The sequence below is a fragment of the Panicum virgatum genome, chromosome 1N (genome assembly GCF_016808335.1).
Source record: "Panicum virgatum strain AP13 chromosome 1N, P.virgatum_v5, whole genome shotgun sequence".
Taxonomy (NCBI): domain Eukaryota; kingdom Viridiplantae; phylum Streptophyta; class Magnoliopsida; order Poales; family Poaceae; genus Panicum; species Panicum virgatum.
The window spans coordinates 49679211-49745873 of record NC_053145.1 but is presented as its reverse complement, the minus strand read 5'-3'; the positions used below and the strand labels follow the sequence as shown (position 1 = coordinate 49745873).

Genomic DNA, 66663 nt, shown 5'->3' with positions numbered 1-66663 from the left:
GTTTAACAAGCGATGGTTGTCGGGAACCATTAGTAATGTGGATGTTCATCGTACAAATATACTAAATAACACAATCGAATGAATGAATTAGGGAGAAAGGCGGACCTGAAAGGTTTCCCAGTATCTCTTTTCTGTACAATTCAATAAGTTCATGTAAGTTTCAAAGGTACAAGTAGAAAGACGCACAATAAGCCATTCATTACAACTTGGCCGAGGCACTCTGTTAAGCCGCACCATATGCAAATATATGGAAAGGCGCTTGTCAATAATAGATTTTTGTAAGAAAAGAAAAGGGAAAATGAAGAACACTACTCCAGCAATAGTTGGCCAGGCAAGAACATGGAACCCACCCAGACAGATTAATCTGCCAACACTTGGGAGCAATGTGTGGCAAGTGCAGCTTCCCTTTCAGTTGGCGTGCCGCGTGCGTGAGGAGGAGAGACGGGGCGACACTGGTGGGGTGCGGGAGTGAGGATCTAGGAGGACGACGATGCGCCGCCACGTGGAAGATGGCGAGTCATGCAGGCATGCAGATAAGACAAACTAGTTGAATACCCCGCGCGTCGCTGCAGGATTTTAGGGCAAAAATGTTGAAGTTGAGTGTGCTGAAAATATGGAATTATGAAGTTGCAGCCAATTTTAGCATTGGATATATATGACATGATTGTATATAAGAAATACTTAAATACTAACGTCGATGTATATATAAGAAGTTCTAGTTGCCAAAACTGATAAAAAGATGAACTATAATAGTTATGATAAGGACATTTTAATTTTATTCTAGGATAGTAACACACGTTGCATTCAACTGAAAAACAGCGTACGAAAGCTAGATGGTGCGAGAATGACCTGTGAATACGATGTGAAGGAGGAAGGTCGGCACTTTTGGCAGGTCCAAGAGCGGGCAGGTCTTGCCATGGCGGAGGACCAGTCGAAAGACAACCCAGATGTTTACTTGGTGGATTCCCCGCGCATTGCCGCAGGTATGGAGCTTGTGTTCTTTGTATATGAGACGACTTATGCATGCCTCAAAGTGTGTTCACATCTAATTTAATTTTGTTGCGCTGCAAAAGAGAATGGTTCATTGTTTGCAAAATAAGTCATGATACACAGGAATGTTTATTGAACCTTCGAGGGAACCCAACGAATTTTATTCCATGATAAAAACAATAGTAGTTGGTGCTACTGATGGTGTTCTGCATATGTACTAAGCAAGACCTTAATTCGACCGGGCTCTTAAACATTGTCATTGAGATATCGACGTGAATTTTGCATAGCTGTTGCATTCTTCAGACCAAGATAAAAAAGCTGGAATAGTTCATATACACAATGCACATCATGACGATGAAGTGGCCAAAAAACTGATCTCATCTAAGACTTCACACATACTATGATCTGATGCAGGATTCATGGTTGAGAGATTGACGAAGAAATTGGAATAGTGAGATTGCAGGATACAATATAAAATAACAAAATAATTTCTAGATAAGCGTCAGCATATGGTAAAGCAAACCATCACTGTGAACTTGCCGCACTGCGTTGAGGGAGGGAACACAGCCCAATGCCCAGCAACCGGGGATCGCATCTACTTATAGGCGTCGTCCACGATCATCTTGTTGAGGATGGAAGATCCGATCGATGGTTCGGAACGCCAGCCTCGCCGGCCGCCGATACGGTCGATGACGCTGACCCAACGACAGCCACGGGATGCAGTCGCTAATGCGGAAGCGGAAGGATCCCAGCATGAACTCGCCGATGATCTTGCTGATGTGCATTGTGCACACGATAGCACCAGCGCTGCCATGGCGGTACGTTCCTCCGGAACAGCCACTCCACCTCCTGCTCCGGATCCTCGACGGAGAACCTATCATGACGCGGTTCTGCGGCCGCCGGCCACACGCACGAAGATCAGAAATTTGTAGAGATATGAATGGGTGACCGAGCCATCGCTGGATCGCTGGATGTGGCAATAAATAAATAGTGTTGATGGGTGTCATGACTACCCATTGAAAAGTCAAGAATTGATGGTGGCATGGAGAAACGAAGAGACACGACGCATTGATAATGATGGCAAAATTTCTTGATGACAGGAGGGGGAAGCAAAGAGACATGTGACGTGAAATCTGCTAATGGGGATTTGGTGGGGCTGCTGAGGTGGCATAGCTGCATGTCGAGAGAATTCCTTAGTGGGGGGCCTTCTGTGAGTGAGTGAGATGGTGGATGTTGAATCATCGGATGTATAGGAAAACAGAGAGAATGAAATCTAAGAGCATCTTCAAGAGTTTGCCAAATTTTATTTGGCAAATCTTGTGATTTGCCAACTCCCAAAGATATATGCCAAATAAAAAAACAGTCCTTCTCCAATAATTTTCTATTTTAGACTTGGCAAAAAGAAAAAAAAAACTCATTCGCATATGGAACCCTACACTTTTCACAAAACAAGTAAGCCTAGATCTAAAAGCTTCCCTGACCTTCATGCATCAGGAACCTGGGAGAGAAACGGAATTGCATTTTTATTTCCTAGTGCTGCTCGATGGTGAGGTCCGTACCGCGGCAGGCACCGCGGCCGGCCGGCTTGGGACATGCGGGCACACACAGCTTGGAACACGCATGCACGCGCCGCAGCGTGCGGCAGGCACGGCGGCCGGCCGGCTTGGGACACGCGGGCACCCACCGCAGCTTGGAACACGCATGCACGCGCCGCAGCCTGGGACGCGGACTTCGCGATCGAGTGGATGCGCGGCGGACGCCAGCGCGCATATTTGCGCGCTGAAGACCGGTATTTAGCAACTTGCCAAAAGATGCCAAATCAAATGCAAATTTGTTGGAGGCAAGTTTTTTTTTTCATTTTTGCAAAAAACCAAAGATGCCAAACCAGTTTAGCAAACTCTTGGAGATGCTCTAACGGTTTAGATTTAAGTGATGACATGGCTTCATGTGGTTGCAGGAAAATCATAATTAATGATGTTTAGTGGGTTGTGTCTATATAGGATATATAGATTAGTAGAACTGCTGAATTAAACCACGACACTGGAGATAGAAGAGAAATGTTACATACTCTGGTAAAGGAAGCACCCCCTTCACAATCTGATTCAAGTGCTTCCAGAGCCAGTGGCGGTATTGGGAGACAGATGGAGTGGCCTGATGTGCGGGTCGTAGTAGCGACGGGCATCGCCCTCGTCCTAGGGTAGAGCAAGATGATCTAGCACATGCGGCCACATGCGGCTTGTGAGACGAGGAAAAGCTCTGCATGTACTCTCTCCATATTCGAAAAGAATATCGTTTTGAACAGCGACAAAATCTTCAAAATTTAACTTTGACTTCTTATTTTTATAAAAATATTTATCGCAAAGTGATATATTTATATTTTATGAAAGTATTTTTCAAAGAAAATTTATTTATATGATTTTTGTATTTTGAAACTCAATTACATAAAAGTTATTCATGATTTATATTCTCAATATTTGACCCAAATTTTGTCCAAAATGACTTTCTTTTCAAATGTGGAGAGAGTACGAGCACGAGCCCATCGGTTGTTGTGCCATGAGTAGGTGAAACCACATAATCAACTGCATGGCGCGTCACACACTTCTCACGTAGTCCACCAGGTCGGTCCTGTTTTGTATCAGGGTATCCACCGCCACAGGGACGAACTACCCCGATCCTGTGGCGTCCTTCACCCTTCCAATGAAATGACCAGCAGGCTAGCAAATTAGTAGTTAGTCGGAGACTCGCAGTCGATCAGATCACCAGGAGCAAGGAAACATCCTATCAGTGCAAAGCTATAGTAGTAGTATTAGAAAAGAAACACTCACTATTGAAATATGCAATGTATTGGAATATTCTAGAAGATTGTGAAAATCACAAGAAACTAACTTTGCAATACATGAGAGTAAGATCATGGTAAGGTAAGAATATTCTAAAAGAGTGGAGAGCAAGTATGAGTATTAGTTGTCATGTTTCATGGTGAAGTATTGAATGCTATATAGAAAAGATATTTGTATAATAGGATAAAGATGGAAAAAACTCTAAAATTGTAGAAGAGTATAGAAGGTGAACACATGACAAAAACATATGAGCCATGGAGTCCTATAAATAGGGTGCCCTCCCCTGTCATACTATGGGCATGAGAGGTTTCAAGTAGAAGATGACAAGATGCCATATAGAGTAGTAGTGTCATAGTAGGGTAGCCACATAAAAAGTGTAAATGTCTTGTATTATACTAAGTATGACGAATAAAGATTTGACTCCCAAAATAGAGTTGGTCTCTTATACCGGTATCTAATTGAAGGTCTTTTTGGTGTAGTGTGGGTATAGGGTCCCCAGAACAAGTGATATCACACTACTTAGATATCCTTTATTGAAGTCGGTGTCAAGTTAGAGTCACCAATTTCTCAACACTTACCATTTGAAATGGATCTCAGTAGCCTAAACTGCATCACCTGCCGGTGGCGGCACCCTGATAATATATAACTCTACTTAATTATATTATCATTACAAACAGATTACTACTAATATGCATAGTTGTGAGCACCTGTATGTAAAAGGAGAATACTCGATCTGAACTTTTAGCCTAACTGCTAACGCATCAACCTCATCAGTTGTGACTGTGATCTCCCTAAAACGCGTGATGTAAGACAACCATCAATGCAAATGGATTGATTGTTATATACTATAGTGTGCTAAAAAAATGGACTCAACTAATCAATAGAACAATATTAACTTACGGGTCAATTTCGTTATTATTCAATAACACCTCCAGATGTTCATAGACTGTAGTGGTTATTTCCGGTGGTGGTGGTCTACTTATACATAATGACATGGAGGTTTGAAATTGATTACTACATGGTATTGGTGGATGATCAAATCAATGAAATAAAATCATGTCCCCAGACAAGAAAGTTTATGAACTGAAGTGAAGTTAAATCCTTTAACCAAACACGCAGAATGATGAATTAATCAAGGGGAAGACACAAGTTATTAGTTGGAACTTTAAGGGAAAGTATATTCAGAAGTAGGCGTACGACATGTCCAGATGATGTCGCGACTATGATTTCCCACCAGAAAGTAGTAGACCTTGATTCGAACGACGACCAGCATCAGGAAGCAAGGGAAAATTAGATACATAAAGTAGAAGAGTGAACTCTGCTTGGGCAGCGTCGCCGATCGCTGCCTCGTCGCGACGGGAGGCGCCCGCGCTGCCTCCGCCCATGTTGCCGTCTGACATTAGCACCTCCCCCAACTGCCGCCACCGCCACCGCCGCCGCCACTGCTGAAAGGGGAGGAGAGGAATGGAGAGAGGAATCGCGTGCGTCGTCGATCAACTTGGTTTTTTTCTTGGGATGGAGAAGGAAGCTAGAGGGAGGGAGCAGAAGAGGGGTTTAGGAGGAGGCAGCGCGCCCCGTTGGCCTTGCTGTCATTTAATTGCCAGCCGTTGCTGCTTGACAAGCTGCCGCTGGCTATTGGCTCGAATTTGGCCCGGCCCGGCCCACTATACTTGGGTGTTCAACTCTATTTGTGCCCAATAACCACTATGGCCTTGATAACCACAGCAGAGCCCATAGATAAATCACCCTGATGCATTTAGTCCATGTTATTTTTGTTATTTAGACTTTTCATTCGTACTATGTTTATTAGGCAAACCTCAGTTGTTCCTGTCTTCCTGACGTATGTTGACAATTAGTTCTTAGAAAAAAGGGTACAACTAACGAATGGCTAGCCGTAAGTTAGACTGTCTGTACGGCCATCCTATTTTTGGAAAAGAACAAGCAAGTTCACTTTTTCTCTTTCTGGAAAAAGCAAAGGTATTTCCACTTTTCCAGCCAAATGACCCTAAAATTGCCTTTGCTAACTCCTCGTTTGAATAATGGCTTTGGCATTGTTTTTGAAGAATCCGATTTGGACCACTAGGCGTGATGGTAACAAATGACAATTGGTACTACTGAAAGCATCTAGGCCCCTAATTCGAGTTTTGGTAATTAATGACAACCGTTTGTGGATTAATGATTTCATTTCAGATAATGAGCATAGGTTGATCCACAGTTGAAATGGGTTTGATTGTGATCCTATGGAGTTTTGGATATGATGTGCAAAGCTCGGGCTCAAGGCAAATGTATATAATAGGGTTTTTGTATTTTACCGGTCACAAGGCAATTAGTGGATGAAAAGTGACTGGATTTGTTGGATAGATAGCCGTACTATAAAGAGGGGTCGTGTACTTGTGCTTGACGGGTCTTTAGTGCCATTTTGCTCAAAATGTCTAGTTGCATGCATGAGGGCTAACATCATTTTGAAAAAGGTTGAAAAAGATCAAGTTTGAGAGCTGACTGACTAAGTGCGGACAGTCCGCCCCTGGGGTGCGGACGGTCCGCCCCTGTACTAGAGAGCATGTTTGGCTCTGGTGGGAGTTAGAATTGGCTGGTGGACAGTCCGGCCTGGGACGGCGGACGGTCCGCCACACTAATAAAAAATGTACCAGAGACATGTTTTGTCTCTGGTGGAAAAGAGAGTTGAACGGCGGACGGTCCGCCCCTGGGGCATGGACGGTCCGCCGCTCATTTAAAGTTTGGTACCATAGACGTTGTATCTCTGGTTGGGTTGAAGGTTTGAACGGCGAACGGTCCGCCCCTGGGGTGCGGACGGTCCGCCGGTCATTTTCAAATTGTACCAGAGGCAATGTTTGTCTCTGGTGGTGTGGAACTTTGAACTGCGGACGGTCTTCCCCTAGGGCGCGGATGGTCCGCCAGGGCTGTAACGGCTAGTTCTGACACACAATGATTGCACTCTGACTCACTGGTTTATAATGGCGAACACATTAGAGCTGAGCCATCTCTCTCTCTCTCTCTCACACACACTTGTTTAGAGATTGCATTCTTGAGAGTGTGAGAGCATCCTAGTGCATTGCATCAAGTGTTTAAACTTTGTGGCACTTAGGAATCTTCAAGCAAGCGTCATCGACTTGTTACTCTTGGGAGTTGCTGCTCCCTAGATGGCTTGGAGAAGTGGATTTCGTGGAACGCCTCCAAGGAGATTGTTGAGGAGCCCCGATTTCGGTTGTGAGAGGTCTTGTGCTCACCTCACCGGAGTGGTGAAGAGCAACTCTAGTGGAATCGAGGTGTGGAGCGGTTCCTTGATTCAAGCCGGCTCAAGATCAAGAGGTTCTTGATAGAGGAGCGGTTGATTCTTGGAATCCACCTCAACGTGGATTAGGGGTGACCGGCAAGTCATCGATACAACGGGATAAACTCTTGTGTCAAGCTCGGTTATTTCTCTTGCTCATTTCAATTCTTGTATTTACTTTGAGAAATTTACATCACTAGAGCTTGAAATGTATCTTGTCACCCTAGGTTGCAAACCCAAACTAGAGTTAGTAGTTGCATGACATAGGGCTTTCTTTTGTTACTAATTAAATTTCTCTAGTGTTGGTGTTTTAGATTTTAAACCGCCTATTCACTCTCCCTCTAGTCGGCGTTCTTGATCCTACAAGTGGTACCAGAGGTAAGTACTCCTTTAATTGCGGATTTAACCATCTTGGAGTAGAACAATGACTAGTGATAATGAGATTCATATTGGGAAGCCACCGTTCTTTGATGGAAATAATTATGGTTATTGGAAAACTAGAATGTTGGCTCATCTCAAGGCCATGAGTAGAAAGTTATGGAGAGTTGTAAGTGATAGATATGTCATTTTAGACACAAAGAATTTGACACCCCTAAATGAGGTACTAAATGATCAAGGGGTAAATGTGCTATTTAGTGCTCTTGATGTAAGTGAGTTCAATAGAGTCAAGAGCCTCACAAATACAAATGACATATGGAAGAAGCTCATGGAAATTCATGAGGGCACATCAAGTATGAATATTCCAAATAATCAAGGTCAGGTAAGCAGTTGAATGGCCAAAACTTGAAACTGCAAGTGTTGATGCCCTGAACCCGTCAGCAGAGTGGCAGGTCTGGTGCACCACCTGCACGGCGAGTGCGCGGCACGTGCTGCCACAGTGCGCGGCTGACGTTCTGCACGGTGAGTGCGCGGCACGTGCCGACGATGCCGTGTAGTCGAACTGCACCGGCGGGTTGCCGGGGAAGTCTCAGTGTACGGTTGTGAAGATTCCCAGCGCGCTGTCGTAGTGCGCCTGCAGGATGGGGAATATTGATGCTCGCCGCGAACCACGTGTTGTTGGGCCCGTCGCAGTTCCTGCCCCATCGAGCAGTTTGAGAAGCCGGAGCCAACGGTGAAGAAGAGGGTTCTCGTCGACGCGCGACTGCCGACGGGATAGGAGCTCGCAGGCTGTTGACAGCCAAATCTGGCAGATCAGAGGCCGACCTGTCTGACCGGTCGGGCCGACCGATCAGACCGGTCTGCCTAGTTCTAGTCCGAGTAGGAGTTGTTTTATTTGTGGAATCTTTGTGTAATCCGACTTGGAGAAGGGGTACGACTTCCCCGGCCTATAAATATAAAGTCTAAGGCTGATTGAGGTATTCCCAATCGAATCAATACAAAATACATCTACTTTTTGTTCCTCTCAAACCCTAACTTTTCCAAACCCTAATTTGCTGTTCTTCTCGCGTCCCGACGATGTTCGAAGGCATTCTGAGTGGCCTTGCCGACCTCAGGGCAACTCTAACTACGCGAGCTCTGACAGGCCCCTCCCGAGCTTGTGTTTCTAGGTCTACGTGGCGTTCTGCACCCGACCGATCAGACCGGTCGACGGAACCGGTCAGACCAGTTCGCCCAGGGCACTGCTGGTTCAGATCGTTTTGACGATCTCCTGCGCGTTCTAGCGCATTCGAGTGTGTTTGCGCGATTTTGTGTCAACATACTTTTTGGCGACTCCGCTGGGGAAAGATTAATCTAGTTTTAAAACCGATCTAATCTAGTCCTCGAAGAAGATGGGCTCTTCAGAGATCAACAAGGAAAACATCATCACGGCTATGCTGGAGGAGCTCACTGAAGAGGAGCGCAAGGCCTACCTTCTTGTGGAGGAGCACGTCAAGACCCAATTCTTGAAGGGCTTCAAGAAGGATCGTGGTGGCCTCGTCAAGAGGGTGGAGGAGTTCGTACTGCCGTCTCTCAAGCTTAACAAGGATAAGATTGAAGAGTTACCCAATGTAAGCCTCTCTCCCTCTGATATGTTTGATAAGATGTCATCCATGATGGATCAAAAGATTGTTGCTGCACAAGCCGCTGTGGGTGACGTTTTAATTAAGTTGAGTAGTGATATTTATGCGCTTAAGGGTAAAAAACCTATGTTAGATCCTAACTCATCAGATCCGAGTTCGGCTACCCCTGAGTTCACATCTGAACCATTCTATGGTATGCCGCCAAACTCGTTCTCAGGGCAAACCCCACCACCGTCGACCGTATACACAGCACCTGCCGGACCGGTCCCCCAGACCGGTCAGACTGGTCCGACCAGTCAGACCGGTTACCCAGCCGGTCAGACTAGTTACTCAGTACCGTCGCCGATGCCCCTCGAGACAATTCTAGGTTCGGCTGCCCCTGGCCTAACCAATGAGTTGTCACTGTATACACCACCTCGCACCACTACTATAGCAGGTGGGTCACGAGGATCTGGACCTAACCAAGGACCGATTCCAACTTCTTCACAGACGATGACACATGGAAATCCTAATGCACATTGTCAGTTTTTTGAATTTTATACTAGCCAGCACTATCAAGCTGATCTCCTTAAGTTCAAATAAGATCTGGCTAATGCGATTAAGAGTAAGCTTGGGGTAGATATGGGTACTACGCGTTTGTATCAAAAACCTTATCCCGCCGAGTTTGATTTTGTTTCTTTTCATGCTGGTTGGCGTATTCCCGAGTTCACTAAATTTAATGGTGATGATTCTCGTACAACTTGGGAACATGTTAGTCAATATGTCTTGCAGTTGGGGGAAGTCGGTTTCAATGATGCTTTGTGTGTGTGTTTATTTTCGTTATCTTTAACTGGAACGGCTATCTCTTGGTTTTCCTCACTTGCTGCTAATTCTATTCGCAATTGGGCTCAGTTGGAGCATAAGTTTCATCATCACTTCTTTAGTGGGGAAATCGAAGCGAAATTGTTGGATTTGACATCAATTAAGCAAGGCCGTGATGAGCCTGCTTCAGATTATTTCAAAAGATTTAAAGAAATTAAAAATCGGTGTTTTAGTTTGACAATTTCCGAAAAAGATTTGGCGGATTTGGCGTTTAATGGTTTACGTTCTTATTTGAAAGAGAAACTCGAGGGCTTTGAATATCATACTGTGAATTTCTTGCAAGGGGTTTAGAATTTAAGCTTAAAAATGCCAAAGATACTTTCAAGCCTCATCGGTCCAACACGCATATTCTTGATCATGAATCAGATAGTTCAGACGATGATAGCAAGGAAGTATATGCTGCTGAGTTTGTTTGGCCATCAAATGCCAAACCCGGTTCAATTCCGTCTCTTAAGTCGATTCAAAAGAATCGGCAAGAGGAGCTGAAGTTTACATTTGATGTTTCTAAGTGCGATCGGATTTTTGATGAATTACTTAAAAATGGTAACATCCAATTGTCACATGCTGTTCCATCTCCCGACGAGCTTAAACGATATGCATATTGTAAGTGGCATAACTCTACATCTCATAGTACTAATGATTGTAATGTTTTCCATCGACAGGTACAATCGGCCATTAATGAAGGACGATTGGTACTTTCTGAGATGCAAATTGATAAGGCTCATTTCCCTATTCATATGCTAGAGTTGAAGAATCAGAAGGTGCTCATTCGGCCGGAACAAGCCGAAGGAGCTAAGGGGAAGAATGTTGTCATCGGTGATCCAAGACCGATGAATACAAGTGACAAGATTCTTGCCAGGGAGGTTATCAAGGAGAAGACTGATGATGGTAAGGATACTCTGAAGATCATCTTCAGAAACCCAAGGCTCGGGGGGCAAGGAAGCTCTCCACCAGAAAATCGGTCTGCTGCGCAGGCACGACCGGTCAGACCGGTGTCTCCGACTGGTCAGACCGGTCCGACCAGTGCCTCCAACCGGTCAGAGCGTCCGGAAGTGGGTACTTGGAAGACCAATGAGGTGAAGGTGCAGGGAAGAGCTGATAATCAGAAGTCTACCTTCAACCAGTTGTTGAACAAGTACACAAAGACCGTTCAAAAGGATCGGCCGCTAAAAAAGAGACCGTGATCACTACCGCGCCAAGATCGTCTAGTGTCCCCAAGGAGGGAATCTAGTAGGCGCAGAGGTGATATTGTCATATTGTATCCTCCCCAGAAGATGTATGCCACCATGCCATGGGTACCGCCAGCGTCAAATGCTACAAATCCGGCATGGGAGCATGAGGGGATTTGGATGCAGTATTTCCCAATGCCATATCCTCCGCATTATCAAAGGGAAAGATCCAGAGTACCTGTGCATGACCGATTGGGACCACGCCAATCTGGTCCAGTGCAGCGACTGCACCGGTCAGACCGGTCTCATCAGAGGCCGGGCCAAGCTCCTGTTCCAAGGTTCGAGTATCACGTCAAGGAGAAGAAGGAGGAACAAAAGCTTGTTGTTGATCCAGAGAAGCCTAAAGCCGATGTTGTTGTTCAAATCGGTGAAATCAAGGTGCCCATAAAGGATACGGGCAAAGAGCCGATGGACATAGAGAAATCGGTTGATGTTCCTTCACAGAAGCCGGTCATGGCCAATGATCATGAGGCCGGTAGAAGCAAGTGCTCAGCGGACAAGTACCATCAGCCTAGGTGGTGTCCTTCGGGCTTGACTCATACACAGAAGAGGAAGCTGCAGCGCCTTCGCAACAAGGAAAAGAAGGAGCAGGAGGCAGAGAAGATGAGGGATGAGCACTTCAACAAGTACAAGCCTATGATCCCTCAGCGCAAGGCTTGGCAGATCAAGACGGTTGATCAGCCAGCAAGACCGGTCAAGCCGCTGCAGCCGACCGGTCAGCCAGACCGGTCCGACCGCTCTGACCAACTGGTCAGACCGGTTGAGCCCAGTGCAGAGCCAACAGCTGAATCAGCACCGCCCGTTTCGGTTCCTTCTGTTGATGAAGCCCCAGTAGTTCCTCCAACAGCAGAAGATGAGGAATTGGTGGATTACGAGGCATCTCCGGAGCACACCAACTTAGAGGTCAATGTGGTGCACTTGTCTTCGGATTACTTCGTGGTTCCGGAAGAAGATATGGCTCATCTTCAGTTTGGGCCCTGTGAAGCTGTGTTTCAGAAGCCAAGTGAGAAGGATAATCATCTAAAGCTCTTTACATGAGGGGACACATCAACGGGAAGCCGGTGACTCTCATGCTAGTAGACGGTGGGGCCATTGTAAATCTTATGCCCTATTCGTTGTACAAGAAGCATGGTGGCCAATACGAGGACTTGATCGAGACAAACATGATGGTCAGTGGCATTGGCGGAAGCGACTCCCTTAGCGCCAAGGGAGTTGCCTCCATGGAGCTCACTATTGGAAGCAAGACGCTTGCTACGGCCTTCTTCGTCTCGGAGGTGCAAGGTAACTATAATTTGATTTTTGGGAGGGATTGGATTCATGCAAATTAGTGCGTTCCTTCTACCTTCCATCAGTTTCTTGTTCAGTGGATCAGCGATGAGGTTGAGGTGGTCCATGGAGACACTTCATCTTTTGTTGCTTTGGCCGATTCCGATTCTATTAGTGCACACGACAACGTCAAGTGTTTATTGGGCGTGGATCTGTCCGATTATGATTTGATCAATTGCACTAAGGATGGTTTTGTTTCTGCTGTATTAAAGCCGATGGACAATCGGCTAAATCATTTAATGTAAATCAGATGAGTGCAACAGAAGCTCTAGAAGCGACCGGTCAGACCGCTTGTGCCGACCGGTCAGACCGGTCCAGTTCCGTTCGGCGTACAGGGCCGACCGGTCAGACCGGACCCCTCGATTGGTCAGACCGGTCCAACGCAGAGTGGCTGCAACAGAGGTAGATCAATATCAGGCGCGTACAAACGATATGTGTGAAGCCATTGAAGATTCTGATGATCTAGATAAGCTGGGCCAAGGGTTTATATCGGCTGATCCTTTAGAAAAAGTAGACAATGGTGATGGAACTATTCCTAGGCCGACCTTTGTAAGCAAAAATTTATGAATATAAAGTCGATTTGGTTAATTTATTGAAAGAATATGTTGATTGCTTTGCTTGGGAGTATCATGAAATGCCTGGTTTAAGTCGTGATCTTGTTGAGCATCGTTTACCGATTAAAGCCGATTTTAGACCTTATAAGCAACCGGTTAGGCATTTCAATCCCATTATTTATGACCAAATTAAAGCTGAAATTAATCATTTACTTGATGCTGGATTTATTCAGTCTTGTTGTTATGCTGATTGGATTTCTAATATTGTGCCCGTTGAGAAAAAGTATTCGGGAAAAAATAGAGTGTGCATTGATTTTAGAGATCTTAATAAAGCTACTTCCAAGGATGAATATCCTATGCCCATAGCCGATATGTTGATCAATGAGGCTTCCGAACATCGTGTCATTAGTTTTTTTGATGGTAACGCCGGTTACAATCAAATATTTATGGCTGAAGAAGATATATCTAAAACGGCCTTTAGATGTCCGGGATTTGTCGATTTGTTTGAGTGGGTTGTTATGACTTTTGGTTTGAAAAATACGGGTGCTACTTATTAAAGAGCTATGAATTTAATCTTCCATGATTTACTTGGTGTCATCTTGGAAGTGTACATTGATGATATTGTCGTTAAATTAGCTGGTTTAGATCATCATTTAGACGATTTGAGACTTGCTCTTGAGAGGATGTGTCCGTATGGTTTGAAGATGAATCCACTCAAATGTACTTTTGGTGTGTCGGCTGGGAAGTTTCTTGGTTTCATTATTCATGAGAAGGGGATAGAAATTGATCCAAAGAGAATTGAAGCCATGAAGCAAGTTGAGACTCCTGCATGCAAGAAAGATTTACAGAAATTCTTGGGCAAGGTGAATTTCTTGAGAAGATTTATATCTAACTTGTCTGGGAAGATCGATACTTTTACTCCTATTCTTCGGTTAAAAGATGAAACCGAATTTACTTGGGGGGCAAAACAGTGAGAAGCGTTCGAGAAGATCAAGGTTTATTTGTCTTCACCATCTGTGCTCAAGGCGCCTAGGAGAGGAGTACCTTTCAGACTTTATGTGGCTGTTGAAGACAAAGTTATTGGGGCTGTTTTGACTCAAGAAACCGAAGGAAAGGAGTACATCATTACATATTTAAGCCGACGACCTATTGATGCGGAGACAAGGTATACGTTCATTGAAAAATTATGTTTGTCTCTCTATTATGCTTGTACCAAATTAAGGCATTATCTACTATCTAGTGCTTGCATAGTAGTGTGTCAAACCGATGTGATCAAGCATATATTGCAAAAGCCGATTTTGAGTGGTAGAATCGGCAAGTGGGCTTATGCTTTGGTTGAATATGATTTGTCTTGTTAACCTTTAAAATTTATGAGAGGCCATATTGTAGCGGATTTTATTGTTGAGCATCGGATTAATGACAAGCATGATCTAGAAGTCGGCTATATTGCTTGCACACCATGGAAGTTGTACTTTGATGGATCGGTTTGTGATGATGGTCAAGGGATTGGAGCTGTTCTTATTTCTCCGAATGGTGCTGTTTTTGAATTTTCAAACCGATTGGAAGAAGAATGCACAAAGAACCAAGTTGAGTATGAAGCGCTTCTATTTGGTTTGGAATTCTTGCAATCCATGGGCGTGAAGCATATTGAAGCCTTTGGAGAGTCTCTTCTAGTGGTGCAGCAAGTATCCAAGGTATGTCAATGCTATAATGGTTCTCTAAATGCGTATCTTGATAAATGCCTTGATATTATTTCTTCCTTTGATGAACTTATTATTAAACATGTTCCGAGGGAAGAGAATGGAAAGGCAAACACTCTGGCTCAGCAAGCATCTGGCTATAATGTTACGAAAAAATATTTCAACATTCGCAAGCCGATGCAAACGAAAGCTGAGTTTCTGGTTCTGGACGCACCGGTCCGACCGGTCAGCGAGACCGGTCAGACCGCCCAGACTGGTCTGACCAGTCCAGAGACCGGTCTGATCGGTGATGCTGCTGTTGGTTCTGAATCGGCCAAAAAGGATGATTCAATCGTCTCGGTCGAAGCCCAGGATTGGAGGGTCCCTCTTATATCATATTTGAGAGATCCTAGTCGTGGTGCGGAGAGAAATATTCAGTGTTTGGCTTTCAAGTATGTGTTAATTAACGATGAATTGTGTCGTCAAAATGCCAAAGATTTGCTTCTAAAGTGTTTGGATTTGGATCAGGCCAAAGTTGATATGGGTGAAGTTCATGAAGGCATTTGTGGTACTCATCAATCGGCTCCAAAGATGAAGTGGTTACTTAGAAGAGCCAGTTTTTATTGGCTTACCATGATGTCTGATTGCTTCAAATATTATAAATGGTGTGAAGAATGTCAGCGGTTCGGTGATTTGCAATTGGTGCCTGCTGCATGAATGCATCCTATCATTAAACCATGGCCGTTCCGAGGTTGGGGGTTGGATTTCATTGGACAAATTAATCCTCCATCTTCAAAGGGGCATCACTTCGTGTTGGTTGCTACAGATTATTTCACTAAATGGACCGAAGCAGTTCCTTTGAAGAATATGACGCATAAGGAGGTAATTGAGTTTATTACTGAGCATATAATTCATAGATCCGGCATTCCACAAACTTTGACAACGGATAAAGGTTCTTCATTTATATCAAAAGAGGTGCGTGCCTTTGCCGAATCTTACAAGATTAAATTGCTCAATTCATCTCCATACTATGCTCAGGCCATGTGACAGGCCGAGTCTAGTAATAAGATTTTGATCAAACTTGTCAAGAAGAAGATAGAAGAAATCCTAGGAGGTGGCATGAAGTGTTATCCGAAGCATTGTGGGCTCATAGCATATCTAGACATGGTGCTACTAAGGTTACTCCTTTCGAGCTTGTGTATGGTCAAGAGGCCGTTTTACCCGTTGAGGTAAATCTGGACGCTTATAGACTAGCAAAACAAAATGACCTCTCTGCTGTTGATTACCATAATTTGATGATGGATAATATTGATAAGATGACCGACAAGAGTTTGAAGGCTTTGAAGAAAATTGAGAAAGACAAGCTTCGGGTGGCCAGAGCTTACAACAAAAAGGTAAAACTTAAATCTTTTCAGGTTGGAGATCTGGTTTGGAAGACAATTTTGCCTTTTGGGATGAAAAGCAACAAGTTTGGCAAATGGTCGCCAAGTTGGGAGGGTCCGTACAAGATTATCAAGGTTATCTCCGGTAATTCATATATGATGGAGACGGTGCAAGGTGAGAGTCTACCTAGAGCTATCAATGGGAGATACTTGAAGAAATTCTACCCCGGCGTGTGGCAAAGTGCGTGAAGACGAAGATGGCCGGTATTGGATATCGCCCTTAGTTTTATTTTTAGACTTGTATGCTCTGTGTAAAACATGTACATCAGATTAGTTCTTGCTTTTTGGCTTGTGAAACTCACCAAAAAGCACGGGGGCATATGTTAACAGCCAAATCTGGCAGATCAGAGGCCGACCGGTCGGGCCGACCGGTCTACCCAGTTTTAGTCCGAGTAGGAGTTGTTTTATTTGTGGAATCTTTGTATAATCCGACTTGGAGAAGGGGTACGACTTCCCCGGCCTATAAATATAAAGGCTAAGGCCGATTGAGGTATTCCCAATCGAATCAATACAAAATACATCTACTTTTTGTTCCTCTCAAACTCTAGTTTTTCCAAACCCTAATTTGCTGTTCTTCTGGCGTCCCGGCTACATTCGAAGGCATTCCGAGTGGCCTTGCCGACCTCAGGGCAACCTAGCTGCGCGAGCTCCGACGGGGTCCCTCCCGAGCTTGCGTTTCTAGGTCTACGCGGCGTTTTGCACCCGACCGGTCAGACCGGTCGGCGGAATTGGTCAGACCGGTCCGCCTAGGGCACTGCTGGTTCAGATCGTTTTGACGATCTCCTGCGCGTTCTAGCGCATTCGAGTGTGTTGGTGCGATTCTGTGTCAACACAGGCTCATCATGAACCTGGTGGCCGTGGGCCGTGGCCGTGTCGTTACTCGTTAGAGCAACCACATGTAGTCTATATAGATTGTTTTTATGTCAGTAGTTTATAGCTATTGTTGTCAGTGGCGGATCCAGTTTCCTCGAAGACTAGGGCCAAGTTCTTTGTGGTTATGACACAACAATCATATCGACAAATATGGTATATACAGTCATACATATCCAACTCAGTAGGTTGCCTGATTGTGTATGGTACTTTAGTGTGCAATACTTGATATCTAATTAAATAATCAAATTACATGAATTAGATATAATAATCAAAACTATTAAGCTACTAACTTTATGGTAGACCTGGTTGTTATTATTTCTAGTCCTCTCCATTTTACAGAACAAATTGTAAGTCTCCAGACCTACAGTTTCATTAAAAAAACCGCAAATGATTCAGCACAATCCAATATCCTAATTATATTAATGTATCAAATAGTAATGAGAAATGACGGGAGCCAGGAGAGGAGAAGATATGTAAACACCTAAAAAAGCTAGATTGCCGGCGGTGTGCAGCCTACGGAGTAGTGCTTACGTGACGGATGAGCTGAGGAACAAATTACCAAGGTGAGCTTTCAAGAGATGAATTCACAGATTGAGCGCGCAACGCACCAGGCATCACTCAGCAGGCACCAAACAGCGGCGGCGATCGTGACTATAAATAGGAGAGGCGATGACTGGGCCAAATGTTTTGGGCTAAAACTAAGTGGGGGTGCTGAAAGCTGTTGGGCCACGACTAGGGCCATGGCCCGGATGGCCCTAGGCGCAGGTCCGCCCCTGATTGTTGTTGCCACAATGTATTTGGATCTGTCATGATGTAATTTGAAGTGAGAGAAGGATATGGAAGAGAGAGTAATATTTGTTTATTCCTTATTAGTAGTCCATAGCACTATGGGTACCTTTTGCTATGGATTGCCATATGAACCGCTTTTACAATATTTCAGCTAGTCTGTAATAAATATTTTAAAGCGCATGACAAATCAACCCACCATCGCCTGAAGAGGTCTATTTAGATTCAACCTACATGAAAAGAGATAAATGTATAAATTTAAATTGAATTCAGCCTATTAGTTGATTTTCATCTTTTTATGTATGGTGAGGACTGTTTGGTTGCGGCCTATTTGTAAGCTTTTTTGGGTTTTTGTTTTTGTTTTTTCTTTTTTATTTTACCTTGTGTGTTACATTTTCATTCTTTTTAAATTTATTTTCTATTTTTATCTCTTAATTTTTATTTAGTTTTATCTCTTAGTTTTCCTTTCCTTTTGTTTATTTTATTTTTTTGCTTTCCTTTTTATTTTATTTTTCCTTTTTATTCATTTGATATTTCTGCTTTTATTAAAATTATTTTTTGTATTTTTTAATATTTCTTCTTTTTTGTATTTTTTGATAGAAATACTTTAAGGAAAACCCTTAAAGTTTAATTAGGTGCGGCACACAAGGTTTGAACCCTGGGCGGGAGCACCCCGACCAGTAGCCTTTGCCACTGCACCATGAGCCCCTTCGCAATATTTCTTCTTTGTATTCATTCGATTATTTTTATATTTATTTATTTCTCCTTTTCTTTCTTGTACAATTTTGTATCCTTTTCTTTTTTTATTTTCCTTAATACAAAATTCCTTCTAATTTTATTTAATTTCCTTTGTGATATTATTTTACTAATTTTTATTATTTTAAAATATTTAAATTTTAGATTTTTATTTATTCAACCATTTTTCATTTATTGTTTTATTTCATTTTCTTTCTTTTGTATACTATCCGTCTATTTTAGTTCTCTATTACTATGTTTATTTTTTATTTTAGATAAATTTTTTTGTATGTTATTAGCTAATTTTATTATTTTTCTTTTATTCGTCCGTAAGAATATTCTGTTAGTGTGTAAGGATAATTTATTAGTCTCGTGGACATATTTGTTCTCTATGTAAAAATATTTTATTTATTTATTTATATTTATTTATTTTTTATATTAAATTATTTGTTCAACTTGAAGATAAAATTGTTCCGTGATGTGAACTCATTTGTTCGTGATTAGTTTTTAAATGTTTGGAATGTGCAATATTTTTGTTCATCTTGTTCAATCATTTTCTTCGTATAAAGCAAGTTTCTGTTTCAGTCATTCAAATATTTGTTTACAGTAGTGAAATTAATTATCTTATATTAAAATAGTCTTTAAATATTATTTCAGATATAGTCAAGTGTGCAATATTATTTCAAATAATAAGTTTCCTAAAGATTAAGAAATCCTTCACCAACAACCATTAATAACTAGTGAGCCCAAGACATTAGTTGGTCTTGACAATTCCATCACAAACAAAATATTGCACCAAAATACCATATTAGTCAATCACATGACCCCAAAGTACTCACTTCAGAAACCCAAAAAGCTCATTTTCCTCAACTCTGTGTATAACTATTCTTCCTTAGAGCATCTAAGATATATATGACACCAAGATAAACCCGATATTCCTCCTTGAACTTAGAATAGACCAGGATATCATCAATGCAAACTATGACGAAAACACCCAAGTACTCTTGCCAACATCCTAACCATGACCGCCATAAAATATAGGGACATTTGTACTCCAAAACGACATGACAACATACTCATAGTGCCCATACTTTTCACTGAAAGTCATCTTCTCCATTATTGTATCTGATCCAAAGTTGATGGCAATTAGATTGCAACCCAATCTTAGAGCACGTTGGCGTTGGCATTGGCATCGATTCAAGGAAAAAGGTAATTGCTTTGGTCGTCTCTTGGTTAAGTAACCTATGGTCCACAAGAAGCACTCATGTGTCATTCCATTTCTCCAACAAATAGATAGTAGTAACCCAAGGCGATGTGCTTGGACGAATTAACCCCTTAGCACGAAAGTCAATCTAGCTACATCTTAAAATCCTCTTGCTATATAAGAGCCAATGTATATTATGTCTTATTAACAGGTTTTGTACCCGAAATCAACTTGATCTCCAAAATAGGCTCATGAGGCAACTCGGGAAGCCCAAAGAACAACCTTCAATAGGAATATCCTTCACACAAAAGAAACCTTGCAATCATAAACCATAGCAAAAATTATGCTAAATACTCCCTCTGTATTGGTAAAGGAAATCGTTTAGGACAGCGACACAGTCTTCAAAACACAAATTTGACCTCTTATTTGTTAAAAAATATTTATAGAAAAGTGATATGTATAAACTTTTATGAAAGTATTTTTCTAGATAAATCTATTAATATAATTTTCACATTTGTAAACTCAACAACTTAAAAGTTATTGATGATTTATATTCCCAATGTTTGACCAAAATCTTGTCCAAAACGACTTCCTTTACCAATACGGAGGGAGTACTTCACATATCCAATGTAGCCAATCTCATATCCAAATTTTGATCCAACCAAACTACTTATCTAGAGTCCTTAGTTCAAACTCCTTAGTAAAAGGTCCAAGAACATGTGCACATGCATCCTCTACACTTACACTTTAAGAAGAAGAAACTAAGTTTAATTCCTTATTACCATTCAATCCTTGATAACAGATAGGAGTGGAAAGGAAGGGACTTTTCTAAAATCCCAGAAGGATACACCCAATGCAATGCCACCATTCCTCCAATCATCAAAGCGAGAATGTCTTAGACCTTTCAAATTGAGCATCATGGAAAAGATAAGAACCACTAGGTCAACTGCTACCTTGTAGACCTACATAGACTTAGCATTACCTCTTCAATCCCATTGTTCCATACCTTCAAGGGATGTCCACATCATGCTCCTCACTAAGGGTTATGTTTTGTAACTCATGTTTCTAAAGAAAACAATAATGACATGTTTGTCAAGGGAACATAACAAAAACTTATCCACCTCAACCAATCACCATATATGACTTGGTCACAAATGCAGAACCATAGTGAACCTATAAGGCATGATCCTCACCCATAGATCACTGGCACCATATTTGAAAACATGCAATTCAACTTGTGTGACTCAAAGATAATTTCCACACCCCCACTATTACATCTCCTGAACCAATCTGGTTGTCCAGATTAAAGCCACTTAGATCAACATCATAACCACCAAACACATAAGCTACACAAATAATGTTACAAAGCTTCTCCGACTTCAAGAGACATTTCAACATCGAAACCAACACCATGCCCAATGCTACTGAAACCTAGGTATTAGGGAAAAGATACTCACATACTCCTTAGCAACAAGGTTGTAAGTATCTCTAGCAATCTCTCGAAACTCCACCCAAGTCTTGTTCTCATTATATCTTTAATAGTAGCACAAGAGTTGAGATTGATTTGCATGAAGGACCCTAAACTATACTATGGGCAAACGAAGATGGCAATAATATCTGTAGGACAAAACACCTAATGACCCACCCATCTAATATGTCAAGAGCAAATAGTTAGAATGCACGACATGAAGGCCAACCCATCCGCCATTCAACCATTTCCTTTGAATATAGATGCTTAGGTCAACCTAATACTCAGGCAACCTCACTTAGCAAAATAGATAAGGCATTGTGGGGGCCCTCTACTCAACTCATTTGCAAAGCCAAACAATATTTACTATCTATAAGAGCTAAAAGTATCAATACAAACATGATCAGCACATAAATCCCATTATAACACAGCAACCATAACATAGTAGCATGACGACATATTTCAATACAGCCAAAGAAAATCATTTCCCAACCTACAAGTGCAAGTATGTCAAATTTTATAGTGAGTCAAATTTTAACAAAGCCTAGAACCTATAACCTAAGCTCTGATTACCAATTGTAACACCCCAGAACAAAAAACAATCAAATGCCACCCCAAATAAAAAATTTGGCAGCATCTCCCTTAAAGCAAGAGTAACGCGGAAGCAACAACATATAGGGATAGATATAACCACACTAGCAAGAATAAACATCCCTAAGAACATATAAGCATCACAATAAGTCTGACATGACAAACCCAACAAGGTCCACAATATTAAGTTATGATTATACAACAAGCAACTCTAAAAGATAGCACAAGTATGAAACTAGTTGATTGCATGAACGTGTTGTGTGTGATTCTACTTTCCCACCCTTCAAGCAAGCAACACAAGTACCTGGAAAGAGACATAAGGTGTGAGATATGAAATCTCAGCAAGTAAACTGCTTTAGTAAGCTATTTAAACTACAATTTTATTAGACATCGACTTAAGCTTCAATTATAGCTACACCAATGACGACCAATAAGTTATACCAAATCAAGGTAACAAAACCGCATATAGGATAAGATTAGTCACCACCAAACCTTGGAGAAATATCACTTCTCACAATTATCTCCCAAGTCAAAATGGTATACACTTCATATTCCAAATCATAATGCAAATGCAATTCCCGAATTAAAGATAATCAATGATAAACCATGAGATATAATAAATCAAAAAATTACTTTATATGCAAGATAAATACCGATCACCACCAAGCCTTGAGGAAGCATTGCTTCTCAATATCATTCCCAAACAAATATGCCATAATCCAAAATAATAATGCATATGCAATGCAAATGCCATGTCTCCTGCCTTCATACCCGACAAGGTATGAAGCGGCATCGTTATGCCCAGTAAACGATGTTGTACCGGTATGGTCGGAACCATAGGTTCACGACATAACTCCATATGTCAATACAATGAATTGGATGCAACGCATATGCCATAGAGAGAAATGATATGCCATAGATATCTCCATAAGCAACTCTCTTAGTAGAGAATAAGCATCATTCTATTCCACCACCACATAGACATTCACACTGATCCATAGAGAATATATAACAAACTAATAAGAACACAATCAAATAGATCATATTGTATTAGTTGTGGATCTAAATTTTAAGATGGAGGTAGAATAAATAATAAGTTAAAGCTCGTAGCAAACCTCCGCTACGTTTACTTGCCTCCAACGAAGAGATGACCACTTCAGGCGCGATACAAGGCACTACCCCCTGTTTGATAAAGTAATATCAGATAACAACTCATACCATCAAGCATCCCGATAAGTAAAGCGCTCCTACGCCTCCTCCCAAACCATCGTCCAACCCAAACATCGAAAAGATCACAAGTCAATTGCAGCACTGCTGCTTCACTTTTTCGTATCTTTTAATCTACAAAAGAAATGATTGCAAAAGAATATATTATTGGAATCTACAGAGAAAGATATAAAACTTTCACGGAGGAACCTTATTTTTATTATGGCCTTAAGATGGTCAAAACTACAGTTAAAAACAGAACTTTAAATCTGCCCAGAAATCAGGACATAAATAATTTTGTATCTCCAAATCCGTATGTCCAAATATTATGAAACTTCACCAGAAGGTAGATAACTCAATAACCTCCAACTTTGATAGTATGAGCTTTTACTAAAAGGGTCAATAATATGGCCTAAAGAAGGGCTTAACCTTAACTCAAAATTCTGCTAACAAAACAGGGAGGCTGATTTTATAAAATCTAAACTGCAGCTATACTTATTCTAAAAACACAATAATTACCAATCTGGAAAGGTAATAAAAAGTACTACAAGTTCCCCAAGGTTGGAAAGTCTAATTATGCCTTTAAGGTTTTTATAAACCTTCTTGTTCCAGCCCTATCCAGATTTTCGTCAGAAAATGACAGCTAGCTCATAAAATCCATATCTCTCAAATCCCTTGGGCTAAAATCATGAAATTCGACGAGCTACTAGATATGAATGTTCCTACAACTTTCTAGTTCACCCCATGATTTAGTTCGGCCTCTAAGTAGCTCAAATCATCCTCTCAATGCAGCTACAGTAAAGTGACGAATCTGAAATCCTAGGAAAGCACCAAAACATTCTTTCTCCCCACTAATCCACTAGATCCCAAGGCTAAACTCCACTAGAAGATGCACCTCTTCTTGATCCCCTCACTGTCATCGTCCCATTTTTCTAGTTTCCCCTTTGGATTTGGCGCCTACAGAGGCGAATTGGGGTAGGGCATCCATGGAAGGAGGAGGAGGGAGGAAGGTAACGAGAGGGAGACGAGGATGTCGGTTTGGAGGAGGCGGAGAATGCCTGAGAGAGATAGAAGGTTCTGGAAATGGGATGGGCTTGGGCCAACCTGGGCCATCAAAAATTTATTTTTTCTAAGATGTTACATTGCAATAAGTATTTTTTAATTTTACCATGATTAATTGGGCTACCAATCTAATTACCTTGCCTAGTTGCCGCCATTGTTGCTGTGGCAGTGTGAGTGTGGCTCCATTGAATCGCGGAATGGCAGTCGCAGATCGCAGGCCGCAGCACACACTCCGCCTCCAGCCTCCATGCTCCGGCCAGCCTCTGTGCAGCCATGCGTAGAGACGCCGCTAGCCGCACCCACCTACTCCCGGTCCAACTAGCAGCTCGTAATGTAGCAGGCTAGTAAGGTGCCCAGCCGCCGCCGGGACGCCGAGCCTCTGGCCGCTGGCCACCCGGCTTGAGTGCTGGACTTGTGATGGAAAAAACAAATACATCTTGGGTCGTTTCTTAGGGTGGGCCGCGGTCCACCCAGCCCACCTTCTAGATCCGCCCTTTACATGTACTGACTAACAGAAACTATAAGTACCTCCTATTTAAATTATCTATGCATGTTTAAACTAATATGTTTAGAGCATCTCCAACAATAGTTTTTACTTAAGGTCCCTACTTTTTAAAGTAGGGGCTCTCTCAACTTTATGGGACTCTAAAATTAACATACAACTCCAGCAATAGCCCCATTCTCAGCCCCTACTTTCCATATGACATGTAGGACCCATTTGTCAATAGCTCTGGTTTATCTTCTCACTGCCCACACCCTGCCGCCGGAGGTCTGGCTATCTCCATCCACTCGCCGCCCGCCTGCATCCTCACCTCCGCCGTTCCCATCCTATCGCCGCTCGTTCTCCCACTGCCACCGGCCAGTGCTCGAGATCAGGTAGCAGCAGGCAAGGTGAGCTCAAGCTAGAGGCGGCACTACTAGATTTGGCCTCACGAGGCTGGAATTAACATACAAATATGTGAAATTGGACCTCCAGTGTCGTCAATTTGTCAAATCGGAGCCCAATCCTTGTTTTTCTTGCTTGACGGGAATTGAATCTTTGATTTGCTTGACGGGAATTGAATCTTTGATTCGTTGCTATATGAACGCCAGAGCTGAGCGGAGGAGCTGCGACGCCCGGCAGCTGAGCGGTGAGCAGGCCGCTGCTCGGGGCCGGCGGCTCAGGCATCGCAGCTTGGCCGTCGCGGCGTGGAGGAGCTGTGGCGCGCAGTTCGCCCGGCTCGTGCCGGCGCCGTGGAGGACCAGGAGCAGGGGATGGCCGCGACGGTGGCCAGCGCAACGGCGTGAAGGAGCAGGGACCCAGATGGCGTCCAGCGCGGCGGCATGAAGGAGAAGGGCCCGATGGCAGCCTGTGCGACGGCGCGAAGGAGCTGGCGTGGCGAGCACGCGTGGCGAGGGCCGGCAAAGGAGCGCAAGGACATGCGAGCAGGGAGCGGAAGGAAGGAGAAGATGTCGAGTAGGGCCTCCCCAAGGACCCGCGGGAGACGGAGCTGGAGGAGAAATTTAGGTGCCTCCTACTATAGGGATTCGAGTAGGAGACTTTCTGGGTTTTTGAGCTTTTAGTCTCTAATTTAAAAGTAGGGACCTAAATAGGGTTTTTATTGGAGTTGCTCTTATGTATATATATATTTTGTCCAACTTGATCAGTAATATTGCATGTACTATATAGTCCATGCTGTGCTTTTCATGTACCAATTCTCTCCAACTTGATCAACAATGAACTCGGTAGTTTAAAGATAGCTAAAACTTCCATACCGTGCTTATTGAATATGTATAACCATCATTTGACAAACTATTTTGATCATATATATTCTACAACATATAAATAAACCGCGCGCCCATACGCGCACCCATAACTAACATCAAATAGCAACGTGGCCGCCACTATCGCGCGCGTTGCCACCGACAGTCGATGAAACTATTAAACTTGCTCTGAGTGCAGCAGCGCGGCCGCCACTATGGCGTGCTTTGCCACCAGCAGCCAGCACTTGCTCTGAATGCATGCGCGCGTGGGACAGTGGGACCGCCTGAACGACTTTTGATGGGGCATGACCTGCATCGATCGGCGGCTCGACAGGAAGGCTAAGCTCTGCCTCTGGCACGAGAGGTCATCAACGGGGCAAAGCATGGTGGGGCAAGTGGTCTCGAGTCAGCGACACGCGATGTCTGGGGTCGCGGCGACCTTAAAAACCTAGCTCTGGCCATTGGGACGTTCGCGTGGTCTGCTATATATATGCATCCAGTAGTGGCAGAGTAACATCAAACTCTCAGCAGCACCAAGAACACAACTCTTTTTTTTTGAAAAGCCAAGAACACAACTATAAGAGACCAAGATGAGCTCTGTCGTGGCAATGCTCACCATCATGCTGGTGTGCTTGCTGGGAGCTGCGCCCCGAGCGTCCGTGTGGGCTTCTCGAGTCGCCGACGGCGCCGGAGGAGGGATCTTGTCTGTCCCTTCCAATGCCTCCCTGGCTTACTGCCCCACCCGCTGCGGAGATACCACATTCTCCTACCCGTTCGGGACCGAGCCCGGCTGCTTCCGGCAGGCTTCTAGCTCACCTGCGACCACACCACCCGGCCTCCCAGGCTCTTCTGGGCCAATAGCACCACTCAGATCATTGCCGTCAGCGACGCGCCGGGACCAGTCGGCTGGTCGGAGAGTGGTTTGCGTTAGGATCTTTTTCGGATCGCGTAGTGGTAGATCGAGTGGGTGACGAACATGACCAAGAGAAATACCTTGCTGTTTCCACGGTGCGGCCGCGTTCGTCGATGGAGGCTGCGCACAGGCAGCGACGGGCGATGTAGAAGTTGCAGTGCCGGTGTTGGTGGGGTTGACGCAGGGACGTCCGGCGACCCTCAGTGGCGTCCAGCATCGTGGACGCCCTCGCGGTGGCGGGGACGGTGGCGTCAGTGGGCTTCCCGTCGCAGTAGCACCCCCTCTGGATCGGATTAGGGTTAGGACAGTAGGAATAGTGACTGCGGGTGAACCTTGTGCACTGAGCCTCTAATCCCCACCTCCACTTTATAGGGCTGTGCGACGGGGGCCCACCAGCCTCATCTTGGGCTGGGCGTCTCTGATCAGGACGCGAGTCAAGGTTGGCCCAGTCGTTGGACTGGCCCGGTGGAGATCAATACTAACATTCTCCCCCTTGATCTCATATTTGTACTTTAAAATTTCTCAATTTGAACTTAACTCTTTACTTTCTCTTTAGTCACTTTGCTATTGGCCTCATCTCATTGCAGATCAGTACGTAGAGCATGCCTCATCATGACAGTTATTAGTTACAGTCAGACTTAACAGCCACAATGTACTTTTCTGTATTGAAACAAGACCTTAACCTTTCTTTGGGCCCTTTAGTAATCCAGAAATCATAGGCTTCCCGTAAAACCCATGTCGACTTGGGCGGTAGGCCTTTTGGTAAGCGGATCCGCAAGCACTTGCTTGATACTTTGGTGCTCCATGATTTCATATGATTCTGGATTTTCTCCTTTGCAACATATAACTCATTGTCAATGTGTTTGGCAGCACACTTGACATGTTGCCATAGGAGTGAAAACTTTCGAATGGTATATTGCTGTTGTCTACCATTATCAATTCCGGGTAATGGTTTCCTTAACCATTTTGCCTGTCCTGTAGCCTCATATCATGCTAAACTTTGGATACACAACCCAACTTTGGGTACACAACCCATGAATCATGACTATTTTGCTTTGGAGCTTTTCCACAATAAAACTCCAAGCGCGAGTGTTAGCTACTACTGTGGGCTTCACTAAACATCTTGCCAAAACTTAATTCTTTTTACTCACAACCTTTTGAGAGTACATGTTCCTTTATTACTTAGCATGAGGCTGACAATATTTTGTAAAATTGCAAAACATTCTATAACTCCATTCCAGTGATCTATTGCTGGACTGTACTTCTGCTAAAATATCCCGGATACTTGCGCTATATCATGGTAAATTCTTTTGAGCACTAATTTTGCTTCCAACAGCTGAAGCACATGGAACCTTTTTCTTTTGATCGATCATATAACGGTTCCTGGAATTCTGAAAATTCCAAGACTATTACCCTTGACAATAGGACAGGCGTAGGCTTACTCGCATACATACTATATATCTTTTAGAACTCTTTTCTAAGTATGCTCTCTGCGATAGTCCTGATACCCTCTTTTCTTTTTATCCCGGTGAATTTCCTTTCCTAGAGCGAGTGACTCTTCACCAAGATTATTCTTATCAAAACTTAGAGGTCAAAATAACCTTCTTTGAACTTTGTGGGAAAAGAAATTTCCCATCTTTGAACTCTGCATATTTGTAATTTGCCACCTTGACCTTTACATAAAACCCAAAACTTTCTTTGTTCTCATAAAACTTTAGATACCACTATTCTGATTTCATCAGATGGTATTCGAATGTTCTTTTTTCTCGTACAAATCTTCATTGGAAGATATTTAACCAACATCCATCAGATGCTATTCTAAAATTAGTATGCATCAATGTCATTATGATTCTAAAGGAATTCTTTCATGAGACTGCATAAAATTTCTCACTATAACTTATCCTTTTCTTTGCATAAAGCCTTTTGACACAAGTCGCGCTTAGCAACTTTATATGTTCCCTCTGGAGTCACATTTAAATCTTGTAGACCCATTATAGTCTACTGTCTTGGCTCCATTAGAAACTTATTCTATGTTCCAAAACAAGTTTTGGAATTTCTAAGTCTCATGACATCTTCCATGGCTTCTTACCACTTCGATGAATGAGACACCTCAATTTCAGCCATTCATTCAACGCCTCAACATATGATGAGACAATTGTAGTGCTTGAATCATAGGAGTGAACATACGATCCTACTTCTCTTCAAGCCTTATTTCTTGACATACTTTACTCCCCCAGATTATCCCATCTATTGTAAAGATGGAATATCTCCAAGCTTTTATTTGGGTTTAATCTTTACAAGTCTCATAAGGTGCTATAAGCATCACCTTTTCTTTCAGTTGCTTTGAGACTCGACTATCTTTTCTTCCTATTTGGAGCTGAAAAACTCTAGGAACTTCACTTATTTTGTAATTGGGGTATCAATGTTGTGACCGTTGTACTCTCTTTTCGGTCATATTCTTCTTTAATAGATCATTATTGCTTTAAAAAATGCATTGCATTTAACTCTGTGGGGATATTCTCTCTAAACCTTAATCTTTCTAGTCTTTCTAATCTTTCTCCCCCTGGAAATATGGCACAAACTTTGCTGCCATAATTTCAAAACTATTTTTTTAACACTTGTGAACGAGGAGCTTTTCATTACTTGAACTTTATTCATATGATCAAGTCATACAAAATAATAGGAGTACCATTTCCTCGTTCCTTTTCAAGAGCTCCTCAGAGTTCTTGATTTGTTGCACTTTCAAGAACTCATCAAGTTCTTCATTTTGCTATACTTTTGCAAGTCATTCTTGCAATATTGGTTAGCATACAACTTTCTTTTGTCCTTCGATTCTTTTCAAGTCACTATCCAACATGCCACTATAGTAGTGCATGAGAATTGTTGGAATAACTTTAAAAGCTCCCCCAGACTTCTTTACTTTTATGTGATACTCAAGTAGCACATGAGCCATCACAACTTTTTCGATATGCGGTATAAAACTTCAAAGGCATTTGCAATGCATGTTTAATTCAACATTGGTCAAATTGAACGTGCATCAAACTCATTTCAACCATTATCTTTCCTGTTGAAGGACAAGATAACACTTTATTGAGATAAAATTTTGGTCACAATGACTAAAACATGCACATATACTTTCTTTTCTGATTAAATCTTCTCGTTGGTTCCAATTTAATCAGAAAATTTAACGAATTACAATATTCGCAAAACTTTAGTGAGAGAAACCAAAAACTTTTCGAAAATAGTTGCATCTCTTTTCCATATCAACTAAAAGTCATAATGGAACAAGCACTTTTCTTTCTTAACCTCAAGCTGAGTAACCTCAAAGCTTTATCTGTAGCGGTAATCGGAATCAACTTTTGTCTGTTAATTTCTCTCTATTTGGGAAGAATTGTATGTCTTAATTTAACGTTGGTCAAAATTAAAACATACAACTTTCCTTTACTTTCAATTCTATATCACCGTTGGGCAGAAATAGAACACATGACTAGAATAAAAATTATAATATTGCCACCATCAACTTTGGTCAGAAAATGACAACATCATATTAAACTTTAAATTTCCTTTTCTTTTAAGAGCAAACTAATGCTCAACTTGACACTTACAATGACAAAAAAGTGCGAAAACATCATTTCTTTGACATACAACAGCGGAAGCTTTTCTTAACCTTAAACTTAAAGGCTCCTTTTTCCCACAGGGAAAAACTCATCTGAGTTTATCTTTCTTTATTGCAGCGGAAAACTTTTTCTTTCTTTCATTAAGTTTTTCTTTGTTTTTCTCTATTCTCTGAAAATTGATGCAAAAATGTCAGAGAATTAACATTGAACTTAAAATCACAATGAAATTATAATATTGTTATCATCAACATTGGTCAGAAAATAACAATATCATAATTTAACTTTAAATCAATACCTTTCTATTCCTCTATTTAAATTTTTTCCGTTGGTTCGAATTTAAATAGAGAATGAGACTTTTACTTTGCAGCGGAAACAAGTAAACATACTCATATTCAGAAGCAAAAACACTTTAAAACTTTGTCATTCTCTAAGACAAATTATTCCGTTGGTTCAAATTTGAATAGAGAATCAAAACTATAGGAAATGCTTCTGAAAATGAGTAAAACAATTGACAAACTTTACTGTGTACGCCAAAAAAAAACGAAGCCCAGCAGCAAAACCGGTCCGCGGCCCATTTCGGCGCAGCGCCCCGCGTCCCAGGACACAGTGTGGGCCTGGGCCGGGAAAGAGCCCTCCCACCTGGGCCGAATTTGGCCTGCTCCGTCGCCAGCCGCTCGCGGCCGATCCTGGTCGTTGGATACGATCAGACGGCCCTCCGTGATCCTCGCGGGATCAAAACGCGGCGGCCGGCGGCACCCCCGTGAAACCCTAGCTCATTTGACCTCCTCCCTTCTCTCTGCACACCGAGCGGTAGCGGCCACTGCGTGGCCTTGCCCATGCCGGCGGCTCGCCGGCGACGGTGAGGAGCGGCGCCGCCAGCACATGGCCGGGGTCCTCCCTCTTCTTTCCCTTTCCTCCCCTTGCTTTCTCCCGGACGGAGGCGGCGGCCTGTGGCTGCCGGTGGAGGAGGTGGCGGCGCTGCCACGGCTCCCTCGCCGGCGCGCGCGCCGCCGTCGAGCGGGCCGGTGACGGCGCCCTGGACCCGAAGCCCGCGCGCACGTCCAAGCAAGACGGCGGCAGCTCGGGTGCGCCTGTCTGCACGACAGTGGTCGTGCGCCAGTGAGCCCGGCGCCTCTGGTGGTCTTCCGCCGGCCGTGACCAGCGGTGGTGACAGCAGCAGGTGAGTCCCGCCGCCCTTTTTCTCTAGGGTTTCGGTTTTCTCTCTTTGTCCCTTCTCGATCCAAGATCGAGACTCTGTTTTCTTCGGATTCGTGGTCGAATCCAACCCATCTCGATCTACTCACTAGAGTAGGCTCTGATACCATTGTTAGGATCTTTTTCGGATCGCGTAGTGGTAGATCGAGTGGGTGACGAACTTGACTAAGAGAAATACCTTGCTGTTTCCATGGTGCGGCCGCGTTCGTCGATGGAGGCTGCGCACAGGCAGCGACGGACGATGTAGAAGTTGCAGTGCCGGTGTTGGTGGGGTTGACACAGGGACGTCCGGTGACCCTCGGTGGCGTCCAGCGTCGGGGACGCCCTCGCGGTGGTGAGGACGGTGGCGTCAGTGGGCTTCCCGTCGCAGCAGCCCTCCCCTCTGGATCGGATTAGGGTTAGGACGGTAGGAATAGTGACTGCGGGTGAACCTTGTGCACCGAGCCTCTAATCCCCACCTCCACTTTATAGGGCTGCGCGACAGGGGCCCACCAGCCTCATTTTGGGCTGGGCGTCCCCGATCAGGACGCGAGTCAAGGTTGGCCCAGTCGTTGGACTGGCCCGGTGGAGATCAATACTAACAGTTTGATCGGCTTCAACATCACCATGATGCCAGGCACGAGCACCTACACCAGGTCATGGGAGTTGCCTGCCAAGGGCCTCTACATCAACCATTATTACAACGCCATGTATTTCGTTGGCTGCAACTTCGAGGTCGTCCTGTTCGATACTAGGACCAAGGTTTTTTTTTATCGGCCGATAATCACGGATTTATCGAAAATATCGGGTCTCTCGCTGGGGGCCGATAAAAATGGGTATCGACCAAAAATTTCGGCCTTTTCCGCTTCCCGCGCAATATGCCCAAATGGCGCGCTCGGCTCGACGGTCCTCGCAGGCCCAGCCCACAAAATCCCCCCGAAACCCTAGTAACTGAAATCCTCATCTCATTTTTTCCCCACACGAAGGCACAGGCGCACAGCTACATAGGCGCGCTCATGGCGCCAGCGCCGCCGCCGCCGCCGCCATAGCCACGAGCCCGACCCACGAGTTCATCTCATTTTGTTCAATTAATGTTTCTTTGCATCCATTCTAAATTTGTAATGTTGCTTTCAGCTCTTTTCTTTCTAATATTAGTGTTTTCTTTACCTTTGTAGCTGCTGCACTCGATCCTCCAGAATTGTACAGGTCAAACCTTGCAAAAAAATTAAATTCCCAATTTGCTGTAACCAAGGCAATCAAGAAGCTTGCGAAGTCAACTTCGGAAGCAGCAGCTGCTATTGATCAATATTCTTGGTTCATTGAAAAGAGAGGGTTATTTGGAGATCCAGAAGCAAAAGTGGTCAGCATTAAATGGCAAAACCAGCGCAGGTATTGATCTGCTGGTACTCCTATATGCAATTGATATGTCTGAAATAAATTGTCTAATAGTGATCATGTCCTTTGTAAGCTACATCAAGTAACTTCTCTTAATTAATTGCAGCTGCATGGTGGGGTTCATATGGAGGACAGTGTCCAGAATTACAAAGCATTGCAAGACGCATTGTCTCGCAATGCGTATCATCAAGTGGGTGTGAAAGGAACTGGAGCACATTTGCTTTGGTGCATACAAAAATAAGAAATCGTTTAGGCTATGACAAGCTGCAGAAATTGGTGTTCCTGCATTATAATCTGAAGTTGTGCATCCAACAGTTCAAATTTGACTTTCAAAATTTCCAAGAAAAAGATTCTGATCCATGTAGCATGATGATGGATCTTGCTCTTTATGATGAAGGCAACCCAATCATGGAGTGGCTGAACAATTCTATGAGTGAGTCTACACCGATTCTTGATGAATATGATGATAGCGATGATGATTGGTCCACACCTAGCAACTTCGTTGTTGAAAGTTTACAAATGGACGCAGAAGAGGTGGCCGCATTTAAGCAGAAGATGCAATTGGGCAAGAAAAAGAAAAAGAAAAAGAAAAAGAAGATGCAATTGGATGAAGATGAGGAATGTATTGCAGATGACTATGACACAGATTCTTTAGAAGAACATGGTAGCCCAGTTTATGCTGAGTCAGGGGACAGCAGTTCCAACGATGAAGATGATGGTGAGTTTAAATCAGTTTCAGCAATTTGGATTTGTTGTCAATACAGTGTAGTTATTATTTTAAATGTCTGCCTTTTTTTTGCAAAGGTGATAATGACCTTGCTGATGGAAGTGGTGGTACAAAAACCGGTGCACATGTACTAGGTGGTTCAGGTGACTAAAATCAACTCACATGTGACATAAAAATGCATACATGTGGTCATACTTGATTCTGTAAAGCTATGTATCCTACAGTTATGCTCTTGAGTTATGTTTGACATTGCAGGTGTTAATTTTGGGCAATCAACCCCAATGCGGCCAAGATCAACTAGGAAAAGAAAGCCGAGTGTAAAGAGCATCTACGACCTATAAAAGATCAGATGGTCTGTTCATATACTTCCTCATATCAGCATTGCCATTGTGATTTCATTTCATTATTTCATTATTAGAGTTTGAAAATTGTCTATGTCAATATTTTTGAAGGTGTAGGCTCAAAGGAAAAGAACTGGATGGTGCATGGCACACTTCAGTGGATGTGCTGTTAGCTTTCAGTGAACTCCTATATTTTGTAATGATATATTTGAGACTACTTACCTAACTAATGGACTGTAATGTTGCTAGCTATCTCATGGACTGTAATATATGCTATCTGAGTCTACTGGACCTTGTTATATGTGCTATAGAATGGACTGTAATATATGGAACTTAGCGATGATTTAATTATGTTCGGTGTAGAACCTATCTAATGCACTCATAATGTTTTTCTTGTTTTTATATGTCAACAAGTGATATTTAGTAGCTTAGCAGCAGTTTCAAGTCAAATTTTTCGATTTTTTAAAAAAATTTGATTTTTTTGAATTTGATCCAATATTTCCGATATATCCTCTTTATCCTATTTATCTATAACCTCCGATAAATTTTAATTTCCGAAAAAAACCCTGACTGGGACGAATCTCACTATCGGTTATTGCACAAGTATGTGCCCAGGCGACAAGGCGCTCATGGAAACTGCAGGTAGGCGGTGCAGTGGGGTGGGCTGCTGCATAATCGACAAGTTCCCGGAATACATGAGAGGATTTCAATTCACGCTGTCCCATAGGGACGGCTTCATAGCACGATCTGATGAAGAGCCCTCTACCGTCAAGGTTTTCATCGCCCAATTTTATGGATTTCAGACCAGCGATCTTTACTCGAGCCGGATAAATGGAAGTATTCAGACATTATTGGGTATTTTCGCTACGGACCAGCCAAGTTGTGAAATTGCTGCTGCAAATAAAGAAACCTATGCATGCAGCAGCGGTAGCTTTTGCGAGACTGTAAACCTGGGAGGTTACTATTGCTACTGCAATAATAATCCTACTAGCGTACATAATGCCTACATTTTGGATGGCTGCATCGAAGGTTCGTGACCACAACCGTCTGTCATGACACACTACTAGATTACATTGCAGGGATTAGAACTTTCAAAGGTTGTTGGTATTTATATATTTATATTTACTCATGCATCTAATAGCTTTTAAGTGATATAATTTATAAAAATAGGGCGCATATATATAGCCAATAATCAAAATTGCTTGCTTTTCACTCTCTCTCATTTGTTAAACATTCTAATAGAATACTAATAAAGATACGTAGTAGTAATGTTTTTTCAATTATAATATACTTAGTTAGCAATTATACTATATAGGTCCTCTAGAAAAGTGCAATTCTGGCATTTGGAAAAAATTATACAAAAAGAGTGAATGCTAAGAATTGGATGACTGTTGTCCAATCAAGTGGTCAGATTTAATCTGCATTCTAAAAAATAACTTATGTTCATAATTTTAGGAAGTCTAGTTAGTTGTATGCGCTCGATAAATGGGGGTATAGAGGCCATTTCACTATCCACGCTAATCTGCTAGGAAAAAACTAAAATTGCCCTCTTTCATAGTTCATGGTTTTGTACTTTGTATTGCATATACATATGTATGTGTTTGATTAACCCTTAGTCTGAGCTATGTGTTTAACATAGAAACCGACTTCCTCCACATGCATACATCGTCTACATGGCGGTGCATGTCATGCATGTGTATCTTAAGCTAGTATTGACAAAACTACACAATTAAGAATCATATATTGGTGTACTTTGGGATATTATTTATAATAAAAGACATGTAATTTTGATACATACGAGATACTTTAGGTTATTTTAAATATTAACGTATATGGATGATTTAGATGTAAATTTAGGTCTTAAATTATATTATCTTTTATAATGCCATTGGTGAATAATTTAGATCAAGATTAGGGGTTACTTTAGACTATTTTCATAGCGGAGGTGGATAGTTTTTTAATAAATAAAATAGATTCAGTGATTAATATTACCAACAATGATTAGAGTCTACCATATCGATGGCAATATGATTTTTTTTCTGTGAGATTTATCTCTTTTTTTCTAACATGTTTCGTGAAGATTAACATGGAGACTTTAAAAGGAATATCCAGTAGTAAGATAAATTGTCTTTGTTCTTCTACTATCACAGCTGCTAGGGTCTGCAACACGCATAATAATTAGTCAATTGTTATAGCTAATAATTAGTTAATATTATAATGAGAGTTTTTCTAATATTCAAATCTATGGTACTCTATGACTATCTGATAGCTCATACACCTTACTTTCACATTATTCCTTTATAACTCTTATCCTCATTTTTTTTTGTATGTGTGGCATCACACTTAACACGTTCATTCCTGGAGCATGCAGATTACAACCCCAATCCTGGAGGAAACTGTACGAGGTCGTGTGGAAACATGTCCATCCCTTTTCCTTTTGGGTTGGAAGAAGGTTGCTTTGCACATGAGAAATTCCGGCTTGGTTGTGTATCAGATAACAAGTTCACTGTTCTTGACCGAGGAATTGGCGAAAGGTATCAGGTTACCGCGTTGTCAGTAGGTGGTGGATACCTGGGTGTAACCCGCATGCTGAACGATTCAAGCAGCAGCGAGGACTATGTGCAATTAATAGTAGCTCATTTATTCGATGGCAACATAGTGGAGACCGTCCAAGATGTCATGGAGAGAGATGTAACTGAGTTCTATCAAGAATTCGACATCAGAATGAGGTGGGCTGTTACCAACCTAACCTGCGAATCAGCCTTGCAAAGAAGCCAAACTTATGCATGCACTAGCCATCACAGCGAATGTGTCAATGTCACCTATGGCACATTATATGTTGGATACCGTTGCAAATGCTCGAGCGGCTTTGATGGAAATCCATACATTAAAGGTTTCGATGGTTGTAAAGGTCTCTCTCTCTCTCTGCTATCATTTTTCTAAAATCAATTTAAAATTCCGAAACCTTCACCACCAACACCTGTCTGCCTGCCTTTTGTCCTATAGATATTTTTCTGACTGATCGAATACCTACCTACCTCCTTAAGCAAATGCTAGAGCAATCAGTTTTTTTTTAAAAAAAACATTGAATAATTTACAATACGCCTCTAACCAACTATTTAAAATAGCCCTATTAACCTGATGATGGTTCACTTCATTTAAGTTTATTTGCAGATATTGATGAATGATGAGTGCTTAAAACCAAATGACTGCAATGGAGTATGCCACAACACTCTAGGAGGATATTATTGCGTCACATCAGCTAAGCAGCACAATCTTCTTTTAGGTGAGGTCCATCTCAGTTATCAGAATGCAGCATGGTCTGGTTGTGGAATTAATTGCATTGGAATCTGCAATCTTGTGTGTAGGTATTACAATTGGAACTGGTTGTGGACTTGGCTCCATAGTTATTGCATTATGTGTAACTATACTTGCCAGCAAGTGGAAGCAAGGCATACAAAAGAGGATTCGAAGAGCATATTTCAAGAAAAATCAAGGCCTACTGTTACAACAGCTAATCTCAGATGAAAGCGCCACAAACAAAACAAAGATATTCTCCATAGAGGAACTAGAGAAAGCCACCAATAACTTTGATGCTACTCTTGTTCTTGGCCATGGAGGACATGGCACAGTTTATAAGGGAATTCTATCCAATCAGAATGTGGTAGCAATTAAAAGATCCAAAATTGTGGAGCAAAATGAGATAGACCAGTTTATCAATGAGGTTGCTATCCTATCTCAAATCATCCACCACAATGTGGTGAAGCTTTTTGGCTGCTGCTTGGAAACTGAGGTGCCCTTGCTTGTATACGAGTTCATATCCAATGGCACACTATATGGACTTCTTCATGCTGATATTAATGCTAAATGCTTGCTGTCATGGGATGATCGCATTAGGATAGCGGTAGAAGCAGCAGGGGCACTTGCTTATTTGCATTCAGCTGCTGCAATACCTATTTATCATAGAGATGTGAAATCTTCCAACATACTCTTAGATGCCACCTTCACCACAAAGGTTTCCGATTTTGGTGCTTCAAGATCTGTTTCACTTGATGAGACTCATGTGGTGACCATCATACAAGGAACATTTGGGTACTTAGATCCAGAGTATTACCATACTGGCCAGCTTACTGAGAAGAGTGATGTGTATAGTTTTGGTGTTATACTCGTGGAGCTTGTGACAAGAAAGAAGCCAATTTTCATCAACGATTCTGATATGAAACAAAACTTGTCTCATTACTTCGTTGAAGGACTTCAAGAAGGAGCTCTTATGCAAATAATAGATCCACAGGTCGTGGAAGAGGCTGACCAAGAAGAAATCGATGATATTGCTTCACTCGCTCAAGCATGCTTGAAGACCAGAGGATCAGAGAGACCATCCATGAAAGAGGTAGAGATGAGGTTGCAGTTCCTAAGAACTAAGATGCTAAGGAAAACACACCATTTACCAGAAATTTATGATGAGATTGACCTTCTGTTTTGCCCACAAGCTAGAAACTCTCACGTACAGCTTCTTCTTGTAAATGGTACTACCCGTTTGCCTTCTGAAGAGACCTCTCGGGGCTACAGCCTAGAGAAAGAACTTGCATCCTCAATCAGTTTGCCACGCTAACTATAGCAATATAGCATACACATGGTCAATAACAGAGACAAGTGCTGCCTTGGAAACACCTGAGTTGCTATATATTTTCCACAGAGAAATATGTAATATTATTGTTCCTTTAGACTGGAGTATGCTATTTGGTTGCAATAATATACATTTGATCTACTTTTATTCACGTTTTAAATCTGTGATGAATATGTTTGAGCTTGGGAATTTGCATGGCAGACCATCTCACATTTGCTATGCTTGTGTTATCTGTGATGGATATATGCTTGAGAGTTGTTCAGAATATCTTTTTAGAACACATTCAGCCACAAGTCTGGTTGCATGATGACTGGCGAGACCATTCGAGACCTAGAAACTATACACGGGCCGTCAGAACGCTGATCAGACTAGGGCCCAGGGTCACGGGCCTTTTTGTTAGGAGCAGATGTTTTCTGCGCAGCGGCGTAGAGAGCCCACCCGTACGCTCTGACCCGGCCCGTGGTGATGCTTTCGCGCACCCGGCCTGGCCGTGGCTGGTTGCCTGCTTCGTACGCAGTCACGCTGCCGCTCGCGACATGGCGGCGGTCTCAACCACCACTTGACACCAGCCAAATCAGCTCTTGCTCGCGCAAAGCGACGGCTGCCACCTCTCCCTCCGGCCTCCGGGTATCATCATCTCGTCCCCTGACCGACAAACCGTAGCCACGCCTCTCATCATGGTGCGATCACCTGCAGAACAGGTTTGGAATAGACATGCTTGACAAATCACAAATGACAAGGAGCGAAGCCAGCCAAGCCCAAGGAGACCAAAGCGCCTACGAAGCACCTGTGATTGATATGCGATAGCCTCTGAGATTAAACTTGACGCCAAAAAAAGGGGATAAAAATCAATCCGTGATACCATACTTATATCCAGTTGGTACTTTTTCCCAAACTTGTGATAGCAGCACACATATATCATGCACGGGAGCTACTCTAAGTTATCACACAGAGAAAATCACGAAAAAATGTGTTTCAAAACTCATGCCTATATCAAGCATCTACAGCATGTACCGCCTTGGTCAGGCACTGTTTAGTTTAACGACGAATTGGGCAATGGAAATGTGACACGGAATGGGTTTGATACTTTGATGAATCGGGCAAGGTCTGGTTTTGACAGTAGTTTCACTAGTTCACGGTGCAGAGATCAACATGAGGTTTTTGCTAGTACGGTGCTGAGCCAATACCGCGTTTGACTTCGCGCTTGAGCTTGGTTGGGGTAGCATGGCGGCTAGTAGAGGAACCAGCCGTATCAAATTCGGTGCTGACTTGGGTGGCCCATGTGGAATATCCACTTTATTACCGTGTTTACGGTTTTTCTAAATGAAATGCAGAATTTAAATAATTTGGGATAACAGTTCAATTCAATTCCCCTTGATTTGAATCAGAGATCCAATTCAATTCGCCCTCCCCATCCTAGAGCCAAACACAACCTACTCATCTTGGTCGACTAACCAAGAAACCCTATCTCCTTCCCGGCACGTCGTTCTCGCTCCGGAGCTGCCTCGGCACGTCACGGAGAAGGAGAGCACAGCACGCCACCTACCTTCCCCTTGTCCATTCCTGGATCAGAATTCCATGTAAGTATTGTGTAAGGATCGGGTGCTCTAGCCTAAGAGGAGGAGGGGGTGAATTAGGCACTAATAAAAACTTAGACCTATGGCTCCAACTAGTTTGCACAAAACTTAAACTAAAACAAGCTATCTAGATGTGCAACTAGGTTGTTCTAGTGTGAAACCCCTATCCCAAAAGAGTTATGCACCCTATAACCTTTCCTAAGAAGAAACTACTCTATGAAAGTAAAGGCACAAAGATTGCAAGTAAAAAATGCAGAAGCTTAAAGAACGGGATATGAGATAGCAAACTCTTGACGCGGGTGTTTATCCCGTGGTTCGGTTAGCCACAAAGGCACACCTACATCCACGTTGTTGTAGCACTCACTAAGAGTATTGTTACTCGGCCACCAAGTCTCTTCTATGAACACAATCACGGTCACCTTGGCCCCGGGTTCCACTAAGGAGCTTCTCCACAAAGGATGGGGGTCTCCACGTCCCCCGCACAAAGATGTCATCGCCGCTCCACACCAAGTCGGAGGGTCGATGACGTTGCCGGCAAGCTTCACGCTCCAAGGTGCCGGCGCACCAAGCTCTTGTTTTGGTTCACTAGAGAACCACAACACAAATGCTCAAGGCCTTGCAATCACACTCACTAAGAGCTAACCTTTACACAACACTCTCAAAGTGTGCTAAGGGCTAAGGATATGATCTTGATGCTTTTGTATGGCTTGGAGATGTTCTTGGGTGTGTGTGGGATGTCCAGCAACTCCAGCAATCTTCAAATGGCTGGGGTGAGGCATATATATAGGCCACCAAGTCTTGTAGCCGTTGCTCCAACGGTCAGCTGAAAATCTGCGTATCACCGGAAGAACCGATGCCTTTGGCTGAGGTAGCGTCGGTTCTTCCGGTCACTCATAACCCGAAGTAGCCGTTGAACTCCTGACAGCTGACGCAGTGATCACCGGTTGAATCGATGCTTTGTACCGATGCATCACCGGTTCATCCGGTGCTTAAGAATCTTCTCCTGGGCGCTGACGTCATTGCACCGACGCAATACTCCGATGCACCGTCGGTTGAACCGGTGCTGAAGAATCTTCTCCTGGGCTCTTGACATCGTCTCTGGAACATAGGACGCCCAATGCACTGATGCCCCTTTTTGACCCGTCGGTTCAACCGGTGCCTATAGGCTGACTTGACTTCGATTCCCTTCTGCACCAGAATTCCATAGCGTCGGTTCTTCCGACTACCATCGGATGCACCGATGCCCTTAGCGTCGGTTCTTTCGGTGCTACTGACTGAAGAGCGGAACCCCCGTAGGGGCGGCCCTTCAGGCCTTGCTACGCCTATTTTTTCTTTCTCTTTGTCATCACTTGAACCTAAAAGCCTGAGAATGGTCATCTTAACAATCATATTAGTCCAAGTGTTGTGTTGTCATTCGATCACCAAAATCACTTAAAATGGCATAAATGGTGCCATGTTCCTTACATATTGCCATGAATCTTGCAAAGTACTGTTCCATCACTGATCTTTTGCACTTCCTATTATTCTTGCTGATGTGAAAGAGCCTCTAGAGTAGTGGTTAGAGCGTCTAAGTAGCACATAGTAGGTTCAGGTTTAAATCCTCGCGGGAGTCAATTTACGGGTCTAGTTTTTTTTAAAAAACCTTTTACCGGCATAGCCGGAGTTTGGGAGTTTTCTAGGTAGGAGCAGGTTGCTTCTTCTTAATGAAAAGTCGTGGCCCATGAAGCAGGTCTAGGAACAGCACCGTAGCTCCCCTAAAGCCCCCCCCCCCCACCCCCCACCCCACCCCACCACCAGTCCACCACCACCACAATGCAATTTAAAGTTTTAAACACATCGTTTGTCATTCAGCCTTTGCATTGGGTGGTTGCTTGGAATTGAGATCAGAACCACGCCCGATGCAATGCTTTCCACACGTGTAAAAGTTGTTTGAGGACTATGGCATGAAGTTTCATTGTACCATAAGAAAACTAGTCATTATTAATCTGCCGCCCTGGGACACCAGTTTGAAATTACCAAAAGCATATTTTCACATCTCTTTACCATGGGTAGAAACTCTTTCACGTCCATGACTTTTATACAGGGATACATAACATAAGGGTGAAGAAAGGAAAAGAAACCAGAAACCACTAAACCATCTTAGTCAAGCCATTCTACTGTAATAGCGAAGTACTTCTTTTTTACCCTATGGATGACCATAACAAATTCCTGCTTGAAGATCACCTTTGCTCTGCAGATGAAAAAGCTTCAATTTAAAGATTACATTATATTTTGAGGTCCTGATAAAATCCAAGATATGATGATAATTATTCCACAAAAAGGCATTCGTATCGCACTGCTACAAATATAATGTTCCAAGTGGGAAACTTCCATTAAAAAAATAACTAACAGTGCTACACTTGCTCATATATAAAGAGTAAAAAATTGTTTAACAAGGTTCTAAGAAGTTCGTTTACATGCAAGAGTTATCATAATATTGACGGTGGATTAGTTTGTTTTTCTTTACCCTTTCTCTTTGGCAATATATATATATGGAGCACTCGTTAGCTGCTTCCTTACACCTGATTGTGCACTCATACTATATACGGTGGTATCCCAACTCACTTTTGCTTTCGGTAAAGCATTCAAAGCCAAGCCTTTGGTCCAAAAAGGCCAACTTGGCGTGTATATTACTCCTAGGTTGATTGATTGACGTGAAAAGTATTGCAAACTTTAGTGACTTAACACCAAGTCACTTCAAAGTGACATATAAAAGAGCTGTGTCATCGTATCAAGTATCAAGACGGAAAATTTTCCTTTAGACCAAAGACTATTTAGCCATACTTTATTGAAAGTAAAAGTGTTTTTGCTACGGTTACAACTTCTTACAAGTTACGAGGCTATCGAAAAAAAGCTTTGTTATAACGCTAGATAAACTGGCTAAAACGAGATGCCTAACTCGACCACTCTAGAAACACCATTTAAAAAACTCCAGTAGGAGCAGAGCACTTGACTCTGGACAAGTCATAGTATCCATATGGAAATTTCTGGCCAATATCATTTTAAAATGACCCTAAGTGGGAAATTTTTAAGGAAGGGAACACAGGTTTGCCGCGCGTGAACTGAAGTAGGCCTTTTCTGATAACCATCATTACATTACAATATTTAAAATATGGTCACTGAATGGGGGACCGGCATAATGCAAATTCAGACTTCCCTGGGCCGCTGTATACATCTTATCGATCTATTTCTAAAGTTTTTTTTAATGTTCTTGCCCCCGATTTAAAGTGCAATTGTGATTTTACCTTTATTTTTTTAACTTCATGATTTTACCCTTTTTTCACAAGTCATTGCAGTTTTACTTTTAGTCTTTGCGTATTTCCCCATGTTTTGACCTCTGACTAGGGGTAAAATTGCATTGCCTTGTGAATAGTAATGGGTAATATTACAAAGTTAAAAAATAAGAGTAAAATCACAATTACACTTCAAAATAGGGGGAAGAACATAAATACTCCTTGTCTAAATTACTTGCCTCTGCATAGATTTAGGAGATCAGTCTAGACTATTTTCATAATGTCACTATGATATATACTTTTTAGAAAATAGAATCGATCCAATGTCTGTTATTGTCAATGATGCTTAGAGCCTGCTGAACAGATGATCGAGTGTTTCTATTTTTTGTTAGAATTTCTAGATGTTTTCCTCGGAAGTTTAAGTATTACTAATCAATATGATTGAAACCTAAATTTTAACTGGCTAAAGTTACAGATCTAAGATGATGCAACGCGAGGAGATGAAATTGGCTACCAGAATGAGTATTCTGCCCTCCTGAGAAGCAAGAAGATGGAGTGCGGGGACTCCCCCGGCGACTCCACGGGCGGCGACTCCCGCACCCGTGTCCACCCCTCGCCGGATTATCCCCGCCTCGACACCTCCGCCCCTCCTCTCCTACCCACACCCTCTCACCCACCCTGCAGTTCACACCCCTCGCTCCCACTGCACCCTGGCCTAAACGTCGAACCCGCAACCGAAGAAACTCTCCTCTGACTCGTCCGTCCCCGGGCGCGGATGCGGCAGACTCTCTAGCTCCCCCTTCTGCTCCGGCTGTGGGGCTCAGGACTATGCTTCCGCGACGTCCCGGTCTTTTTCGACCTGATTCTCCACAACTTCTTTGCGCTATCGGTCCCGGCCTGTGGATCCTCCACACCGGACCCGGCGGCGAGGTTCTAGCTTGTCCGAGCGCCGGATTCTCTGCTCTGTTGTGCAAGCCCAGAACGCCATCAACTTCACCTTTTCCTCCCCTCCTTTTTGTTTCAAGGTGCAAGTTGTTCAGCCGTCCCTTTTCTGTTCTTGGGCTTCCTCTGGGAACGTTGCTCGGTTCATCGCCTCATGCGGGCATTGCAAAGTTGGGGGCATCCACCTACTCATCTTCTCCGCCGGCGATGACACTTCGGCGGCCGCCGCCGCGTCCAGAGCCAATCTGCCGGCGGGCCCCACTGCCGCTCCCCCGGACTCCGGAATTCAAACTTCCAGCCTTTCCGGTTGGGCCGGGCCGAGCCAGGCCGTCGTTGGGCTGCTGCCTCGCACCCCCTCCCCTGAAACCGCCCACGCCATGCCGCCGTCCTCCTCCCCTGCACTGCCGCTGTCGCCATTGAACTCACTTGTGTCAGAGTTCATTTCCTCTTCCACAGAACTGCTCGGTCCCCACACAATCCAATCTTTTGTAGCGAACAGGACTCCACGGACTTTCAGTGAGCTGCAGGTGCATTTATGCCCTCGGCTTGCTGCGTCCTGTTGCGCGCCGAACGGCAGTCACATCCCGTGCTGTACGATAGTCTTAATCCCGCGCCGAATGGAGGTCTGCACGCTCAGGCGATCCCCGATTCTGCGATCCTGGATCTCGGCGCTCCTCCGTCCCATCCTCCAACGGCACGGCCATACCTTGACGCACTGCTCTCTGGCGTCCATGCGCCTATAAGTTTGCCCCCGCGGCCTGTTCTTCGTCGCAGCAAGTCCTTGCCTCCGCTCCGCAAACACTGCTTTCGTTGCCTCGCCTCTGACCACCACGTCACCACCTGCAGGGACCCGGTCCGGTGCCAGGTGTGCTTCCGCTTCGGCCACCGCAGCTCGACGTGCACCATGGCGGGCTCAAGCTTCTACTTCGACCAGCCTCGGTCCCCGGTCCGGCCACGGTCACCGTCCAGCGAGGAGACGCCATCGCCACCCCGTTTTCTCCCGACTGGGAGATCCTCGTGGACGCTCCGCGCTACGGCGCTCTGGCGGTCCCCCACCGTTGACCTCCACCCTGGCCGTGGGCGTTCTGTCACCCCTCCACCTGCTGCCTGCCACCGCTCTCCCTCCCCTCTAGCTCGGGGGCGCTCTCCCGCCATCCATTTTGACAACGCCTCCTTTGCTCCTCCCTCTGCACACCCCCGCAATGCTGCCGGGCGGTCTACCACTCCATTCATCCCAGCTTGTGCTCCTTTCCCACCAGCCCTAAACTCTCCCGCTGGATGTGGCTACATTGAGGTCCACATGCCCTACGTGGACATGGCCCCCAGCCGCCGGCTTGCCTACGCCTTCGCTGAAGCAGAGTGTGCTGACCCCGGTCTCTTCATCAGGCTTGCTCTGGAATGTCGGGGCGGGGACCCTCCCATCCGCCTGGGCCCTTCCTCCCATAGGGCCATGATGGTGGTCTTCTGCCACCCCTTCTTCAGATAGGACACCATCTGCAGGGGGCCGATCAACCTAGGCGGTCAGACTCTGCGCCTCATCCGATACGAGGAGACGGACTTCCGCTTCTCCCGCCGCTACCGCCGCATGGCGGAGCTCGCCGCCACCAAGTTCCCGCCCGAGCACTGGACACGTGAGCGCATTACCCCCGTGTTCCAGACGTACGGGCAAGTCTGCATCGTGGATCCGGACTGCATCCGCAACTTGGACGGGGTACTTCGACAGCGTCGCTGACATCGCCAACTTCTCCGCCGTGCGCGTGCTCATCCTCCTCAACGATGAGAGTGAGGCCCTCCCTCACTTGGTGGTCTGTAACCTGGGCAGCGGCCTCGCTGGGATTGCTTGTGTTCGGGTGGTGCGCTTCTGGTCCCACCCGGTCGACGAGCCGTTGCCCACTTCGCATGACTTCTCTGATGAGGGCGCCAGCGACGATAGCCCTACTCCCCACCCTGCAGCTGCGGAGTGGATTCCACACTCCGGGCATCGGAGGCACCGCGTCGACTACACGGCACCCTGGTGCGACTGGCACTCCCCCTGGCGGCGCAACATGTGCCGCTCCCTTGGTGCGGTGCTCTACCCTTCCGCTCCTATCTGGTCTTTTGTTTCAGGTGCTATGATGGCCCTGGCGTGCGCTGCTTCGCTCGTGGGTGTGCCCCGTGTCGTGATCCGGGATCTGCCCACACCCCGTCGCCCGCGGACACCCACCCCTGTGTCACCTCCTCCTGAGATCGCCAGCGACACCGACAATGCACGTCCCTGACACTCGCTATCCTGCATTCCCTCCCTCAGCGACCTCCTCGCCGAGGAGGAACATGAGGTGTCTCTTCGCCTACGCCGCGTCCGCCGCAAGCATGCTTCCGACAGCGCTTCCAAGCTCCGTCACAGTCGCCGCCTGGCCGCCAAGGAGGACCCCTTCTACGCCGACACCATCACCAATGTCGCCCGTGTCAAGTCGGTGCAGCTCGACCTCTCCCGGGCCTCGGACCGCATGCACGCGGCCTTGGCTCGGTCGGGCATCCTGGAGCATCCCCCTCCTGTGCACATCCCCTCGGGTAAGCTGCGCTGCCTGGGCCGGATCTCCGGTCTTCAGGATCTCTCCCCCCCCCCGGAGGCGGGTTCGGAGGCGCCTCTGTCACCTGATGCTGCTCTCCATGCCGGTGTTGTGCTCCTTGATGGAGCTGTCCAGGGACTGGCAGCGCTTGCGCTCCTCCCACCTAAGTGTTGCTATTCTTTCTCCTTGTGTTGTGTGCTCCTTGTATTGTAATGCTTCCCATGGTAGTCTTTCACCTTCCCTGCTCGGCTGTGTTAGCGAACCTTGTTTGTTGTTGGCGTCCCAGTTTAGAGGTGGCCGGTGTAACATGTACACTCTTGCGTTCGTCTCGTGCTATATGTTATGTTCGTTCTGTTACCTGGTGCTCTCTTCCCCCTCATGTTGAACAAAACGCTGACCTTTTTCTCTTGGAACGTACGGGGGCTTGGACAAACCAGTCGTTGTGATGATGTTCTCCCTGAGCTTGCTAGCACACGACCTTCTTTTGTTTCTCTCCAAGAAACAAAGCTCTCACAACTCACTGGCGCCAAATGCAACTCTTTCCTTCCTGTTCGGTTGGCCTCCTATGCCACGGTCGATGCTGATGGGGCCTCGGGGGGCATCTTGACTGCTTGGGACTCCACCTTGTGCCACCTCAAATCAACTCATGCTCTCACCTTCTCCTTAACCACCTGTTTCCAACTCGCTGCTGACAGCACTCGTTTCACTCTCACAAATGTTTACGCTCCCACGATCAGTGCGGACCGTCCGCATTTTTTTGCTGAGCTCTCCGAGGTTACCACCCTTACTCGAGGGCCGTGGATCATCATGGGCGATTTCAACCTAACTAGGTTTGCCTGTGACAAAAACACCACCTCCTTTAATGCTTTTGAAGTTGGGCGTTTCAATGATCTGATCAACTCCCTTGCCCTTGTGGAAATACCACTTGTTGATTGTGCCTTCACCTGGAGCAACAAGCGCACCGTGCCCACGCTCGTCCGGCTTGACCGCTGTTTTGTTAACACCGATTGGGAGGCCACCTTTCCCAACACTTCCCTGGCGCCCCTCACCCGCGTCGCGTCGGATCATGTTCCTCTGCTAACCACTGCTGCCACCTCCATCCCGCGCAGGAGATGTTTCTGGTTCGAAAATGCGTGGCTTCACAACCGGGCCTTCAAGGCCCATTTGTGCCACGCGCTCGCGCTCCCCGCCCCCGGCCCAATTGGGCGTGGGTTTGTTCTGCGTCTCAAGCTTTGCCGGCACGGTTGCCTCTCCTGGGCCAAATCCGTCAAGCCTGTTGAACAGCGTTGTAAGGATCACCGGGGGTGTCCGACCCTAGAGGGGGAGGGGGTGAATAGGGTCGCTAATCGCTTTTCTATCCTAGGGCTCAATCTAATTGCATAAGATAAACCTAACACGTCCTACACATGCTAGTTATGACTAAGGTTTATCTATGCTACCCTCTACTTACCCCAAAAGACTTGCAACCTATAGTCAATCCTAATCAAACTAACTAGGAAAGTAAAGGTAAGCAAGAAAGAGTAAATGCGGAAACGTAATGCGGTAAGTAAAGCGGTAAGGGAGAGGATATGCAAACTCCCGTGAAGACACCAAGACACACGATTTAACGTGGTTCGGTTAGGACACCAAAGTCCCTCCCTACGTCCACGGCCACTTGCTCACAAGAACAAGTGTGATACCGAGTCTCTTCGCTTGATCACCGTCTTGCCACGCCTCCAAGGCTCCCGACAAGCAAAGGCTAAGTGACACCAAGTCACAAAGACGAGGTCACCGCCACCGTCTATCTCGAAGCGTCACCACGGCACCGTCTTCACTATCTTGGAGCTTTAACACCAAGTAGGGGCCTCCTTCCCCGCACAAAGTGTCGTTGCCACTCCACACCAAGTTGGAGGGTCACACGACGAGTACAAGTGTTTGCTTGCCGCAGCAAGACTTCTCTCAAGGGAGCTCTCGCAAGAACTAATCCCTAATCAAGCACTAAGCACTCTAACAAGTGTGCTTAAGCCTATATGATGTACAATGAAGCTCTATGGTGGTTGGAGATGATCTTTAGCTCTTGTATACTTCCTTGAACTCCAGCACTCTCAAATGGTGCGGCCTTGGGGGTATATATAGGCAGTACAAGCAAATATAGCCGTTGGAGAAAAGCTGCCTGAAATGTGCTTAACACCGGTTAATCCGATGCTCCCCAAATCGCCATCGTCGGTTTAACCGGTGATACTAAACTGCCCACTGAAAACTAGCCGTTACGTGTACGGGCAATCAACCGACGCAATCGACCGGTGTATGTAATGTTAGCGTCGGTTTAACCGGTGAGTGCAACTGTCCTCTGATCCTTGAAAAACAAACTCTCTGGACAACTGCACCGACGCCATTAACCGGTGCATCATCGGTTCATCCGATGTATGCATTTTCCTTGGTCTGCTTCTGCCATTGCACCGACGTATTCAAACTTCCTATCGTCGGTTCATCCGGTGCCAAACCCTAGCCCGCAGGCCATCTCTGTCATTGCACCGATGAGTACATTTTGCCTTACGTCGGTTCATCCGGTGATACTAAAACTCCCAGACGTGCTCAAGTCAATGCACCGACGTGTGTAATTTGCTTGGCGTCGGTTCAACCGGTGACTGTGCTTCGCCTCTCTTCTCTTTGTCATCACTTGAACCTAAAAGCCTGAGTATATCATCTAAGCAAACACATTAGTTCAAGTGTTGCGTGTGTCATCAATCGCCAAAACATTATATTGAAATATGGCATGAGAGGCCATTTTCGCTACAAGCGTGCGCACGACACAAAAATTCTCCTTCGCGCCCTTGATATCCTGGAGGAAGCCCGTCCACTGTGCTCTGAGGAAGCAGCGCTCCGTCGTCTCGCCGCCGATGGTTTGCAAACTATCCATGCTGAGATAGTTGCTTACTGGCGCCAACGTGTCAACATAAAGGTGGCTTTAGACTGGGATGAGAACTCCAAGTTCTTCCACGTCGGGGCCTCCGGGCAGCACCGAAAAAACGCGATCCCCTGTCTTGAGCATAACGGTGTCTCTGTCTTCTCCCATGACGCCAAAAGCACCGTCCTTTTCAACTTTTATTCGAATCTCCTCGGAACCACACGGAACACCTCCTGGAGCTTCTCTCTTCTTGATCTGTACCCTCAGTTCACGGTGCACGGCTTACCCTTGTCTGCCCCCTTCACCATGGATGAAATTGTGGCCGCGCTTTTTGCCATGGATATGCATTCCAGTCCGGGGCCGGACGGTTTTGGCCCCTCTTTCTACAAAGCTTTTTGGCAATTTGTTCGGGACGACTTGCTTTGGCTCTTCAACGATTTCCACGCGGGGACTCTGGACCTTGATGGTCTGAATCGTGCCCTACTTGTTCTACTCCCGAAAAAGGACGGTGTCCGAACTGTGGATATGTTCTGGCCTATCTCCCTCCAGAACTGTCCTATGAAGCTTTTCTCCAAGGTCATGGTGAATCATCTCAAACCCGTCATCCCGGATCTCATTGACCCTAACCAAACTAGGTTCGTTCACGACCGTAGTATCACTGAAAACTTCGTGTATGCTGCCGACTTACTCAGCTGCTGCCACAAAAGAACCAAGCCGACTGCCGTTCTCAAGCTGGATTTCAAGAAGGCATTCGACTCTGTCTCCTGGGACTCTCTGAACCGAATTCTCCACGCCAGGGGGTTTGACGACCGTTGGTGTGGCTGGGTCACAAATATCCTCTCTACCGGGAAAACCTCCATTCTTCTGAATGGTGTTCAGGGTCGTTGGATCAACTACCGGCGTGGGTTGCGCCAAGGCGACTCCCTCTCACCCTACTTGTTCATCATTATCGCTGACGTCCTCCAGCGTCTGATTCTCCGTGCCTCCCGATCCGGCCTGCTCTGCCACCCCGCAGATCCTACTCTCCCGGCACCAGTTCTCCAGTGCGCAGACGATACACTGTAAGCATCTAGGCCCTCTAGGTATGTTTCGGTGATTAATGACAACCATTATTGTGACTAATGAGTTTGTGCAGCTTAATAAATCATTACCGCTCATTTGGTCATATGTCAAAAGAGGCCCCTCAATTTCGTTATTCAAAAAGGCGATCTCGGTATTCAACTCAAATATATAACAAGACTAAGGATCTTTCTAGTCCTAAGTGTCGTAAGGTTGAGAAGGACACTTAGGTTAGTATAGGTTTTATAGTTTTGTAGTGATCGCACTATTAAGAGGGGTTAAGGTCAAGTAACTTGAGCATGGACATGGTCAATTGAAAATGGATGCACACTATGGTCACTCAGGTTCTAAGAAATTCAAATAAGTGGTTTTCAACTTATATCTCAAGAATATTTGGATTTCACTCAAGACTCAAATCAGAAAAGGCAAAATCAGAAAAAGTCTATACACCGGTTTAACCGACGCTTACACTTTTCTATACGTCGGTTAAACGCAGTCAGCAGAGTCTGGACAGGTTCTATACACCGGTTAAACCGATGTTGTTTGAATTAACGTCGGTGCATTAGTCCAGAGTTGGTTTTTCCAGGGCATTTCAAGTTCAATACACCGGTTAAACCGACGCTGTTTGAAATGAGACGTCGGTGCAATTGACCAGTCAGATGGTTTTTCCAGGGATTTCAGAAGTTGTACTCACCGGTTAAACCGACGATGGATTTGAGTTAACGTCGGTGCAGTTGTCCAGAGACTTGGTTTTTTAGTTGATCAGTGGACAACTACACTCACCGGTTAAACCGATGATACATCGGTTAATCTGCCCGAGTTGTAACGGCTAGTTTTCAGAATGGGCAGTTTACATTCACCGACGCTGGCTATTGGAGGTACGTCGGATTAACCGGCGCTAAGCAGTTTTCTGGCAGCTTTTCTCCAGCGGCTCTATTCGTGTGAGCTGCCTATATATACCCCTCCAATGGGTCATTTTGCACTCTCTTGACACCAGGCAACATTCATACACTCATATATTGTTGAGAGCCACCTTGAGCTTCATCTTCCACACATTTGTTCATTCAATCATTCAAGAAGCAAGACTAAGGATTTGAGTAGAGAGAAGCTTGTGTGCATCCGTTCTTGGTGATCGGTTCTTGCTCAAGTGAAGGCCCTAGCTTGTTACTCTTGGTGATTGGCAGCACCTAGGCGATCTTGGTGATTGAAGGTGTTTCTTCCGGAGCTTGCCAACGATTGTGGGAGCCCGAAGAAGTTTGTACGTGGCTTGAGCTCCACCACGCCGGGATGGTGAACGGAGACTCTTAGTGAGCGCCCTCATCTCGGTGACTTGGGAGGTGACAAGACTCTTAGTGAGTGTCACAACGTGGATTAGGGGTGTGTGCCAACACATCGACACCACGGGGAAAAAATCCGGTTGTCTCTTGCCCACTCTTTACTTTCAAACACTTACTTTCATGCAATTATTCATGTGCTTGACCTTAGAGATCATAGCTTAGCTCTATCTTGCTTAGTTTCTTATCTAGTTGTATCTTTGTAAGCTTGTGTAGTTTGCCTAGCTAGCCGGTTGGTGAATTGAGCCTTACTAGTATTGCATAGATTAAGGTTGCTTTACTTTGTTTTAGAATTTTGAAAAAGGCCCAATTCACCCCCCCTCTTGGTCCATCGATCCTTACATACACTTATCCTCACCAGGGGGGATGTGCCCTCCATGGCAGCCCTGCGTTCTCTGCTGGAGGAATTCTCCAATGCCACTGGCCTTGAAATCAATTATCATAAGTCCACCTCTGTTCCTCTACATGTCGATCCCGACACCGCGGCACTCATGTCTGCCACGATCGGGTGTTCTCCCTCTAGTTTCCCTCAAACTTACTTGGGGCTCCCGCTTTCCCCTTGGAAGCTTCACGCTGCAGACTTCCAACCTTCAGTCGACACCTTTGATCGCTATTTGACTGGGTGGAAGGCCAAGCTTCTCAACTCTGGTGGCCGTGTTGTTCTGGCCAACGCCGTCCTCAGCAGCTTGCCAATTTACCACATGTCCTCGATCCTTCTTCCGAAAGGTGTGCGCTGCTTGCTTGATGCAAGGCACCGCGCTTTCCTCTGGACTGGCGATTCCCACTGCAATGGCTCGCAGTGCCTTCTTTCTTGGGATCAAGTCTGCACTGCCAAGGAGCTCGGCGGCCTTGGAGTCAAAAACTTTGAGGATGTGAACCATTGCCTCCTCATGAAATTTGTCCACAAACTCCTCGGCCCGTCGCTTCCACCGTGGAAACGCTGGTTCCTTTCTCATTCCACCGATATGGTGAGCGACTCCTACCTTGAGCAATTGGTCCATGCCGAGCTCCCACGTTTCCGAAGCATCACTGTGGTCATGGTTGGAGACGGTTCTCAAACCTCCTTCTGGCATGATTGCTGGCTGCTCGGTGATACCCTGGCCTCGGCTTTCCCCGCACTCTACTCCCACTGCATACGGCCTGGCGTCACAGTGGCGACGTTCTGCTCGTCCGAACAGGCGGCCTTGTTCAGACCTAGGCTCTCTGCAGCTGCCACTGCTGAATACCAAATGCTGCGGGATTGCCTTGCTCCACTCCAACTCCGGGACTTGCCGGACATGCGGCGTCTGGCAAACACGCCACATGATGTCTTTACCTCCCGTGGTGCCTATCGGACCTTGCACCCTGTTGCCGCCAATTCCACAGATTTCATGTACATTTGGAAAATGAAACTCCTGAACAAAGTTAAGTTTTTCGGCTGGTTGCTCTTCCTTGGCTGTCTCAACACTCGCACTCACCTACATCATAGGAATCTGCGGGGGCGCGAGGAGTCAAACTGCAAACTGTGCCACACCCAGCTGGAAACTGATGCTCACATTTTTGTTGAGTGCTCGCGTGCGCGGGATGTTTGGCTTTGTTTTGGCCACTTCCCATTGCCTGGACAACACCGCACACCGTGGGCCCTCGGCAGTGAACTCCCCCTCCCCGATCAGGCTCGACCCGACGTCATGCTCCTCCTCCTTTGGCACATATGGAAGGCTCGGAACGCCTTGATCTTCAATCGGGACAACCTCTCCACCATGGACGTACTCCGCCGTGTTCTCCATGACCTTGAGATCTAGCGTTGCAGATATGGTCGTCTCTCCCCCTACATGGACCTTTGGAAGGACTGGATCCGCACAAAATTATAATGTAACACTCCTTTCGATAGCTCCTCCCCTGCTCCTCTCAGCGCCCCTGTAATTCTCGACCTGGGATGCCAGGTTTTATTTTGTACTGGACCTTTGTTTCTTCGATCAATACAAATCAGTAGGTGCGGCGACCCCCCCCCCCCCCCCCCCCCCCGATATTGCTCGAAAAAAATTGGCTACCAGAATCTGGCAGTTCGATCAGAACCGAGCGCGTATTATTGTCAAGGAACACAGATGATCTGCTAGCTGGTTCTTCCAGTCATGGTCAGGATCACTAGTTTATTTATTTAAATAATCAACGCGGCAAGAAGAGACCCGGGCAACGACCGCGTAGGTCCGTAGCGCGTGATGATCATGACCTTAATTATTACCAAACTCTGCTTAATGGTGGGGCGCGCGCGCGTTCTGCTGTATATATGCATATGCATCCAGTAGCGGCAATGCAACAAGGAATGTACCGTGCTAGCGCATTGCTCCAAGCACCACGAACACCCACAGACACAGCCTAGCTAGGATGAGTTCTGTGGCGGCAATACTCACTGGCATGCAGCTCTTGCTGATGTGCTTCATGGGTGCTGCGCCGCGAGTGCCCTGGCTGGTTTCTGGAGTCGCCCACGCTGGCGGCCCAGAAGGGATCTTGTCTATCCCTTCCGCGGCCTCCCTGGCTCGCTGCCCCACTAGGTGCGGAGGAGCCGGCATCTCCTACCCGTTCGGGACCGCGCCCGGCTGCTTCCGGCAAGGCTTCGAGCTCACCTGCGACCACAACAGCACCAGGCTCTTGTTGACCAACAGCACCACCGAGATCCTCGGCACGGACGTCAACTCGGCCTATGCTTCGATCGCCTTCAAAATCACCTTGACGCCAGGCAAGACCACCTACACCGGGTCATGGGAGTCGCCTGCCGAGGGCTTGAACATCGATTTTGGCAGCCACATGTATGTTGTTGGCTGCGACATCGAGGTCGTCCTGTTCGATTCTGGGACGAACCTTACCATTGGTTCTTGCATAAGTATGTGCTTAGGCAACAAGACCCTCATGGGTGAAATGGACGCCGCCGTGCATGGGCAGTGCAATGGCTTGGGCTGCTGCAGCATCGCTTTGTCGGCATATATGAGAGGCTTCCGCTTCACGCTGTCCCGCAGGGACGGCGTCGCCAGAACACCATCATCATCAGATGCAGAGCCCTCCATCGTCAAGGTTTTCTTAACGGAACAAGATTATTACTTTGACACCAGCACAGACCTGTACTCGAGCAGGATAGGCGGGATTTTTCCGGCAAAGCTGGTAGTTCTCATCAGGGACCAGCCAAGTTGTGAAATGGCATCTGCAAATAAAGGAACATATGCATGCAGCCCTGGTAGCTCATGCGGGATGCTAAAGTCGGGGGCAGGTTACTTCTGCTACTGCAATAATAATCCTACTAGCGTAGGGGGCAATAATCCCTATATTTTGGATGGCTGCATCGAAGGTTCGTGACACTACCCCAAAACCCTCTGTTAGTTCTAAAATCCTACTATGAGTTTATGTTATCAGCAGGGCTACGTTTGTGCATAAATTTAGGATGACTGCAAAACTTTGAGAGGTTGTTCGTCTTCGTATGTGTATGACCTTGTTGATCTTTAACTATCACAGCTAGCATCTAGCTACAAGGAACAAAATAATAATTAGTTCATAACTAGCCCATCATGCATCGTACGTGCTCCTGCACTAACTAGTATTTTAAGAGTTATAAGTGTTACAAATTTATGTTTTTGAGCCCCCTCAAATGCTTATCTTTGCCACCTCTCACTTTCTAATATTCTAACATAATAGTCATGTACATGATCTCTTACATATTTATCCGGTGGGGGATAGACATTAGTTACCAATCACACTGTATATTTTTCTTCATTCCAAATTCATGGTTTCGCCCTTTGCATTGCACTTGCACACCATGTGTGTTTACTTGAAACTTTCTCTCATTTATTCGTATTCTAACACAATACTAATATACATACTTTCTTGACTTTATCTGGTTGTGATAGACTTTACTTACCAGTTACTTTATGTTCTTTTTCATCCCCATGTGTATAATTTGTTCCTACTTCGCATCATGCCCAATATATATTTGTTTATTTGACATGTGTTTAGTTGAAACCTTAGCTTAAACAATGTGTTTCACACAAATATTGATATGTTCATTGCATTATTCTATATAATATATATGATCTGCATAGTGATGCACATCATGTGTATATACCTTGAGGTAGTTTTCTTTTTCTATGTAAACATTGATTGTACTTTGATATTTTTTTTAAAAATGTGACATAAGAGTTGTAGATTTAGGGGCTACTTTCTATTATTTTTAATAATACTAGTGAGATTAATTTAGATAAAATTTCAGCAATTACTTTAGATTATTTTGTGTAACATCATATTTAGATGAAGATTACATGGTTAATTTAGCTTTTTTATAATGGCATCAGTCGACAATTTATGTATAACTTTAGTGGATTATTGGAGACTACTTTTCATAATTGTGAAGTGGGTAACTTTTAGAAAAACAAATATATTGAATGGTTATTGTTGCCAATGATGATTAGAGTCTATCAAATCGCCAGATCTATTAGGATTTTGTGATTTTCGTGAAAAAAATTTGGATGCATCATTTCTTGCATCTATGAGGATGGATGTTAAGCCTCCAAAAGAAGTATCTAATTAATAATAATAATTAAGATTGATGACTAGATATTTACGATTTTATGAGAATTTATATGATCTTTTTTCTAACACATGTCTTGATCTACTAGTAATCTATTTGGATTGTAGCTATGCTTAATCAATATTATACCTAGATTTTATGCGGCCTCGTGCCATTCCAATAGTACCTATGACTATATGATAGATGTATATGTAGTACTTTTGCATTTTTCCTTAGCTTATTCGCAAAGAAAAGTTTTCCATATCTTCTCTGGCCCTCATAAATTTCATGTGTTACACATCTTTTATTCTTGGAGCGTGCAGGTTACAATCCCAATCCTAGGGGAAATTGTACGAGGTCGTGTGGAAACATGTCCATCCCTTTCCCTTTTGGGTTGGAAGAAGGTTGCTTTGCACACGAGAAATTCCGGCTTGCTTGTGTGGATAATAAGTTCACAGTTCTTGACCGTGTTCTTGACCGAGGAGGCAGCGCAAAATATCATGTCACCAATTTGTCAGTAGAAGGTGGATACTTGGATATAGCCGGCATGCTGAACGATTCGAGCAACAGTGATGACGGGTTAGTAATAGCGCATGCCATCAATAGTTTCAGTGAGTTCTCTCAAGAATTCGACATCCGAATGAGGTGGGCTGTCACCAACTTAACCTGTGGATCAGCCTCGCAAAGGCCCCGAACTTATGCATGTATCAGCACCTACAGCAAATGTATTAATGTCACCCACGGGATGCTATTCCTAGGATATCGCTGTAAGTGCTTGAATGGCTATTATGGGAATCCATACATCCTAGATGGTTGTAAAGGTCTCTTTCTCTCTCGCCCCCCCCCCCCCCCCCCCCCCCCCAAAGTTTTTGAGTTAGAATCCAGAAACCTTCACTGCCACATTGCATTTCTTGTACTGCCTAATTGAATCCCTACCTCTCTAAGCAAATGCTAGGGGAACCTGAAAAATCCAGATATTGAACAATTTACATACACATGTATATCTAACCAACTATTTGCAAAGACCCATTATAATGATATCAAAAAATTAAACCTGATCATGGCTGACATCATTTTATTTGCAGATATTGATGAGTGCATTGAGCACCCAAATGATTGCAATGGAGTATGCCATAATACTCCAGGAGGATACTATTGTACAAATTGTACCCATGGTAAAGTATATGAGCCAACAAAGGGGAAATGTGTCACATCAGCTAAGCAACACAATCTTCTGTTAGGTGAGTTATACCCACGTATCTACATTTTTTGTTATCAAAACAAACAATGATTTGGCTGCGGAAAGTTAATGACATTGGATATGCAAAATGGAATTAATCTTGTGAGTTGAAGGTATTACAATTGGAATTGGTTGTGGCCTCGGCTCCATAATTATTGCACTCTATGCAATTATACTTGTCAATAAGTGGAAGCAAGGCATACGGAAGAAGATTCGAAGAGCATACTTCAAGAAAAATCAAGGCCTACTATTACAGCAGCTAATCTCAGATGGAAACACCACAAACAAAACAAAGATATTCTCCTTAGAGGAACTAGAGAAAGCGACCAACAACTTCGATACTACTCGTGTTCTTGGTTGTGGAGGACATGGCACTGTTTATAAAGGAATTCTATCTGATCAAAATGTGGTGGCAATCAAAATATCCAAAATTGTGGAGCAAAATGAGATAAACCAGTTTATCAATGAGGTTGCTATCCTATCTCAAATCATCCACCGCAATGTGGTGAAGCTTTTTGGCTGCTGCTTGGAAACTGAGGTGCCCTTGCTTGTATACGAGTTCATATCCAATGGCACACTATATGGACTTCTTCATGATGATATTAATGCTAAATGCTTGCTGTCATGGGATGATCGCATTAGGATAGCGGTAGAAGCAGCAGGGGCACTTGCTTATTTGCATTCAGCTGCCACAATACCTATTTATCATAGAGATGTGAAATCTTCCAACATACTCTTAGATGCCACCTTCACCACAAAGGTTTCCGACTTTGGTGCTTCAAGATCTGTTTCACTTGATGAGACTCATGTGGTGACCAACGTACAAGGAACATTCGGGTACTTAGATCCAGAGTATTACCATACTGGCCAGCTTACCGAGAAGAGTGATGTGTATAGTTTTGGTGTTATACTCTTGGAGCTTGTGACTAGAAAGAAACCAATTTTCATCAACGATTCTGATATGAAACAAAACTTGTCCCATTACTTTGTTGAAGGACTTCAAGAAGGAGCTCTTATGCAAATAATAGATCCACAGGTCGTGGAAGAGGCTGACCAAGAAGAAATCGATGATATTGCTTCACTCGCTCAAGCATGCTTGAAGACCAGAGGATCAGAGAGACCATCCATGAAAGAGGTAGAGATGAGGTTGCAGTTCCTAAGAACTAAGAGGCTAAGGAAAACACACCATTTACCAGAAATTAATGATGAGATTGAGCTTCTGTTTTGCCCACAAGCTAGTAACTCTGACGTACAACTTCATCTTGTAAATGGTATTACCCGTTTGCCTTCTGAAGAAACCTCTCGGGGATACAGTCTAGAGAAAGAACTTGCATCCTCAATCAGTTGGCCACGCTAACTATAGCATACACATGGTCAATAACAGAGACAAGTGCTGTCTTGGAAACACCTGAGTTGCTATATATTTTTCCACAGATAAATATGTATCATTATTGTTCCCTTTAGATTGGAGTATGCTATTTGGTTGCAATAATATACAGTTGGTCTACTTTTGTTCACGTTTTAAATTTGTGATGAATATGTTTGCTAGGTGTACGTGATACCTCGCTGTGTTTGGGCTTGGGGATTTGCATGGCAGATCATCTCACATTTGCTATGCTTGTGTTATCTGTGATGGATATATGCTTGAGAGTTGTTCAGAATATCTTTTTAGAACACATTCAGCCACAAGTCTGGTTGCATGATGACTGGCGAGACCATTCGAGACCTAGAAACTATACACGGGCCGTCAGAACGCTGATCAGACTAGGGCCCAGGGTCATGGGCCTTTTTGTTAGGAGCAGATGTTTTCTGCGCAGCGTGTAGAGCCCACCCGTACGCTCTGACCCGGCCCGTGGTGATGCTTGCTCACACCCGGTCTGGCCGTGGCTGGTTGCCTGCTTCGTCCGACCGATCCTTTCCCCCCCACCACCCCCCCTCGCCTGCGCGCCGTCGCTCTCATGCAGTAACGCTGCCGCTCGCGACACGGTGGCGGTCTCAAGCACCACTAGACACCAGCCAATCAGCTCTTGCTCGCGCAAAGCGACAGGCCGATGGCCGCCACCTCTCCCTCCGGCCTCCGGCCGGGTACCATCATCTCGTCCCCTGACCGACCAACCGTAGCCACGCCTCTCATCATGGTGCGATCACTAGCAGAACAGGTCCGAAACAGACATGCTTGACAAATCAAAAATTAGATTTGTACCATTAAAAGATCCCAAAGTTAGATATATACCATCAGACCCATATGTAATTGACTTATGTGAACCCCACATGTCAATGAGATAACGATGGTATATATCTAACTTTAGAATCTTTTAATGATACAGATCTAAATTTCTCGACAAAGGACAAGGAGCGAGGCCAGCCAAGCCCAAGGAGACCAAAGTGCCTACGAAGCACCTGTGACTGACATGCGATAGCCTCTGAGATTAAACTTGACGCAAAAAAAGGATAAAAATCAATCCGTGATACCATACTTATATCCAGTTGGTACTTTTTCCCAAACTTGTGATAGCAGCACACATATATCATGCACGGGAGCTACTCTAAGTTATCACACAGAGAAAATCACAAAAAAAGTGTTTAAAAACTCGTGCCTATATGAAGCATCTACAGCTGTACTGCCTTGGTCAGGCACTGTTTAGTTTAACGACGAATTGGGCAATGGAAAGGTGACACGGAATGGGTTTGATACTTTGATGAATCGGGCAAGGTCTGGTTTTGACAGTAGTTTCACGAGTCCACGGTGGAGAGATCAACATGAGGTTTTTGCTAGTACGGTGCTGAGCCAATACCGTGTTTGACTTCACACTCGAGCTTGGTTGGGGTAGCATGGCGGCTAGTAGTGGAACCAGCCGTATCAAATTCGATGCTGATTTGGGTGTCACATGTGGAATATCCACTCTATTTCTGTGTTTACGGGTTTTCTCACTAAAATGCAGAATTTAAATAATTTGGGATAACAGTTCAATTCAATTCCCCTTGATTCGAATCAGAGATCGAATTCAATTCACCCTCCCTATCATAGAGCCAAACACAGTCTACTCATCTTGGTCGACTAACCAAGAACCTCTTCATGCCGCAACTCTGCCCTATCTCCTTCCTGGCACGTCATTCTCGCTCTAGAGCTGCCTCAGCACGTCAAGGAGAAGGAGAGCACAACGCGCCACCTACCTTCCCCTTGTCCATTCCTGGATCAGAACTCCATGTAAGTATTGCCGTGAATCTTGCAAAGTACAGTTCCATCACTGTGATCTTTTGCACTTTCTATTTTTCTTGCTGATGTGGAAGAGCCTCTAGCGTAGTGGTTAGAGCGTCTAACTAGAACCTAGTAGGTTTAGGTTTAAATCCCCGCGGGAGTAAATTTATGGGTCTAGTTTTCAAAAATCCTTTTACCGGCATAGCCGGCATTTGGGAGTTTTTCTAGACTAGGAGCAGATTGCTTCTTCTTAATGAAAAGTCGTGGCCGATGAAGCAGGTCTAGGAACAGCACCGTAGCTCCCGTAAAGCCCCCCCCCCCCCACCCACACCCACCCACCACGACCACCACAATGCAATTTAAAGTTTTGTGCATATGATTGTCATTCAGCCTTTTCATTGGTGGTTGCTTGGAATTGAGATCAGAACCACGCCAGATGCAATGCTTTCCATACGTGTAAAAGTTGTTTGAGGACTATGGCATGAAGTTTCATTGCACCATAAGAAAACTAGTCATTATTAATCTGCCACCCTGGGACACAAGTTTGAAATTATCAAAGCATATTTTCATATCTCTTTACCGTGGGTAGAAACTCTTTCACGTCCTTGACTTTATACAGGGATACAAAACAAAAGGGTGAAGAAAGAAAAAGAAACCAGAAACCACTAAACCATCGAGTCAAGCCATTCTACTATAATAGCGAAGTACTTCTTTTTTACCCTATGGATGACCATAACAAATTACCGCTTGAAGATCACCTTTGCTCTGTGAGATGAAAAAGCTTCAATTTAAAGATTACATTATATGTTGAGGTCCTGATACTCCAAGATATGATGATAATTATTTCCACAAAATGGCATTCGTACGCACTGCTATAAATATAATGTTCCGAGTGGGAAACTTCCATTAAAAAAATAACTAACAGTGCTACACTTGCTCTTGTGTAAAGAGTAAAAAATTGTTTAACAAGCTTCTGAGAAGTTTGTTTACATGCAAGAGTTATCCTAATATGGACGGTGGATTATTTTGTTCTTCTTTACCCTTTCTCTTTGGCAATATATATGTGGAGCACTCGTTAGGTGCTTCCCTACACCTGATTGTGCACTCATACTATATACGGCGGTATCCCAACTCACTTTTGCTTTCGGTAAAGCATTCAAAGCCAAGCCTTCGGCCCAAAAAGGCCAACTTGGGATGTATATTACTCCTAGGTTGTTTGATTGACGTGAAAAGTATTGCAAACTTTAGTGACTTAAGACATTTCCAACACCAAGTCACTTCAAAGTGACATATAAAAGAGCTGTGTCATCGTATCAAGATGGAAAATTTTCCTTTAGACCAAAGACTATTTAGCCCTACTTTATTGGAAGTAAAAGTGTTTTTGCTACGGTTACAACTTCTTACAAGTTACTCCCCCTGTCCTGAAATATAAGTCATTCTGGCATTTTACCAGATTCATTGAACACTCTCTGAATCTAGACAAACTATATGTCCAGATTCATTAAATATTCTATGAATCTGGACATAGTAAAATACTTCCAGAATGACTTATATTTCAGGACGGAGGGAGTACGAGGCTATCGAAACAAGCTTTGTTATAACGCTAGACGAACTGGCCAAAACGAGATGCCTAACTCGACCACTCTAGAAACATCATTTAAAAAACTCCAGTAGGAGCAGAGCACTTGACTCTGGACAAGTCATAGTATCCATATGGAAATTTCTGGCGAATGTCATTTTAAAATGACCCTAAGTGGGAAATTTTCTAAGGAAGGTAACACAGTTTGCCGCGCGTGAACTGAATGGGGGAGAAGTTTAGTGATCGAACAATGGGGAGATTTGTTTGATTTTTGAGAGAACCAAAAACTTGTTGTGCATAGGGCTTTGAGAGTGCTTACATATGGTGAGAGTTGCACTGGTAAGGGGGAAATGCATGGAGTTTCTGCTTTTGTTTAGCTCCTGGTTTTCCTTTCGCTTCTAGCATGACTGTGTCGAGCCCTGCCTCTGTCTTTGAGGAGTCATGCTTGTGTTTGATCGATTGCGTCGAGCCGTTGCCCTTGTCTGAGGGAATCGATCTTTACTTGGTCAAGTGACTTGTTCTTGCTTCTGTCGAGCTTTTGTCACTTGTTCAAGTTCCTTCTTGCCTCTTTGTTCTTCATTGTTTTTGTTTCAATCTTGTTTCGATAGTGGTGTGTTGACAATGCACTCATCAAGGGGGAGATTGAGGAATGTTGAGTACTCTATCCTGCTTATGATGAGTGAATTGTCAACTGTGCGGTGTGATCGTGCGCTTGGTCTTTGGATCGCAGGTACATGGGCATCTAGTGTCGACGGAGAGCTGCCGTGGAGGTGCTGTGGCCGATGGACCGTGTGGTGGACGGCGGTGAAGGGCAGCCGGGACCGGAGCTCGTGCCGGGCGGCAGCTGAGGCATCCACTCCTGGATCAAGGGCGCAAGCTGCAACGGAAAGCGAGTTTCTTGGTTTGCGCCACAAAACCAAGGAGGCGGACGGCGGTTGAAGACGCTAGGTCATGGAGGCACGGGCGTCGGTCTCAGGACTGACGGAGGTGACGGGCGTCGATGGCATCTAGGGCCTTGCTGTGGGCGAGGAGGTGACGGGCGTCGGGCGGCGTCTAGGGCCGTCAGAAGGCCGAGGCAGGAACGGCGTCTAGGGCCACGGCGTGGAGGCGGGAATCTTCCCGCGCGTGGAGTTTTGGCGGTTTTCTCAAAACCGGCCACCTACCCGGGTTTCGCGGACCCCTAAAAACCGCGAACCGGATCTTCATCGACATGGTGGCATCGCGGAGAAGGCTTCGAGTCGAAGAAAGAAACTCCGCCGTCGGATGAGATCATGTACATATTTTTGGTTTTGCCCCTACGGGCGTTTTTAGTGTCTAGTTTGAGTCGAGGGTATTTTGGACCTCTGCGTGGGCACCTTAAATACCCCTCACCCCTCTCCTCTCTCCCTCGCGCCTTGCCAGAATAGAACCGCCCCCTCCCTTGTGCCTGGCGCCACCTCTCTCTCTCGTCTCTTTGCTCCACCTCCCCTCTCTAGGATTTGAGCCATGGATTCTTGAGACTTTGTAAGTGGATCGAACCGGAAAGGAGGCCCTTCCCTCCTTGTGCCCTCCGGGGTTTTGATCTCGTCTTAATTCCTGTCGTTTTCGTGCCTCGTTTGATTTAATTTCGATTTTCTTTTGTCGATTCATGAGCACGAGTTGGTGGCTTGATTCTTGTTGTTTTCGTGACTCTTTGTAGTGATTCAAAACCATCTAGCCTAGTGCTAAACCCTCTGAAATCACGAGTCACCACTAATCGAAGTTTTTGCGTTCTTGAGAAAACCCCAATCTTGCTTCGAATTTCGTCGATTTCTCCCAAACCATGGAGTAATTCGTCGATTCCTTCCGTGGACGTATTCACAAGTCCATTGTAATCATGACTACGAAATTTGGTGAGATTTGGACTTGATTTGGTCACTCGATCATCAAATTTTCGAAAGAACGCAGGCTGGAAAGCGTTTCTGGATTCTGTTTCATCTAGCACCGGATGAACCGACGCTTTGAAATTATATGCGTCGGATCAACCGGTGTACAAGTCTTTCTCTGAGTTAGGGTTTTCTGGTGTTCTTCAGTTACACCGGTGCTTTAGCTACCACGAGCATCGGTTTAACCGGTGCATGGTCACCAGCTGCCCCACTTGCAAGCGTTCACTCAGTTAACCGGTGTATTGAGTTTTCAGAACACCGGTTTAACCGGTGCTCAAGACTTTTCGAGTTGGGGTTCCTCTAGACAACTACACCGGTGTTTGATTGTGCCTATGTCGGTTTAACCGGTGTAGTCAAAGGTTGTTTTGTGGACTCTCTGGACAACAACGCCGACGCTCGAGCTTGATTTTGTCGGATCATCCGGTGTTTGTCATCGGTTGAACTGACGCAGTTCAAACCATTGCATCGGATCAACCAGTGCTTGCTTTTTCTGCTGCAAGCTCTGCTCATCGATTGAACCGACGCTTTTCAAATCAGTGCATCGGATTAACCGGTGAGTTATACCGTGCTGTGTTTTACTGTTTCTCGCACTACTTTACGATGTTTGCTTCCGCGTTTGATCTTGTTTGTTCCTAGGGATTTCTTATGTTGGTGTAGCTTCTCCATACCTACTCCACACTGTGCCTAGAGCTCTAGGGTTGGGCGTGTACTTCGGGACTAAGCCGATCTTTCCGATTGCAAGAAATTTTAATCGGCTCCCATTCACCCCCCTCTGGTCGCCTTTTCGGTCCCTCAATTGGTATCAGAGCTTGGTTGAGGTTTTTAGTACCTTAACCGGTTCGAAAACTACTTGGCGACCATGGCGAGTCTTGGTAAGATCCCAGTATTTTCCGGCGAGGACTATGCTTATTGGAAGGTTCGCATGCATGCCTTCTTGCAAAGCATGGGAGCCGAGGTCTGGGATATCACCAAGAACCAGGCGTACGAGGTGCTTGCCGTTCGGACCTCTCCTCTTCAGGTGTCCGAGCACGAAACTAACGCCAAGGCTGTCAATGCCTTGTTCGCTCGCGTTTCTCGTGCAGAGTTCTCACGCGTCTAGGGTTTTCAGGAAGCCCACAAAGTTTGGACGTGCCTTGAGAACTACCACGAGGGCACACCTCAGGTGAAGGCCAGACTGTTCGAGACTCACCGGCGTGAATACGAGAATTTCACACAGGGGCCGGGTGAGAGCATTGGCGACATGTTCAGTCGGTTTTAATCGATTGTGAACAAAGTCAATGCGAACAGATCTGCTGATGCCCTTGAGTACATAGAGCACGAGAAGGCCCTCAAATTGCTCTACGCACTTGACCGCTCTGTGTGGGATCTCAAGGTGAACACGATCATCGAGTCTGCAGGATATGAGACTCCGACCGTGAATGAGCTTTTCAGCAAGCTCAAGTCCACGGAGGTGGATAACCAGACACAAGCCAAGCTCAATGACGCCCCTCCTTCCAAGAGCATTTCTCTTGTGACTGGCCCAAGTGGATCGAGCTCTAACGCTAACTCTGCTCTTGGCTTTTCTCTTGCCTCTTTGCCTTCTGTTACAGATGAGCAGCTAGAGACACTGGGCGACGACGACTTGTGCCTTCTCATCAACTAGTTCCAGCGTGTCTACCACAACAGGCAGAGGAAGAAGAACCCCGGGTGCTACCACTGCGGCGATCTGAACCACTTCATCGCCGATTGCCCCAAGAAGTCCGGCGGTGGCCAGAACAACAACTTCGACTACTACCGCCACCGCCACCGCGACGAGGGAGGCTCCAACAAAGAGCGTCGGCGCCACAAGAACCACAGTCGTGACCGGGGAGGACGCTTCGACAAGGAGTCGCTCAAGAAGCGCTTCCAATACAAGGCCA

The 66663-nt window shown here is 44.9% G+C and overlaps 2 protein-coding genes, 1 long non-coding RNA gene and 1 pseudogene across 3 annotated transcripts; all 4 read left to right on the top strand.

Annotated features, from left to right (window-relative positions):
• Positions 1–24835: 24835 nt before the first annotated feature.
• Positions 24836–25830, top strand: LOC120656399. The gene is made up of 2 exons (XR_005667898.1): positions 24836–25026; positions 25228–25830. It is a non-coding gene; the product is annotated as an uncharacterized LOC120656399 (long non-coding RNA).
• A 638-nt stretch (positions 25831–26468) lies between these two features.
• Positions 26469–38677, top strand: LOC120653618 (annotated as a pseudogene).
• Positions 32584–34416, top strand: LOC120656398. The gene is made up of 5 exons (XM_039934473.1): positions 32584–32991; positions 33104–33715; positions 33802–33867; positions 33980–34076; positions 34177–34416. Exons 2-4 carry the CDS (start codon positions 33364–33366, stop codon positions 34063–34065), a joined length of 504 nt encoding a protein of 167 aa, XP_039790407.1. The 5' UTR covers positions 32584–32991; positions 33104–33363; the 3' UTR covers positions 34066–34076; positions 34177–34416.
• A 15736-nt stretch (positions 38678–54413) lies between the features above and the next one.
• LOC120654144 (wall-associated receptor kinase-like 1) lies at positions 54414–59592 on the top strand. Its single transcript, XM_039931701.1, has 4 exons — positions 54414–55631; positions 57167–57664; positions 57929–58084; positions 58197–59592. Exons 1-4 carry the CDS (start codon positions 54677–54679, stop codon positions 59438–59440), a joined length of 2853 nt encoding a protein of 950 aa, XP_039787635.1. The 5' UTR covers positions 54414–54676; the 3' UTR covers positions 59441–59592.
• Positions 59593–66663: the final 7071 nt, after the last annotated feature.

Bases quoted from the DNA above. Each gene is read 5' to 3' on its own strand.
- LOC120656398 (XM_039934473.1), top strand. From the start codon at position 33,364: ATGATGATGGATCTTGCTCTTTATGATGAAGGCAACCCAATCATGGAG. The intron at 33,716-33,801 runs GTGAGTTTAAAT...TTTTTTGCAAAG, and splicing joins TTCCAACGATGAAGATGATG to GTGATAATGACCTTGCTGAT. The intron at 33,868-33,979 runs GTGACTAAAATC...TTGACATTGCAG, and splicing joins ACATGTACTAGGTGGTTCAG to GTGTTAATTTTGGGCAATCA.
- LOC120654144 (XM_039931701.1), top strand. From the start codon at position 54,677: ATGAGTTCTGTGGCGGCAATACTCACTGGCATGCAGCTCTTGCTGATG. The intron at 57,665-57,928 runs GTCTCTTTCTCT...TTTTATTTGCAG, and splicing joins CATCCTAGATGGTTGTAAAG to ATATTGATGAGTGCATTGAG. The intron at 58,085-58,196 runs GTGAGTTATACC...TGTGAGTTGAAG, and splicing joins GCAACACAATCTTCTGTTAG to GTATTACAATTGGAATTGGT.